The 71,740-nt window shown below is 45.4% G+C and overlaps 1 protein-coding gene and 1 long non-coding RNA gene across 6 annotated transcripts in view; both read right to left on the bottom strand.

Moving 5' to 3' along the window:
• Nucleotides 1–12,086, bottom strand: part of LOC102181372 — a 23,838-nt gene extending 11,752 nt beyond the window's left edge. Inside the window, exons 1-2 of the long non-coding RNA XR_310041.3 lie at nucleotides 10,959–12,086; nucleotides 9,960–10,120 (exon numbers count right to left, since the gene is read on the bottom strand). This is a non-coding gene — a long non-coding RNA (uncharacterized LOC102181372). The remainder of the gene's footprint in view (nucleotides 1–9,959; nucleotides 10,121–10,958) is intronic.
• On the bottom strand, nucleotides 15,175–50,113 carry PARP11 (poly(ADP-ribose) polymerase family member 11). Of its 5 annotated transcripts, XM_018048616.1 has the most exons (9): nucleotides 49,837–50,113; nucleotides 30,880–31,078; nucleotides 26,627–26,755; nucleotides 25,671–25,791; nucleotides 22,943–23,018; nucleotides 19,344–19,416; nucleotides 19,131–19,261; nucleotides 17,514–17,665; nucleotides 15,175–15,637 (listed from the first exon to the last, which is right to left on the bottom strand). In XM_018048616.1, exons 2-9 carry the CDS (start codon nucleotides 31,021–31,023, stop codon nucleotides 15,321–15,323), a joined length of 1,143 nt encoding a protein of 380 aa, XP_017904105.1. In that variant the 5' UTR covers nucleotides 31,024–31,078; nucleotides 49,837–50,113; the 3' UTR covers nucleotides 15,175–15,320. The 5 variants fall into 5 exon arrangements, with proteins under 5 accessions (XP_017904105.1, XP_017904106.1, XP_017904107.1 ...); XM_018048617.1 differs by lacking the exon at nucleotides 30,880–31,078 and having other exon boundaries at nucleotides 49,837–50,112; XM_018048618.1 differs by lacking the exon at nucleotides 30,880–31,078 and having other exon boundaries at nucleotides 25,671–25,859; nucleotides 49,837–50,102.

Raw genomic sequence — 71,740 nt, 5'->3', positions numbered from 1 at the left:
CACCTTTGTATGTCCCAGGACGTGTGAGCTCCTCTCTCTGATCAGTACTTATCGCACGGAGCTATCATTCACTTGTTGACCTGCGTGTCTCTTCACTTGACCAAGAGCCCTCAGAAGGTCAGGACCACACGCTGTTCATCTTTCAAGTTGGTCCTACCAAGCACCAGCCTGGGAGGTGAATGGCTATCCCCTGGCCTACAGTGGATGGCCAATCCATGTTTTTTTTTCTTTTTTTTATTGAAGTATAGTTGATTTACAGTGTTTTGTTAATTAGTACTGTACACAAAGTGATTCAACTATACATATATAGCAGTCTTTTTTCATATATTCTTTTCTATTACGGTTTATCATAGGACATGGAACAGAATTCTCTGTGCTGGACAGTTGGACCTTGTTGTGATGTTTAATGACTAAAGCAACAATGAACAGCTTCTAATTTTGAGCATTTATTTGATACTTTAAATAACTGAAGCCTCATATTACCAAAACTTCTTAGTTCCTTTTAGGATATCCTTAGTTCTCTTTAGGATATGAGAGTGAATTAAAGGCTAATGAATGGGTGAATTTGGTTTCATTACTTCCATCCCAAATACTTTATTCAGATTCGCCAAAGTGAAAGTCACTCAGTTGTGTCTTTGTGACCCCATGGACTATACAGTCCATGGAATTCTCCAGGCCAGAATACTGGAGCGGGTAGCCTTTCCCTTCTCCAGGGGATCTTCTCAACCCAGGGATGGAACCCAGGTCTCCCGCACTGCAGGCAGATTCTTTACCAGCTGAGCCACCAGGGAAGCCCAAAATGCTACCGCAATAACCACCTCCCCAAATTGCTGTGTATTTCTGAAGCTTCTTCACTGCCATGTTAGTCCAATAGCACATAGAATTTTATCTTCTCTGAGCTCCAAAGTGTACACTGGGCCACTAGCAGGTAAATGAACCATAAACCTGCGGCACTGGCTGCACACTAAATAATGCAAATGCCTGGTTTTCCCCTCGATTAGCAGATTCCAAGTAGCTGTGATGTGTAAAGTGTTATCACGATGAAGGGCATTTGTTTTTGAGTGATCTAACTTTGCATGTGCATCAGAGTTGATTCGAAGTGAACATGGCCCCATCTCATTTCTCTGCGATTTGCTTTTTCATGTAGAAGACCAAGGCATGAAGTTAGCCTCTTGGGACGCCACCGTATTCTCTCTGCTCTAGGTGGGGATTGACCACCTGGGTTGTGCCAACTACCTTATCCTGCATGACCTCAGTCATTAGGGGCAATTCCTCAACATCTAGATCCCCCATGAGGTTCTCCCAGCCCGTGGGGGGCAGACAACCTGTGTGACAGCGGAGCACACCCCTGGTGCTATCACTTCTTTTACTACAATGGACCAGACTCTCAAAGGCCATCCGGCAAGAGGGTCCACATTCTCTCAAACAGCTCCGGCTACACTGAAAACACCCTTACTCTCTGCTACTTCGTCCTTTATTTCAATATATGCTGGTTCTTATCTGGTGTTCTGTCTACTTGCCTTTTTATGATCCACATCTGATGCTAAGCCAGAGAGCTGTGAACATAAATTGCTTTGCAGAGGTGACCTTGCTTTTATTTTCGACAGCTTTGAGAGTGGGAGCTGTGTTTCACAGAAGACAGGAGCTGGAATGGGCCTTAGACCACCTCCTCGTTCTACAGACATGGAGCTGAGCCCCAGGGGGAGGAGGTGACCTGCCAAGGTCGGGGAAGAGTCAAAATGAGACCTGGGTTAATGCAGGTGACTCTGAAACCAAAAAGGAGACGTGCCAGTATTGAAGGCAACGAGCTAGGTTCTGTCAGAAGAAAAGAGAAGAAAATTGTTCAGATGGTACAGAATCTGCCTACAATGCAGGAGTTCAATCCGAGTTCAATCCCCTGGGTTGGGAAGATCCCCTGGAGAAGGGAATGGCAACCCACCCCAGTATTCTTGCCTGGAGAATCCCATGGAGAGAGGAGCCTGGCGGGCTACAGTCCATGGGGTCGTTGAGAGTCAGACACGACTGAGCGACTGACTCTTGCACTGACACTGAGGACCCGACCGCAGGCCACGGTCACATGGGATGAGCCAAAGCATCAGCTGCCATCGCTGTTATTGCTGACGATGAAGTGTACAAAGGCTTCTAGCAGAGAGTCTTCGGGCTGGAAGGCATGTCTGAAATCCTGCTACCCTGGCGCACCACGCGCTCTGCCCGCCGCGCACCGGGGCTGTCTGGAAGTCGGGAGGTGGCATCTAGATCACAGATGGATCCTCCCTCGTGCTGCTCGGCCTATCTGTGCCTCAGTTCTCCTCTCCTGCGTCTTGCCCTCTCAAGCTCTTTGAGAGGCGAAGGTCTGTGCTGGGCTCTGACTCTGGCTCCACAGGGTCACTTCTCCCAGACGTTGAGCCTTCACCTTGGCCTGAAGGGATGGACGCCCACATCCAGGAAGAACTCAGCCAGCCATAAAACCGGGCCCCATCATGGAGCTGCCAACATACATCAGACACTGTGCTGAGTGCCTTCAAATGCCCAGTCTCTGATAACTTATAACAGTGTTAAAAGACAAAGAGGACTTCCTTGGTGGTCCTGGTAGTTAGGGATCCGCCTGCCAGGGCGGGGGACATGGGTTTGACCCCTGGTCCAGGACAATTCCACATGCAGAGGGGGCAACTAAGCCCAGGCACCCTGAACCCGGTGTGCCCTAGAGCCCGTGCTCCTCAGTAAGAGAGGCCACGGCAATGAGAAGCCCACGCACCACAACCAAAGAGGAGCCCCTACTCGAGGCAACTAGAGAAAGCCCATGCGGCAATGAAGACTCAGCACAGCCAAAAATAAATAAAAACAAATAAATACCCCAATACGAAAAAAGACAAAGCAGCAGCAGCTCGGAGGAGCTGGGTGGCTCCTCCCAGGCACACGGCTAGAAAGGGGCTGAGCTGGGTCTATCACACAGGGTGGTCTGACTCTGAAACCTGTATTTTCCATGATGGCATACTGCCTTACAAACAGAAAATTCTAAACCTATGACACATATATTTTTAAAATGTTGATCTTATAACACATAGTTGTTTTTTTTTTTTTTTAATGGAGGGTATCAGTGCCAAGATCAGGCAATCACAGCCACGTTACAACAAAGAGGCAGGAAAAGCTGGATCACTGGCCGGGTGACCACAAAGCCTGTGTCTGGGGTCTCTGCCAGCTCTGACCCTGACATGCGACCTCGGGAGTCAACTTCCTGTCCTCGCAGTGACAGCTTATTACCTAACCCTCCACCCCACCTCCATTTCACAGGAAGTGTGAAAGATGACCTTATAAAACTCCGCAGGGCACCAAGTGCAATTCCTCGGACTTTGAGAGAGGGATTTCAGAAGTGTGTGTTGTGGGACTTCCCTGGGGGTCCAGGCGCTAAGACTCTTCATTCCTAATGCAGGCGGCCTGGGTTTGATCCCAGGTCGGGGAACTAGGTCTCACATGCCACAACTAAAGCCCAGCACTGCCAAATAAGTAAATCAATAATATTCAAAATTTAAAAAGAAATATGTGTTGATATGTCAAAGATTCCCATTTTAAGCTAAGTTTATGGCCCAACTTTTGGACACGTTTGGTTAACGGACATGGCATATGCAGAACGTTGTACGGTGCTGACTTTGCAGTGAATTAAGGCACGAAAACAAGACCAGCCCCAAGGAAAAGAGATGCAAAAGAGCCAAATGGCTGTCTGGGGACGCCTTCCAAATAGCTGTGAAAAGATGGGAGGCGAAAAGCAAAGGAGGAAAGGAAAGATATATCCATTTGAATGCAGAGTTCCAAAGAAGAGCAAGGAGAAATAAGAAAGCCTTCCTCAGCGATCAATGCAAAGAAATAGAGGAAAACAACAGAATGGGAAAGACTAGAGATCTCTTCAAGAAAATCAGAGATACCAAGGGAACATTTTATGCAAAGATGGGCTCAATAAAGGACAGAAATGGTATGGACCTAATAGAAGCAGAAGATATTAAGAAGAGGTGGCAAGAATACACAGAAGAACTGTACAAAAAAGATCTTCATGACCAAGATAATCATGATGGTGTGATCACTCACCTAGAGCCAGATGTCCTAGAATGTGAAGTCAAGTGGGCCTTAGAAAGCATCACTACCAACAAAGCTAGTGGAGGTGATGGAATTCCAGTGGAGCTATTTCAAATCCTGAAAGATGATGCTGTCAAAGTGCTGCACTCAATATGTCAGCAAATTTGGAAAACTCAGCAGTGGCCACAGGACTGGAAAAGGTCCGTTTTCATTCCAATCCCAAAGAAAGGCAATGCCAAAGAATGCTCAAACTACCACACAATTGCACTCATCTCACACTCTAGTAAAGTGATGCTTAAAATTCTCCAAGCCAGGCTTCAATAATACGTGAACCGTGAACTTCCAGATGTTCAAGCTGGGTTTAGAAAAGCAGAGGAACCAGAGATCAAATTGCCAACATCTGCTGGATCATCAAAAAAGCAAGAGAGTTCCAGAAAAACATCTACTTCTACTTTATTGACTATGCCAAAGCCTTCGACTGGGTGGATCACAATAAACGGTGGAAAATTCTTTAAAGGATGGGCATACCAGACCACCTGACCTGCAGAAATCTGTATACAGGTCAGGAAGCAACAGTTAAGAATTGGACATGGAACAACAGACTGGTTCCAAATAGGAAAAGGAGTACAGCAAGGCTGTATATTGTCACCCTGCTTATTTAACTTCTATGCAGAGTACATCATGAGAAACGCTGGACTGGAAGAAACACAAGCTGGAATCAAGATTGCCGGGAGAAATATCAAGAACCTCAGATATGCAGATGACACCACCCTTATGGCAGAAAGTGAAGAGGAACTAAAGAGCCTCTTGATGAAAGTGAAAGAGGAGAGTGAAAAAGTTGGCTTAAAGCTCAACATTCAGAAAACGAAGATCATGGGATCCGGTCCCATCACTTCATGGGAAATAGATGGGGAAACAGTGGAAACAGTGGCTGACTTTATTTTTCTGGGCTCCAAAATCACTGCAGATGGTGATTGCAGCTATGAAATTAAAAGACGCTTACTCCTTGGAAGGAAAGTTATGACCAACCTAGATAGCATATTTGAAAAGCAGAGACATTATTTTGCCAACAAAGGTCCGTCTAGTCAAGGCTATGGTTTTTCCAGTGGTCATGTATGGATGTGAGAGTTGGACTATAAAGAAAGCTGAGCGCCGAAGAATTGATGCTTTTGAACTGTGGTGCTGGAGAAGACTCTTGAGAGTCCTTTGGACTGCAACAGGAGATCCAACCAGTCCACTCTAAAGGAGATCAGTCGTGAATACTCATTGGAAAGACTGATGTTGAAGCAGAACCTCCAATACTTTGGCCACCTGATGGGAAGAACTGATTCATTGGAAAAGACCCTGATGCTGGGAAAGATTGAAGGCCAGAGGAGAAGGGGATGACAGAGGATGAGATGGTTGGATGGCATCACTGACTCGATGGACATGAGTTTGAGCAGGCTCCAGGAGTTGGTGATGGACTGGGAGGCCTGGCGTGCTGCAGTTCATGGGGTCGCAAAGAGTCGGACACGACTGCGTGACTGAACTGAACTGAAAGCAAGAAAGAAGTTACAGTATTAGAGATGGTGATTTTATTTAATTTGATGACTGGAGAGAGAAGCTTTGAAGAGTAACTATTTTGGTCTTTATGGACTCAAAAAGTACTCCGAAATTATTTGCTAGGTGACATAAAATTTCATATGAGAAAAGAAAATAAAGATTCAGTGATGGTATGGGAAAAGGTTATCTGGGCAAATACTTTAGAGAGGTCAGATGTGTTGTGCTGTGCTTAGCAGCTTCAGTCATGGTCCGACTCTTGGCGACCCCATGGACTGTAGCCCGCCAGGGTCCTCTGTCCATGGGATTCTCCAGGCAAGAATACTGAAGTGGGTTGCCATGCCCTCCTCCAGGGGATCTTCCCTACAAAGGGATCAAACCTGGGTCTCCTGCATTGCAGGCAGGCAGACTGAGCCACTGTTGGACATGAGGCCAATTAAAAAAAAAAAAAGAATAGGACAAAGAAATTTTTCCCCAGCCCTTCCAAGAGCAGGCTTCAGACATAATACCCCACCACACTATTTGGTGGGATCTAAAACAGAAGAGAAGATGTGTACGTTTTAAAGAATCTGATATAGGGAGTTCTTGCACTGTGTGCTTCAAACAAAAAGCAATTGCTTTAAAAATAAACAAAACCTGTTAAGAGGTTACTGTTCGAAAAGGGTTCACTTTTCCCAGCAATTATTACAAAAGAGATGAATGCAGGCCCGCATGGACTTGAGCAGAGGAGACCAGAAACCTTCTGGGGGGTCCTTTCCCCCTGTTCTCCACAGTTTACCGCTGGTAGCTCAGCGCCTGACATTGCTGTGTGCGGTCTGGGTAAGATGCTGCCCTCTAGTGTCCACTGCTTACAATAGCATCTCACCGCCCAGATGCTGGTCTAATTAGAAAGCGCCTGTAATAATAGGATGGACATGAGTTTGAGCAAGCCCCGGCAGTCGGTGATGCAAAGGGAAGCGCGGTGTGCTGAAGTCCGTGAGGTCGCAAAGAGTCGGACACGACTGAGCAGCTGAACTGAACTGTAAGGTGGTCTCTGACTTCCAGCCAAACACAATCACCCTACAGAGCAAAGCCATTCAGAAAGGAGAATCAACATTAAGGAGCTTGTTGAATCAAAATCCTCTTCTGAGAAAACTATGAGAAGAGAGCATACGGCGCTGAGATGTGAGGGTGTCGAGTTCCCTTAACCCTCCTGATTGTGGACCGCACGTGGATACAGCACGGAACACGCACAGAACGCCTGGCCCCTGGGCCTATCCTGGGCAGACACAGTCTGAGGGGTGCAAGGAATGGGGAGGGGTGGCAGGTTCATCCTTCACACTGAGTTCCTAACCCTGCCTCGTGGAAGCAGGGGTTTGGGAGTTCCAGGCAGGATGGAAAACTTCTTGGTGGCAAGCTGATGAGCAAACTAGACTGACACAGATGGCCTTTCAGTGTTGACTTGTGACTTGGAGCTCCCTGAAGGCAGGCAGGGTTTTCACCACTCTATCTTGCCCGGCACATTGTCCATATAGATACTCAGCTATTGCTTTGTTGCATGAATGAATACATTCACTTACAGTTTCTCTTGAGGAAGAAAAAATTAGTTCAAATAAACAACTAATGGGTCAAGAGAGAAAAAGACAGCAGCCTCTGACATTTAGAAAGTGGCCATAAACTTGCAGTGGGGTCACAAAGAGCTGGGACACGACTGAGCAACTGAACTGACTGACAAACTTGCAGAATACCAACCTCAGGAGAAGGTACAAGGAGACTCTGGCTAGATGAGACAGAGCAAGGCCACTTCATAACTGTGTCTAAGCATAGACGACAATAAGGTCAGTGAGCCACCCACAGAATACCAAACACCCACCTCACATCAGAAGGAGCGTCTGCTGCTCTGTGACCAAGTCCAGCTCATCCTCCGGCTTGTCTTCCTGTACCACAGATAAGACTCATCAAAATGCCCAGTTGCAGACTTGCCTGCTTCTTGGCAGCCTCCAATCTTGGGCAGAGTCCCACGTCCCTAGAGGCTCCCCCCAGATCTTCAATAAGCTCTTCCTAAGCCCTGCTTGCTGGGACTCCGCGTGGCTCCAAGTCTGGACTCTCGCTGGCTACAACCCTGATTGTTTAGCTCCAGGGCTGCTTCTGGGGCTGTCTGGCTAAGTAAGTGCTAAGAAAAAAGAATGCCCAGAACTCCAAGTTCTGTGTGGAACCTGTCGGGCTCCCAAGAGCTCTGGGTCTTGAATGTTAACACCCAATAACCCTTCCTGAGGCATTCTCCTAAACACTCCACAGTCAGCTCATCACAGGAGGCAGGCACTGTTGTCTAGTTGCTCCACCATGTCCAACTCCGCAATCTCCCTAGGCTACAGCCTGCCAGGCTCCTCTGTTCATGGGAGTCTTTAGGCCAGAATACTGGAGGGGGTAGCCATTCCCTCCTCCAGGGGATCGTCCCAACCCAGGGGTCAAACCCGGGTCTCCTGCACTGGCAAGGCGTCCTTTACTGCTGAGCCACCAGGGAAGCCTAGGCACGGTTATCATTCCCATTCACAGACACAGAGGCGCAGCACGGAGGGGTTAAGTAACCTCTGCCTCTGCAAGGTCAAACAGCGGGCAGGAGACGGAACCAGGGTTCAGCTTGGCTATCTGACCCCAGAGCCCAAGCTGCAGATAGACGGGGCTCTGAAGGACTCTGAAAGTAGGAGGAGGAATGTGCGTGTGTTTTCTGGGCTGGCAGTGGGAGCGGGGGAGGAAGGCATGAGCAAAGGCCCAGGAACAGGAAAGAACAACTCTGCATAATCAGCATCTGGATTCTAAGTCGAATAAAAATCTCTGCAACGTCCGCTGATGTCCCAGTCACCACACCCCCCGTCCCTTCCCCACCCCAACCCCCAGCACTGACCCAGCCCCCTGGAGGCCAGACCTCAGGGCCAGGTGCAGGCATTGGAGTGACAGATTCTGGTTCTTGAAGTGGCTCGGATCCTGCCATCTTCACTCGAATAATAAAGAATGTCCCACTGGCCTACATCCACACCTGTTCCTCATCTCCTGGAACCTGGAGGCATAGAAGGGTGTGGCCAGGCCCAGAGTCCCCCTAACTAGCACCCGCCCTTCTTTCTGATCTGTGTGTCCAGACGTCACTTCTCAGGGAAGCCTCCTCTGATCTCTTGGGATTGGTTACATCCTTGGTCACAGGCTGCCAAGCAGCCTTAACTTCCCCTTTACTAAAGCCTGTGGCAGTGCAGAATGTCCTCCTGCTGGACCATGAGTCCCACGAGGCTGGGGCTACGCTGGACTGGGTTGCTGCCTGGCTTACCCCTGGAACTCAGAGATGTGAACTTAAGGGGGACAGACTGAGTAGCGGGAGATTCGGGGAGAACTAGGTCAATCCCTTTCCCTTCCCGTCCCAAGCCCTTGGCCCTCAGCCAAGTCAGGTGTTCCTAGAGAAATCCAGCCACAGGTTGTTCTTCTACCAAGAGCCTGGTCAGTCCCCAATAAACTCCACCTTCTGAGAAGTGACGGTTCGCCTCTGGTGAGTTATCCAAGGTCACCTGGAGCCAGCAAGGTCAGAAACAAGACTCAGATTAGTGCTCCCAAGATGGTCCTTTTCTTAAATAAATAAAGAGGAGGAACTGGGCCAGACATTGATTCTCTAAGAATTCTCTAAGAATGTTCATCAAATGCAGACTGAGAATGTCTACTGATTCTGTATGCAACCTGCGGAGATACTTGTGTCATGAGCCCTTCAGGACAAGGTATTTCTTAAAAAGGAACAGGAAAACACAAGAAGCACCATCTGGGTTCATGGTTAACACTGCAGAGATGAGCTGAATTCAACTCTGGATTGCGACTCTCCTGAGCCGGCTTAAACAGCGGGGTGGGAGCCGGGATCAGCTTGCTGTGTAGCCTCTCGGCGGAGGGCAAAGCACAGCGGAAAAAGCTGCAGAGAACACAAGCGTCGTTGGCATATCCTGTATGTTCCCTTCTCACGAGGAGCCATTAAAAATAAATAAGACCAGTGCTAATTTCATAGATCCACAGCCACACAGGGAGAAGGTTCAAATAAAAGCCAAGCTCTTAGCCTGCAGGGCTGAGGAACGAAAGTCAGGCAATTAGAGCTGAGAAAACGCTTTACATAATCTTGCAGCAGGAGGCCAAGCTGAGTCACATTCAGGAAGGAGCCCTCACTCAGGTGTTAGGAAGAAGCAAGATGGATGGAACACAGGACAGCAGGGGTTGGGGAAAGGCGGGACACACCAAACCAACTCCCCAGCCAGCTCCCAGCCTAGAGTCTGGGAATGACACTCCCTGAGGAATAGCGGGGGTTGGTGATGAGCTGTGAACTTCTTTCCCAGACATTTGGGACTCACCTCTCCCATGGACATCATTCTCGATGACCAGGCAGCCCACAAGAGCCGTGCACCTCATATTTCTTTGAAATGTTTCTCTTTTCCATCAGCAGTGCCCAAGCATCACGATCCAGTGATCCGCAGGAAGTGAAGCAGGATGGCTTCTTTCACCAAACCTTTCCCTGCATTCAGGGCAAAGGGGTAAAATGAAGCAAAGTCACGTTGCTGAAGCTTCTGATCAAAAATAATTTTTGACAAGGCTTCTGTTTTTCCTTTTCCTTGCTATCTTTTCATTACCGTCCCTTTTTCACTTTAAGAGTACAGGGATGTATACTTTCATCTAGAAATGGACTATTTTGTGCAAAATACGATGTTTATTGAAAAATAAATAAAACATTCTTCCCCCAGGGGCCAGAGGGCAGTCTGGGATGGAAGGGTGACCAGAAACACTCACTATAAGATGGTTTTTAGCACTGTTCTTGGCAATCTGTGTGTGTGTGTGTGTGTGTGCATACACATGCGCGTGTAGTCAATCAGTTGTGTCCAACTCTTTGCAACTCCATGGACTGTAGCCCACCAGGCTCCTCTGTCCATGGGATTCTCCAGGCAAGAATACTGGAGTGGGTTGCCATGCCCTCCTCCAGGGGCTCTTCCAAACCCAAGGATCAAACCCAGGTCTCTTGTGTCTCCTGCTGTTCCACTGGGGCAACCTGGGAGGTGACATCAAATACCTGGATGGCTTAGACACATTTCTGTAAAGATATCACCTTTCTACATCATCCATCAAAGCTCAGCAGAATTTTCATCATAATGAGTCCCAATAAATGTACAATTTAGACAGACGGGGACCTAGCTTCAGCAAACGGGAAACCTGGCTTGTTTCCATGGGTAGGTAGTCTTAGTCATTCTGTTTTGCCTTTCTACCACTCTACAATTAAGGGATCTTTTAACACCTCCTTTTTTGACCAACATAAGCCGAAAGATTAAGTGAAATGTCTAACTCGCTTCAAAAAGACATACCTGGGAGAGGCTGGAGGCCGGTGGACTCAGGAAGCTCACTCTTTGGGTGAGGGCAGACAGCCTCCTGGATTCTCCTCTGGGCCAGGAGCCAGCGAGAGTGAAGGTGCCAGGCTCTGGTTTGTTTCAGAATTTTCAATTGCATGGAGTAAATGTTTTCCACCACAGGTTATATGTTTAGCTGTTGCTTGTGATGATTCAAACTGAGAACAAGAGATTTCCCACACCTGCAAGTGGGTTACGTAAGAGTTACAGGAAACAAACACCTCAAGAGTCCATTAACTCTGAGCTGAGAACTGAGGTTTAAATAATGCAAGGTGGAAATGAGACACAGACATCGCAGGAAGAAATATATAACATATGCAGCCCTCCATGACCCGCTACAGGGAGCGTTGATTACTCCATGTAGAAAGAGTGTATTTGTGAGTCCAGAGCGGCTCCCAGGTCTTGACCATCCTCACAGAACAGTCTAGAAATGAAAGCAACACTGATACAAAACCTTCTTCTTTGTTACCACAAGATCTAGGAGCTTGTTTCTTATCAACACATATTTTTTTTTTACCCTGAGGCTTACATTACCAAAGTGATAAAAGAAAAGTTACTATCAGCTGCAGTTTATTCAGGGCAGAATTTTAAAAATCATTTATTCATGAATCTGGAATGGATTCCCTCTCCTCCAACCCCTACACGCATGATGACAAGAGGAAAGATGGCAAACAGTGGTGTCCAGTCTTATTACACAGTGAGGATACGATTCTCAAGTCAGTCTACTGATCACAACAAAGAGGACACTACCATCAGTGAACTCAACACGACCACGTTTAAGAAGTTCATCAAAATCAGGTCTTTCTTATGAAAGAGGATTTGGAGTACAACCTCAGACAAGAATAACAGCACAGTTCTCTCTTACAATGTCTATTTCACCGCACTCTGCCTACAGAGAGGAGCTAGCTAGTCAAGTTCAGAGTTCACTGGGGGGGTTGCCTTGCAAGTTTCAACCTCAGGCTCTTAGTCTCCTGGAGGTCAGATCAGCTAATGTCCAGGTGTGTCCAGGTGTGTGTGTGTGTGTGTGTGTGTGTGAGATCAGCTAATGTCCGGGGGGGGTGCGTGTGTGTGTGTGATCAGCTAATGTCCAGGTGTGTGTGTGTGTGTGTGTGTGAGAGAGAGATCAGCTAATGTCCAGGTGTGTGTGTGTGTGTGTGTGTGTGAGAGAGAGATCAGCTAATGTCCAGGTGTGTGTGTGTGTGTGTGAGAGATCAGCTAATGTCCAGAAGTGTGTGTGTCAGAGATCAGCTAATGTCCAGATGTGTGTGTGTGTGTGAGAGAGATCAGCTAATGTCCAGAAGTGTGTGTGTGTGTGTATGTCAGAGATCAGCTAATGTCCAGAAGTGTGTCTGTGTGTGTGAAATCAGCTAATGTCCAGGTGTGTGTATGTGTGTGCACGCGCACACACGTACTCAGTCACTCAGTCCTGATTCTTTGTGACCCCATGGACTGCAGCCCACCAGGCTCCTTTGCCCATGGGATTTTCCAGGCAAAAATACTGAAGTAGGTTGCCATTTCCTTCTCCAGGGGATCTTTCCAACCCAGGGATCAAAACCGTGTCTCTTGAGTTTCCTGCCAATGAAAGTGAAAGTCACTCAGTCGTGTCCAACTCTTTGCAACCCCACAAACTATACAGTCCATGGACTTCTCCAGGCCAGAATACTGGAGTGGGTAGCCTTTCCCTTCTCCAGGGGATCTTCCCAACCCAGGAATCAAACTCAGGTCTCCTGTATTGCAGGCGCATTCTTTACCAGCTGAGCCACAAGGGAAGCCCAAGAATACTGGAGTGGGTAGCCTATCCCATCTCCTGCAGATCCTCCTGACCCAGAAATCTAACCAGGGTCTCCTGCATTGCAGGCAGATTCTTTACCAACTGAGATAAAATCTGCCACAGTTATTCCATTCAAGCATTGGGGAGGCCATCGAATTAAACTGGAAAAAAATAGCTGTGCTGAATTGGGGACTGTCTGAACATCAGTTTGTATGTAAGTAACAAATAAGTAGAAGAAAAAGATTTTCAGCATCTGCCTTCCTGATGTCTCTGAGGTCGTTTTTGTGAGCAGGTCCGTAGCAGAGGTGAGCCACCTCCCACAAGGCAGCAGCCTGGTGACTTTCTCTCCTGTATTTCCACGGTGACTTCCACGTTTATAAAATGTGTCCTCTCTAAACACACTAACAGCACTTCATCAAAACCAGCTGTCCCTCTGCACGTCAGTCAGGAGCTCTCGGCGGTCACCTGGCATCAGTGTCCTGGACACAGCTCCCTGTGCACCAGGTGTCAGTGCGTGACCTACTCTCGGCGCAGTCACACGCCCTCAGGGCTGCAGGGAGTCTGGGGGAGGTGGCAGCTGAAGAACCACCTCACCTAACCTGCTCCCTACGTCTTATCTGTATGATGTCGTTGCAGTTTAAGGGACAGAGCTGAGCGTCCCAGGTGTGGACACTTACTGGGTTTTTCTTGAGAAGTTAAATTACCTTCACTGCCTTTCAGCCCAAATTAGGTGAAGGTAATGGAGATGGAATTTAGTAGCAAAGTGAGTTCGAAAAAGGTTTTCCAGGAACGATACCAGTATTCTGGGGATTTCTCTGGTAGTGCGGTTGTTAAGACCCTGCTCTTCTAAGGCAGGGGTGTGTGGCTTCAATCCCTAGTCAGGGAACTAAGATTCCACATGCCCTCGAAGTGCAGACAGAAAATAAAGAAATAAATCAAGGAGATGGCAAAACTTAAAAAAAAAAGATACCAATGTTCTTTTTTTTTTTTTTCCCCAGATATAACCACAGAAAATCAAGGCTGGAAAAACTCTTTAACAATCATATGACCAAATCCTCCACCGGACACCTGAACACCTATGTAACATCTCCGCCAAGTTGCTGTCCTGTCTCTGCTAGAATAGCTTTAGGGGCAGGAAGTTCTTTCAACGTCAGTTATTCCTCCTTAAAATAGAACAGCCAGGCAGATGGAGCAGGTAAACAAATTTCACTGAGCATGATTATGAATTGTACCTAATTTTTCAAGACAGTGAACAGACTGTCTGCTGCTACTCAAAAGAACAAATCAGATTTGTTGCAAGCATCTCAGGCTTTCTGCAACGACTCAAAGTGGGGAATTTAGAAGTGTGGGTTTTATAAATCATAGCTGAATAGCTGTGCATTTGGTGGGGGGGAGGATCGGATTAAAAATCTCTTAGAAGTAATCATTGTAAGGCCCCGAAACAAAGGGAACGTACATGCTTGGTGCTGGAGAAGACTCTTGAGAGTCCCTTGGACTGCAAGGAGATCAAGTCAATCAATCCTAACAGAAATCAACCCTGAATATTCATTGGAAGAACTGATGCTGAAGCTCCAATACTTTGGACACCTGATGTGAAGAGCCAATTCATTGGAAAAGACCCTCATGCTGAGAGAGATTGAGGGCAGAAGGGGGAAACAGAGAATGAGATGGTTGGATGGCATCACTGACTCAATGGACATGAGTTTGAGCAAATTCTGGGAGACAGTGAAGGACAGGGCTGCAGTTCATGGGGTCGCAAAGAGTTGGACACAACTGAGTGACTGAACAACAAGAACATGTGTTGTAAAAAAAATTTCCTTTTGAAGATGCAATAAGTACCTTGTGCAGTGAGTCTGGGTATAAGAATTGGGGAGCTCTAGGGGATGAGGTGCCTGCTGATTGCAGTCAGTTGGGCTACAGGAGGCAGAAGAGGTGAGCAAGGCCACTTACACCCCACGGGAACTCTTTGGCTGTCCCAAAGGCATCAGGAGAGGGTACCCTGTCTTGATCCTCTCCTTCTGGCCTGCTTGGCAGCATTGCCAGTGATTCTTTTGTGTCTGATTTCTCTCAAGTTACTCAGGCTGCTTCAAGGTTTTAAACTGCCTCCCATCCTCCCAAAGACTAACAAAGCAACACGTAGATGAGTGGATGACCATTTCAGAATTTGTTTACAAAGGCTCAGTTCCTCTGAAGGGACACTTTTTATGTCTACATTTTTATTTTTTGATCATATATAGGAATAAGTCTACTTGAACTGAAAACATTCACCCTAAAGACACACATGGAAACTTCAAAGATGGAGTGACTCAGACCATTCCATTTTGAGCACCGCCTCTAAACAGCAGTGGTGTTGCGCTTTAACAAACGTCAGTGACAAACGGAAACAGAACAACAAACCAACCATGAAGTCAGCGTGTCTTTTTACAGAGAGGCCTCTTTCTGCTTCAAAAGGATCAGAGCATTAACACTGAGTGGCTAGATGATCGGTGAGCAGACCTCCCTGTGAAAAAGAATATTGCTCCCTCAACCGTGGAGACCTGGATGTGAAATCAGTGAAAGTCTATCAGGTACTCGGGGTAGATCTGGTTGGCGTCGAACACCACAAAAACCCTGGGATTCCAGGTGTCATCCACGCAGCTGTCATACAAGTTTACATAGCTGCCGTCTTTGGAGGGAGGGCGCATATATTTGGAGTCTCCATTTATGTAGTCTCCAATCAGCACTCGGGCGAGAAACATGGATTTGTGTGTTCTGAACAGATGCCGCTGTTGCAGGCTGACCCCGTGGATCTGGAATGTGTTTCCGTGCTTTACATCATCTTTGCAGAAGCGGCTGGAGTAAGCAGCGTCTCGAGCAAAATAGGTTCCTTAGACAAAAAGGGCCCCGGAGAGCCAAGGTTACTCCAAGGAATATATGAAACACAAGCGAAAATACTGTGATGGCTAGGGGGACAGACACATGGAATCATATAGCCAAAACAGACGCGGAACTCCCTCAACTATAGGTGTTAAAGAAAAGAACAGAAATCTGTTTGTTGTGGACAGCTGCGTTGCAGGCGGCCACTGGGGTATGTGTGTTAGTACAGACCAGTCCCCACCACCATCCCCATCCCCATCCCCATCAAAAGGCAGCTACTAGACTTGTGTAGTGGTATTCAAAAAGAATATTACAGGGACTTCCCTGGCAGTTCAGTGGTTAAGAGTCCAAGCATCCAAGGCAGGGGTCCCAGGTTTGATCGCTGGTTGGGGAACTAAAATCCCACATGCCACGTGGTGTGGCCAAAAAAAAAAAAAAAATCTTATAAATAAATCCAATATGTAAGACAGACACAAGTGGCTTCCGTAATTACAAGTGGCAGGACCTGCCTCATAACCGCTGGGACCTCCCTCCCTCTTCTATTTCCTTCTACCCTTTCCCCACCTGCTACCCACTCATCTAAGCACCCATCACTGGGGAGCACAGTGAAACCGTGGGTCTGCCCAGATGATTTCAAGCCCCAAGAAATCCTGTTTCTATTTTACAAGGTGACAGTTCAATAATATTTTTGGAGACGACAGAACTCCACATCCAGGAAAAGACTTCTGGAGAGAATGCAATGCAGCTCACACCCGAACGTTCCAGAAGGACAAGCCCACAGGTCCACTGGCTAAACAGGAATCTCCATGAAGCGTCTGACTCTTTCAAACTGGGAAGTCTAGGAAGCTGCCCTCAGTAAGGGAATACTTACCCAAAACACTTTTGGAAATGAACTGCAAAATCCCCTATTACCCAAATCCAGTGGGATTTATGTAACACCTTTCTGATCCTCTTACACAGTTAAATAAAGGGGATGGCCTTTTCAGCTGTTATTTTTAAAATTAATGCAGCCCGTCTTGCTGGAGGGAAGGTACAAAATAAGGACCAAGCAATGTCTGCATACATGCTAAGTTGCTTCAGTCGTGTCCGACTCTTTGCGACCCAGTGGACTGTAGCCCGCCAGGCTCCTCTGCCCATCGGATTCTTCAGGCAAGAATACTGGAGTGGGTGGCCATGCACTCCTCCAGGGGATCTTTCTGACCAGGGATCAAGCCTACGCCTCCTGCAATGCAGACAGATTCTTTACCACTGAGCCACCAGGGAAGCCCAAGTCAAGGTCCACCTCTTAATGTTTATGTTTATGTTAATGTCAATGTTTCCCCTCCCCTCTCTCCTTAATGTGCTTGTCTAGTGAGCAAAGACTAAGGAACTCAGACTTCCACAACATTAGGGAAAAGGGGAGGATTTCCCCCATTATTCCTTAAAGCTCATCAACATTCCAACCTATCATTTTCTAAAAAAAACAAACAAAAAATAGACCTATATACCATGTACACACTAACTGATTTACTTTTTAGTGTACTTGACATAAAACAGTTTGGTGTATAGACTTATCCATGGAAAGGACTTACATGTGGAAACTAAATGTCCTAATGCAAAAACGAGCAAATCTAGACATGATGCCCCATCTGAATGGCTGGGACTTGGGGGCAGTAGTGGGAGGTGGTTATCTGACCTCGGAGAGATGTGGGAAGTCTTCCTTCCATCTTGTACAAGCAGGAAGTGGCTTTTTGGCGGCTGGGAAACTCTGAGGGTGTGCCAGGAGCCTAGCATTTCACTTTTGCCTCTAACATTAACTTAATGCCTCTCAAGCCCCTGAATCATCATTAAACCTCTCTCAAAGAGAAGACGGTCTCCTAGCACTCCAACTAGGTTCGGATGAGTACCTTTTCCAAAGAGAGCGCCGTGGATGCCGTTGATTCTCCAGTCAAAGTTGTGAATGCAAATCGCCTCCACGAACTCACTGCTGGTGCCATGGAACAGCATTTGTTCATTAATCTGAGGCACGCCTCTTTTTTTCTTGAGCTGAGCCTTTTTTCTAAAAACACAATGCCCAGACACAAAACACACAGAAATCTACTGTAAGTGGCATCACTGATTCTTCAGGAGTGAAGCAACAGGAAGGGTGAAACAGAACACGGTAATTTAACATCTACCGTAAGTGGACATACAACAGCTCTGGAAAAAAAGATCATCTCAAATGCTCTTGGGACATCTACATTGGTTCATCAGAAATTACTAGTTAACAGACAAGGGTAAAAATTATACCCAAAACTACACTATAAATCAACTATACTTCAATTAAATATTTTAATTTTAAAAATTAAAAAAAAAAACACTACAGATCTCCCAGATGATGCCCCATCACAGTAAAATGACTGATTGCTTAAACCAGTCAAGCTTTACCGATACTTAAAAATGACACTGGAAGTGAAAGTGAAGTCGCTCAGTCGTGTCTGACTCTTTGCGACCCCGTGGACTGTAGCCTACCAGGCTCCTCCCTCCGTGGGATTCTCCAGGCAAGAATACTGGAGTGGGTTGCCACTGCCTTCTCCAGGGGATCTTCCCGACCCAGGGACTGAACCCGGGTCTCCTGCATTCCAGGCAGACGCTTTAACCTCTGAGCCACCGGGGGGACGCTACAGACAATAAATAGCAGAGTTCACAGAATCTTTAAATAGTGAAATTCCTGAGCAAGGACTATGCCTTGATCATTTATTCCCAGAGTGCTACAGGTTGGCTGAACTGCACTGAATTTTGAATCTTCGGGCTGGAAGGGACATAAAGCTATCCAGTTCAACCCTCTTCTCAGCGGACAAACCTCTTCCAAAACATACAAAGATATTCCACATAGGACTTACTGTAAAAGCAAAAAAACAAACGTACTGAAAATGGCCTAAAATCCTCTCAAGAGAAAAAACTGAACACATAATTACATATTTAGATATGAAAATTAAAATAATGAAATAGATGTACATGTATTAACACCAATAACTTTTTTACAGACAACATTATTTTTCAAAAGAACGATGCAGAAAGAGACCTATAACCCAAAATAATAATGTGTATTGTATACAAACGAAGGTAGTCAAAATTATTCAGCTGTGGATAAGAACAGCTGTCCCCAACCTTTCAGGCACCAGGGACCGGTTTTGTGGAAGACAACCCTTCCACGGCCCAGGGCTGGGAGGATGGTTTGGGATGACTCAAGTGAATGGCATGTCTGCACTTTATTTCCATTATTATTGCACCAGCTCCACCTCAGGGGGCCAGGCATTAGATCGCAGAGGCTGGGGACCCCTGCTGTACAGGAAGTTGGCAGCTTACAGAGCAGCTCTCCCCGGGGATGAGGAAGAGGCTGGGAAACCAGGTCAAAACACGTGGAGGAGAGCACAGGGTACTGCTGGCGGTGAACACCATTGAGCGTTTGTGCTTTGCCATCTCTGAGGCTGCAGAAAGTCTCAGAGGCCAAGGAGCGGGGTTCCGAGTGGAAATGGTCTCACCTGCAGAAGAACTCCCACAAGTCTAGGTTTTGAATTCTCTGAATCCTTTTAATTCTGTTGCGGTCCATTGTTTTCCCAAAGAGACTAGCGACTTCATTGTATTCGTGTGTCTGACTGTGCAAAGGAATAAGCTGGAAAGAGAAGTTGGCAGCGTGTTACCGCGGTCCTTCCCCACCTCTCCTGCAGGCGGGCGTTTGATGCTGCTGCCCTCACCTGGTAGGGCAGCTCGGTGTTCACGTTCTCCCAGTGTGGCGGCATGGGGATGGCCTCGTTCTCACAGATGTAACTTGGGGCAGAAAAGACAAAACAACATGTTAGAAACCAATTATAATCACTGTCAATGACTCAGACATTTTCTCCCAAGCTGAATTATCATCTGACAAAAGCAATAAAGTGTCATCCTTGGCTTCTTTATTTTAAAACACTGAATACTGGCTTGTGTGCAACTTTCTTAGGGGCTGTATTGAGAAATCTGATGGGAAACTTCAAAAACGATATTATTTTGATCTTGTTTTCCTGAATTTGCCAGAGTTTCTTTTAAATGTAGGAGGACTTTAGGTGAAGAAAAGCAATTTCCGAGAAGAAAATCAACTTCTTGATTAAAATAAAACTCCTTTAACAGATTTAGTGTCTATTAAATACCACCCAGAACCCTCAGCTACATGTTCAATGTCCTTTAAGATCTATTATTAACTCAAATCTAAAACTTTCTCTCTTTATTGTCCACTAGGCCCCTGCACGGTCCTAATTAATTCACCCAAAGCAGAAGCTGGTAAAGTCATCTACCATGTTTGAGCCACTGGATGTGAACACAGAAAAAGATAATGACCTTGGGGAGCTTGATGGCAGAAGGCTGTAACTGATACATGGATCCTGTCTGGTGACTGGAGGTTGTGGAAGAAATGTATCAACGCCTACCCTGTCTTTAACTTATTTTTTATTTTTTTAACTCATTTTACCTTTGGGGACATCACACAATCATGATTTAAAGATGGGGACAAGAGTTTGCGCAAACTCAGGGAGACAGTGAAGGACAGGAAAGCCTGGCCTGCTGCACTCCATGGTGTCGCAAAGGGTCGGACATGACTCAGCGACTGAACAACAAAGCTGTGAGAAAGTGAACGGCGGATGGTTTCCCCCCTCTCCAGTCCCTGGTCTAGTTCTCACCTTTTGCCTCCACACCGAGCAATCACTGCTTTTAGTCTTTTGGGTATTCTAGAACTTTAGGTTAACACAAACCTATGGGGTCTTTTTGTCTGTTTTGCACACAGGAATGACAGCATATTCCTGTGTCTTTTGTAGCTGTTCTATTTTTTTCACTGTGTTCTCAGAGACCCTTCTGTATCACGGAGAGAACTCCCTAGCACACAGCCTGGCACAGGGCAGACACTCTGGACACTGGAGGATGAAGGCGTGCATTCTACTGGGCTGATGCAGAGTACCCCAGTGCATGGACACATCCCCTCCTATTGATCACAAATTCCCTATGGATGACATTTAGCTGTTTTTCAACTCTCTGCTGCCATTAAGGATGCTACAGAGAACAAGTCTGTCCACTTGTCATTGTACGTGGCCACTTGTCAAATTTTCAGATAAAATTTTTGGAATGGCATTTCTGGGTCAAAGAATATATTTATTCCTGACTTTAACAGAAACTTCCCAGAGGCCCTCCTCGAAGGCTACAGTCACTGACATTCCCAGCAGAAATGTAGAGAACACCTACTTGTCCACAACCTCTCCAAAGAGGCGTGTTATCAGACTCTGGAATTTCTGTCAATCTGGTAAGAAATAACCTGGTATAATTTGTATTTCTCTTTTTTATAAGTGAGGCTGCATGAACTGCACAAATTCTTTTCTTATTCTTCTAAAGGACTATTGGTTTTCTACTTAGAGATTCTTCAAAGTACTTCATATACTACAGAGATTGTGATACCACGTAACAATACCTTTCCCAGGTTTTCTTTGTTTTTTGGTTTTTTTTTTTGCTTGTGCCTGAAGTATCTTTTTGGCTTTCCAGGTGGCTCAGTGGCAAAGTATCTGCCTGCAATGCAGGAGGCCTGGGTTCGATTCCTGGGTTGGGAAGATCCCCTGGAGAAGGAAATGGCAACCCACTGCAATATTCTTGCCTAGAGAATCCCATGGACAGAGGAGCCTGGCAGGTTACAGTCCATGGGACTGCAAACAGTCAGGGACAACTTGGTGACTACGCAACAACAGAAGTATCTTTCAGCTATGTAAAACGTTTTTGTTTGCTTATTTGTTCAATATTTGCAGCCTTGGTTAATTGCAAATTTCTGGCCAACAGGAAATGTGCTATTCACTTTGCTTGCCATAAGCGCTCGACGTATTCCTGCAATAAATAAGCATTTCTGTATCAACACCTCCTTGTCGTCATTGCTCGTCTGTATCCTGCCTAACCATTCTTCCTTTTATTATCCTGCGTCTTAGACTCCATTCTGGTTATTTCTCTCCCTCTCCTGTCTTTCTGCTATGGATTCTATGGTCCGTGAGAGAACAAAGTGCCTTGCATTACATGCCTCTCCCCACAAAAGGACACCAGATATAGTGACATACAATTACTATAACATTTTCCATTAGTATGTCTCATTTTTCTCTCAGATTACATACCCTTTGAAGATAAGCAATTCCTTTCTTAAATTCCTTGTACTTAAGAATGAGGATATGATGTAGCTGGTAAGGAAGTAAAGTTCTCTTCCTTCCTAGAGCATTCATTATACAAGTACTTGCATAACTTATAAATCATGATCCTAAAATATATGCCAAAAGTCCCAAGAAGCAAACTGATAGAAACTTCAAAAACTTTTTTCTTTAATCCTTTCAAAACATCTCCTTGGAAGAAGCAAATGGGCATCTCCTACAATTCACATCCTATTAAACAGCATTTTTTGTTTGTTTCATTTTAAATTCTTTGAACAACAGGAATCTCAATATTCGACTGAGGGATCATTCCCAATAATAGGAGACATGCCCTAAAGTTTTTCCCTTCAACTTTATTCATGTGAATAACACCGGTCTATTCTCCTGTTTCTCCTGTGGCATTTATAGCAGGGCTTCCCTGGTGGCTCAGTGGTAAAGAATCCGCCTGCCAAGGCAGGAGATGCGGGTTCGATCCCTGGGTCAAGAAGATCCCCTGGAAGAGGAAATGGCAACCCACTGCAGTATTCTTGCCTGGAGAATCCCCATGGACAGAAAAGCCTGGTGGGGCTGCAACCCATGGGGTCGCAGAGTGGGACATGACTTGTGACTAAACAACAAGGCATTTATAGCTTTTCAGGATATGGACAGCAGGCAGCTGGGCCATCGTCCCACGCACTCCTGTCTTCCCAGGCTCCCTTCAGTCACTGCACATCTGAAATTACCTCCAGGAGTGGCCCAATGGGGTTCAGCAGAGGTGAAGACAAAGTGGGTAATTACTTAGGACTGACAACCCAAATAATTGGATGGTTCCAGGAGAATCTTTCCAAGCTAATTTGAACTTATTGGTAGGTTATTTTAAGGATTTATAGTAGAGACCATCAGGCATTCTTTAAACTACCATTCAAACTGCTCTAAAGAATTGAAAAATGCATCTATCTAAGGGAAATGAAAAGGACAACAGGAAAGGAAATGCCAGTCGAAAATAACAGTACAACTCGTGCATCAACAAACGTGAAATTCAATAAAGATTAATATTAAGATCATTAAATAACCCACCAAAACAGTTTCCGTCTACTTATTCCTCTGCCAAACGTTAAAGAAGAGGAGAGAGAGAGAGAGCCCACTCTCTCTGCACCCCGTTTCCCCCACAATACCTGAAAGCACTGATGGAAAAGGGGGCTCTTTTTATTAAACGCTGCTTCCCCGTGGTGAGGTTCATCTGCTTCATTTCTGTGCACAGAGACAAAGAGGTGAGTCACGGGAACACACCGGGCGACGCAACGTCATGAAGCTCTGCAGCCGCACAACAGGACGGTCAAGGACCACGGGGCTTCAGGAGCAGCTGCCAGCACCAGCGTTATCAGGGATACCTGACCACACGTCTGGTTATCAGCTTCCCTGCTTGATCTAAGCTCACACAGGAGGCAGCCAGCCTCACACACGGCTCGGTATGTAGGGTCTATTCCTTTTCGTACCATGCTTGAGCTAAACATGTGAACACAGAGGGGTTCTCAACTTTGGAAAATTAAAAAGTACTAGGACGAGAAAGAAAGTATTGCATCTTCTGACTGGCTTCTTAAATGTTTACTTTGATTGTTTCAAAAATGTTGGAAATAACAACAACAAAAAAGATACATTACCAGGATAAAACTTGCACAACTCACAGTTTCAAAAATTTGTACATCTCTTACCTTCTCTTTAAATTGTATACCTAAACCAAAAAAATAGAAAACCTAGCTAGACTCAATACAGACTCACACGAGAGAGGCTAGTGCTAAGAGGCTAATGAGCTGACTGACGTATCACTTTCTTCTTTCCTCTCCTTCTCAGCCATGGCAGTATCTGCCAGGTCCACCTCATCATCCCCACCGAGGTAGGTGCTAAGTCTTACCAAGGGAATTCTGGTCAGTTTACCACCTTGTCTAAGTGGATGTCATTCCACTCCAAGATGAGGTGGTTCACCCAGCCGAGCTGATGCTGTGAGAAGTGTGCTCAGCCCTCCTGTACTCCTAAGCTCTGCACACGCTGGCGCAGCCACCATGCGGCGAGAAAGCAAGGTCGTCCCAGCACGTGGAGGTAAGCCTGTGATGCCTTCATCTTATACCAGCTTGTCTCAAGTTTACTTCTCACCAGTTCTTTTAATAAAGAGAAGCTGAGCTGGCTTGCGACAAAATGATGGGGGCTAATTTTGCCAATGTACGTGGGAAATGCTAATACCTACACTTTCGTAACAGTGTCATTATATAGAGGGGTGGGAGCTGGTGTTTATGTGACTCCTGTTTTTTGATAGACTCTTTTAAAATAAACTGCACTGTCCAAGAGAAATGTTCCCCCAAATACAGTTCACTAGAAAGTGTTCTTTCAAAGACACGTGGCTTGTTGGACCACCAACCAAACGCTTTGACGAGTCCTGCCCTCCACGAGAAGCTTGAGGTCTGCACGTCGTGACGTCTCAGTGTGGCTTCAACACTGACAGGTGTGCATCAGCCTCACGTGTCCATCAGCACCTTCTGTCCAAGACAAGCGTCGGCCCTTAAAGGCAGCCAATTTGCCTAATGTCGTAAAAAATGCTATGCTTAGTCAGCACTGCCGCCGCTGCTGCTGCTAAGTCGCTTCAGTCGTGTCCGACTCTGTGCGACCCCATAGATGGCAGCCCACCAGGCTCCCCTGTCCCTGGGATTCTCTAGGCAAGAACACTGGAGTGGGTTGCCATTGCCTTCTCCAATGCATGAAAGTGAAAAGTGAAAGTGAAGTCACTCAGTCGTGTCCAACTCCTAGCGACCCCGCGGACTGCAGCCCACCGGGTTCCTCCGTCCATGGGATGTGCCAGGCAAGAGTACTGGAGTGGGGTGCCATTGCCTTCTCCGTAGTCAGCACTAACTCTTGATTAAAAACAAATAAACAACTCTGGGGGCACAGGAGTCATTGGAAACTTGGCTGCATCAATGTCTTAGTGGACAATTTAACCCCCTTCAGGCATGAAGGCATGTTTGGGCCTTGGCTCCTCCAAGGGAGTCTCCTGGGTTTCACCAGCCCCCCACCCCCCCAACCACAGCCAGCACTCGCTGTTACAAGATTTCTGATTCTACTCTCAGAAACCAGGAAAGAACACCTGACCTGGATCACAGAGCTGTGTGGCAGCGCAAAGGCACTTTTGTTAAGAAAGCCGCCCTCCCTCCAGGTCCTGTTTGCCTCTGAGCAGTAAACAGCTGAGGCTGGCAACTGGAGACGGCAGTGTGAGTGCAACAGGTTTGTCATGGGGTCCCTAAAAGCATGCCCTTGGATTTCATCACAGATGAATGTTCATCCTGGACTAATTTCATCACAGATGAAATCCAAGTGGGGCTGATTTTCAAATTAGCTGGCTAACCCATGAGAGAGCCAGAAATCAGAAAGTGGCTGAAGGCAATGTCCACTGAAGAGTGGTTTTCTAGGAAAGATACCAAGAGATGGGTCATTTGGCTGAACTTTGGTCTTAAAGCTAGAACCGGCTACCTAGGACTTTGTCACGTAACTGCTCCAGTTGATCCTGAAATTGCCTGATGGCTCCTACCTATTTCAAGAGACTGAAAGGATGAGGAGCGAAACAATGGCTTAGAGGTGTTTTGTGTTCCTTAGGTGAGAAGCGTTATATGAACTCAAGATATACGAAACTCTCCATATACATCAGTATCTATAAGCATATGAACACACCTTTATAACAGGCAAATCCAAAAGATTTTAAATGTTGAATTTTTGTAGAGGCATCTTTATGTGTTACAAAAAGAATTTACTTCGCTGTTTGCAAATATTAATATATCAACTAATCCTGATCTGCAGAACTGTAGATTTCAGCATATCAACACACTAAGAACACACAACTATTAGGGAAAGAAAACATACCTGCAAAGTCTATCCTGTAGCTGAATTTGGAAGTGGTAAAAGAAATGGAGCCACAAGGGTTTGCTTTGAAGCTGTTTTCGATATCTTCACTGCTAACTGAACACTGAATGTTGGTATCCGGCTTTAAGACAAACCAGAAAGTTCATTTACCAGCTGTTCACAGAAACGGCTTGGCCACAGAGGCAGGTGCTGGGGGACAAGACAGAGAATGGAGGGACAGAGGAAACTTGCTGACCTGTCCTAGTCACCAACACATGGGGAGATCAGCTAAGACAATATGTGGGCAATGGCTTAAGGATTTTCAGCACACACCAAAAAAAAACCTCTAACAACTGGTTATAAGGCCTTTTTCCAAAGTATTGCAATGTTTTCAGATTATTGCCAAAATGACACACCTTAAGTGGCTCAAATCTTTTAAGTAGCCTCATAAGTGAAAAAAGAAAAAAGACCACAAACTTTTGAGTGTGGGCTTGCGTCTCAGCTTAACTGTTTATTAACTTAACTTTCCTGCAGTCTTTGGCTGTAAGAGAGTGTTAGCATCTGCTTTCAGGCTGCCATGAGGCTGAAGGAGAACACACATCTACACCCTCTGACCTGACAATGGGAGCTCAGAGGCGCTTCGTGCAGGCTTGGTCTCTTCCCTGACCGTCTGTCCACCAAACCAGGCCTGGCCTTGTGTACCCATGCCCAGACGACACACCCTGCAGACACACTCACCCCGAAGACACGCTCACCCTCTGGACACACAGAAAACACACACCATACCTTCTAACAAAACACTGTGAAAACCTGGGGAAGGGGAGAGGAGCCAGAAGAGCCTGATTTTTCCTTTAGTTCTGCTCTCTGACTTCTCTAAGGTTTGGTTTCTGGCGGGTGCAGCTTCTACTGATTTTTCACGTGAGCAGGAGGATGCTCCGTGCGTTTCACCCCCGCTGCCCCACCCAGAGGGGCGCTACCTGAAACACGTGCCACTTGCCGCACTCCGCCAAATAGAACCAGCCCCACTGCGTGTCTGACGTGTCCATCTCATCCACCTCGCTGTCTGCCGTCTTGGGTAAGAATTCTTCTGCTTTGTGAAACATCTCCTGAAGAGCCGGAAAGAGAGAGAAGAGATCGTTCTCTGAGTAACCAGTGCGCTGTTTACATATCACTTTTCTTTTTTTTTTAATTTTTACTTATTTACTTAATATATTTACTTGGCTGCAAGTCCAGGGGGTGCTAGTGGTAAAGAATCCACCTGCCAATGCAGGAGACTTAAGAAACACAAGTTTGATCCCTGGGTCAGGAAGATTCCCTGGAGGAGGAAATGGCAATCCACTCCAGTATTCTTGCCTAGAGAACCCCATGGACAGAGGAGCCTAGCGGGCCATGGTCCATAGCATCACCAACGGTCGGACACGACTGAAGTGACTTAGCAGCCACACCACATCTTGGTTGTGGCACGTGGGATCCCATTCCCTAGCCAAGGATTGAACATCAGCCCCCCTGCATTGGAAACACTCAGTCTGAGCCACTGGACACCAGGAAGCTTCTACACATCCTCTTCCTTCTCGCAAAGAGCTGTGTGTCAACTGTGATGCTGACAGACAGCACACTGGCTCGCATGCTGGCTCTGAAGATAGACATCCAAAATGATGAATTCCACATCTGCACAGCGGACACGGAACATAAAGCTCCAGTTTTTAGCAGCAACTGCTGGAGAAACAGTTTGGAGGTTTTGGATTAACTGCTTATAAGAGAAGTTCCCAGAGCGGGCTGTTTAGGAAAAAAAAAAGAAAGCTTCCGTTTGCACGTGCTCAGTCTCTAAGTCGGGTCTGACTTTTTTGCGACCCTAGGACTGGAGCCCGCCAGGCTCCTCTGTTATTTCCCAGGCAACAATACTGGAGCGGGTTGCTGTTTCCTTCTCCAGGGAATCTTCCCAACCAGGGGGTCAACCCCAAATCTCTCACGTCTTCCACACTGGCAGGCAGGTTCTTTACCACTGCACCACCTGGGAAGCCTCGATTCAGTCTGGGATTATGAAGTAAACCACAAATTTTAATTTTACATTAAAACTGTCCATGGTCTGTTAAAAAATCTTGGCATTAAAAAAAATACTATCATTGCTTAACAAATAAGACAATCAGACACTTGGGTGGATGTTTCGATGTCCACGCAACGACTTAAGTAGGCTGTATCAGCACCTAGAGGCACTCCAGCTTCTCAGTTTAGTGCTGAGAAATGTGTCTTATCCTACGTTCATGTATTTGGCTAAAGGATCCACACTACCACAACTAGTTAAGACCAAATACTGACACATTTGATTTTTGTTTTAAACATTTGTATTTCGGGAACTCCCTGGCGGTCCAGTGGCTGAGACTGGAGTTTTCACTGCCAGTGCCCGATTTAATCCCTGGCTAAGGAACTAAGATCCTGTAAGCTGTATGGCGTATCTTTTTAAAAAGCAATTAATTAAGTACTCATATTTCGTTTAGTGACATGGAAAGATGTTTATAATATATAGTATTGAGAGTACAAAGAAGGCTATAATAAATGCAAACAGTATGATCCAATTCTAATAAAAATATACATCTATCTTTACCCACATGAATGTGTATACGTCTATATATGCACATGTATATGCATATACATAGAAAAAGTCCAAATGGATATACATTTAACACGGCTTTTTCCCTGAATGTTAGGATAATAATAGTAATATAATAGTAACCCTTATATGACTCTTCAGTTCAGTTCAGTTCAGTCGCTCAGTCGTGTCCGACTCTTTGCAACCCCATTGACTGCAGCATGCCAGCCCTCCCTCTCAACACCAACTCCCAAAGTTTACCCAAACTCATGTCCATCGAGTCAGTGATGCCATCCAACCATCTCATCCTCTGTCATCCCCGTCTCTTCCTGCCCTCAATCTTTCCAAGCATCAGTCTTTTCAAATGAGTCAGCTCTTTGCACCAGGTGGCCAAAGTGTTGTGAGTTTCAGCTTCAACATCAGTCCTCCCAATGAACACCCAGGGCTGATCTCCTTTAGGATGGACTCTTACTAGGTGCCAAATGATGCCCCAGCACTGCCCAAGCAATACTCACAACAGCCCTGTAACACAGGCACTATTATTACCCCACATTTATAAATGAGAAGGTCACAACAGGGAAGCCAGGGTTCAAACCCAGGCAGTGCAGACCTAGGGTCTGTGCACTTCCACACCATGGAACACTGCTTTGTATTTCCTTATCAATGACTTTATAATCTTGTCTATATCATGTACATGTTATTATTTTTGAAAGTTTTAAACATTTTTGGGTGGAGAATGTGATGAAGAGGAGGTCACCAGAAAAGAGGGAAAGAGGTGAGTCATGAAGATTCAACTTTACCTAGAATGTAGCTTTCTGTCCTCATTCTCTAAGGGTTTTTAAATTACTAAATTTGCACAGCTAATATATGAAAATATTCTCCTTGCAAAAAAAGCAAAACATTCAAGATAAAGACTTCTTTGACTGTCACTTCCCTTCCTGGTAGCTCTCAGCTTCTTTCTCCACGGTTAATCAATACTATTTTACTTAACTGTGTATCATTCAGACTTTGCTGTGTGTGTGCATATATGTGTGTGTGTTTCATCATACACACACACACAAAGTTAAATGGTTACTGGTGATTTGTCAAAACTTTAATTTCCTGTCTCTCTGATTTTTTTTTTTTTTTTTGGCAAAGAATATGTACTACTTGGGTAATTTGGAAAATACTTGTTTTAAATTTCATTCTTTAAAGTATCCAGAAGTGGTGTCACCTGGGATAAGCTTCTATGCCCTTGTTGAGACCACGGTTTCCTTCTCACAAACCTGAGATAGGAAGGTCCTTCTTCCTGGGCTGCTGGGAGACATGATGCCCAGTCCTACAGAGTACCAAGCACAGTACCTGAGCACAGGGGATGGGGCTTGTTATTTTTTCATTCATGTTTGGAAACTCTCTCCAAGGAACACTTTGTAAAATTATGTTCAGGAATTTCCCTTCATGTTTTAAAGTGGATTGGCTGCTAAGAAATGAAAACCAGATCACCCTCGGAGCAAGAGCTGCAGATTTAGGCTCTGCTGTGTGGCTCAGTAGGTAAAGACTCCATCTGCCAATGCAGGAGACACAGCCTTGAACCCTGGGTCGGGCAGATCCCCTGGAGGAGGAAATGGCAACCCACTCCAGTGTTCCTGCCCGGAAAATCCCATGGACAGGGGCGCCTGGCAGGCTGCAGTCCGTAAGGTCACAGAGTCAGACGTGATTTAGCAGCTGAGCACACACGTACGCACGCTCCACCTTATGTATTTTAACCCGGGAATAAAGGCAGTGATTTAAATTTTAAGATCAGTTGTCTAAGTTATTCACAGCGCCTACTCTTCCTTCTTTATTACTTACTGTTCACCAAATTTGCCCATTTTACTGTGAGACACAGAAAGCAAGAGCGACCTAAATTTAGTTTTTCTTCCAAAAATAACTTGAAAAATTGCAAAGGATGAATTTCAAGGAAAGAGTTCAGATAAATATTTGGCTTATGAGTTCCATCTAGGAGGAAAGGGATGGGAAATAGAAAAGCCCCCTGGACACAGCAAACATGCAACCGGTGCGCTGTAGAGCGTCACACTAACCCAGGACCACACTGTGAGCCAGGTCACGAGGGGGCGTGTTCACCAGTCCCTTCCAGGTGGCCCGTCACAGGCAGCTGTGTGTGTGTCAGCAGGCCAGAGAGGGGGTGCCCAGGACAGACTTGTCTCATCATCCCTGTACAGAGAGGGCAATACCACAGGCTGGTACCACTGCCCTAAAGAGCTTCAGATTTTATAAAATTCTTCGTCAATTTACACTAATGTTTTCCTCCACATCCCAGGGCACAAAGAAGTCATTACTCTCCAATTAATGTTGGGGGGGGGGACAAAATAGAGGAAAGATAATTACATTGTCTAGAATCACACAGCTGGCAGTTCAAAGATTCTAGAAATACCCGAGGCCTCTGGAGCATTGGTTCTTCCCTAAGATGCCAGCCCCCTGTCTCTTCTCACCTCTGGGGCTAAAGGTGAATGTGACCGCTTTGCTTCATAGATGCTGTGACTTTCTTTCTACAGACTCAGTTCATAAGACTAACTTGTATGGTTTTCAACAAGTTCACCCTCCAAAGGAATGGCTAGTGTATATAATTAGGCTCAAAGAGTTACGTCAAGCTTCAGTGAATACCTTTAAAATACTGTAACCACAGAAGTAATGTATTGAGGTTATAATACATTTATAGGCAACGAAAGGAGTGTGCGCAAGCTGTCCACCAGGGAGCAGGCAGTCAATAAATGTCAGTGAGATGGGTTCGATCAGCCAGGATGCCATCCTCAGCTTGATCTTCTGGTTAACTGGCAGACAATGATACTTCCTGCAAATCAGGCTGAGGAGAAAAAAAAAAAGTTAATGTAAAGTGGAAAAAAACATTTTGTAAATTTTCAAGTGCAATGCGTATGCTGGCGGAGCCTGTCTACAATGCTAGCTATTCCAAAGGGACTATTTATGGGGCCTGGGAGCAATCAGTTTGGATCATCAAATTGAAAGGCTAGGTGGAAGATGAGATTAAAGTCAAAATCCTGGCCTGTGGGAGAAAACTGACATTCCAGATGGCTAAAACCCTCTGATGAGTTTATTAAAATAAGTATCAATAACACCTTGAGGAAATAATATTTGGTAATGAAAACCTCCTTGTTTCTTATATGTGTCAAAGTGTGAACTGTTAGTCGCTCAGTTGCATCCGACTCTTTGCGATCCCATGGACCGCAGCCTCCTCTGTCCATGGGATAATCCAGGTAAGAATACTAGAGTGGGTTGCCATTTCCTGCTCCAAGGAACCTTCCTAACCCAGGGATCAAACCTGGGTCTCCTGCATTGCAGGCAGATTCTTTACCAACTGAGCCACCAGGGAAGCCCCCCTGATTCTAGGAAGAAGGTCCAAAACTGGCTATCGAAAGCTTAGAAACAGGGTGGAACTTTTGGAATGACAAAACTGCATTTTAACTGCTGGACATTATTTAAAAGAACAACAACATTGAGTCTCTGGAAACTGTCCTAAGAGCATAAGGCAAAAGAAGCATTTGCTCAAGAAAATCTATGCAGTCTCAGAGCAGGCAAGGGAGGCTCTGGCCTCTGAGCTGAGGTCTGCTCCATCAGCCCCGCTCCCCCTGCTTTGTGTTGCAGACAAGAAGACGGCTTTCCTCTCTCCCCGGCTGCTAGTCTGGGGCTACGACACCCTGGAAGGGGCCGACTGCCCCACGTGCAGAAGGTCTGTTTCGGGCAGACAACACCAAGGACTCATCTCCTTTCCTCTACCCAGTCCCCACTCACTTGGTGGAAGCTCCTGTCCAGACCCAATGTGCTGTGAATACGGGGCCCTGACTGCTGCCACCTAGTTTGCTCCCAGGGTGAAGGATTCACGGCAGGAGGCTTAGTAAGTCAGGAAGACCAAGGGGTGCCGCTCTCACCCAGTGCCCACTCAGAGAAAGGTGGCACTCTGGGAAGAACGGGCTCCCATCTCCAGCTCCAGGTGCAGCGACACTGGGCTTCTATTTACGGGAGCAAAGGCACACCCCTGCTTAGGGTGTAGAGGCCCATGTATCTGCCTGAGGGGGCTGGCTCTACGTGAACAGAGAGTAGAGAACCTCATGCCTAAGGACATTATTGAAGAAAAAAATAGCGATCTTTTCATGAAATTAAGGAGAAGCTCTGATGTAAGCAGAATGGCAGACTAGTCAAAGAGTAACATAAAGGACCAGGGAAAGCCAACAAGAGCCCACATGGAATCAGCAGTGGCAGTGGGAAGGCTGCGCACAAGCTCTCGGCTGCACCAACCCAGGAGCGGCCAAAGCAGGTCCTGGGGCGGACGTGGCATCTCCAAGGCTGCACACCAATCCATCAGCACGGGGGGAACCTCACTGGCACAAGGGGCTTAAACAGTTCTTCAATCAAAACACCGAGTGAACCGCCCTTTTCCGCCGAGTCTTTTATAAAGAAATCAGTTGTCTGTATGTTTGTGGGCCTACTTCTAGACCTTCTATTCTAAGAAACATTTTTTCTCTCTTGAATACACGGTTTTGAGTGGAGTTTCATGTCATGTTGCTTGCTCAGTCATGTGCAACTCTCTGAACTGTAGCCCGCCAGGCTCCTTTATCCATGGGATTCTCCAGGCAAGAATACTGGACTGGCTTGCAATTTCCTCCTCCAGGGGATCTTCCGGATCCAAGGATTGAACCCACGTCTCTGGCATCTCCTGCATTAGCAGGTGGATTCTTTACCACTAGTGCCACTTAGGAAGGCCACAGTTTCATACTGAATCTTTTAATCAGGTAGCGTTCAGTTCAGTGGCTCAGATGGTAGAGCGTCTGCCTGCAATACGGGAGACCCAGGTTTGATCCCTGGGTTGGGAAGATCTCCTGGAGAAGGAAATGGCAACCCACTCCAGTATTCTTGCCTGGAGAATCCCAGGGATGGAGGAGCCTGGTAGGCTACAGTCCACGGAGTCGTAAAGAGTCGGACATGACTGAGCGTCACTTCACTTCACTTCAGCATTCAGTTCAGCTCAGTTCAGTTGCTCAGTCGTGTCTTTGCGATCACATGAACCACAACATGCCAGGCCTCCCTGTCCATCACCAACTCCCGGAGTCCACCCAAACCCATGTCCATTGAGTTGGTGATGCCATCCAACTGTCTCATCCTCTGTCTTCCCCTTCTCCTCCTGCCCTCAATCTTTCCCAGCATCAGGGTCTTTTCAAATAAGTCAGCTCTTCACATCAGGTGGCTAAAGTACTGGAGTTTCAGCTTCAACATCAGTCCTTCCAATGAACACCCAGGACTGATCTCCTTTAGGATGGACTGGTTGGATCTCCTTGCAGTCCAAGGGACCCTCAAGAGTCTTCTCCAACACCACAGTTCAAAAGCACCAATTCTTCGGTGCTCAGCTTTCTTCATATTCCAACTCTCACATCCATACATGACCACTGGAAAAACCATAGCCTTGACTAGACAGACCTTTGTTGGCAAAGCAATGTCTCTGCTTTTGAATATGCTATCTAGGTTGGTCATAACTTTTCTTCCAAGGAGTAAGCGTCTTTTAATTTCATGGCTGCAGTCACCATCTGCAGTGATTTTGGAGCCCCAAAAAAACAAAGTCTGACACTGTTTCCACTGTTTCCCCATCTATTTCCCATGAAGTGATGGGACCGGATACCATGATCTTCATTTTCTGAATGCTGAGCTTTAAGCCAACTTTTTCACTCTCCACTTTTATTTTCAGCAAGAGGCTTTCTTTTAGCTCCTCTTCACTTTCTGGCATAAGGGTGGTGTCAACTGCATATCTGAGGTTATTGATATTTCTCCTGGCAATCTTGACTCCAGCTTGTGTTTCTTCCAGCCTAGCGTTTCTCATGATGTACTCTGCATATACGTTAAATAAGCAGGGTGACAATATACAGCCTTGACGTACTCCTTTTCCTATTTGGAACCAGTCTGTTGTCCCATGTCCAGCTCTAACTGTTGCTTCCTGACCTGTAGGCAGGTCAGGTGGTCTGGTTAGCACTCCAAATTTGTTCTTCCTTCTTAGAACTGCTTTGGCAAGTCTAGGTCCGTTCATGTTTGATTGGGATTGAATAGTGAGTGAGCTACCCGGAAGAACTGGCATCTCAACAATATTTAGTATTCCAACCTGTGAATGAGGTATGTCTCTCGACATACCTCATATTTACATCTTCTTTAACTGTTTTCAATAATGTTTTATAGTTTTTGGTGTACAGATCCCACACATCATTTCTGCAAGATTCATGCCTAGGTATGTCATATTTTTGATACTACTATAAATGGAACTGCATTTGAAATTTCAATTTCTGACTGAATGTTGGTAGTATGTAGAGATTTGGGGATATGGTTTCTGTATTTGGCAACCTTAGTAAACTCACTTATTATTTCTAGGAAACTTCTGGACATTTCATCACATTTTCTATACAGGCATCATACAGACTGAAGCTTTCCTTCTTTCTCCTAGCATACAGATGTCTGTTCTTTTCTGTGCTTTCTTTTTCTTGTCTTACTGCACTGGTTATAATTTCTAGGATAAAGGTGCATAAACAACAAGCATCACTTCCTCTTTCCTGATCTTAGTGGGGAAGCATTCAGTCTTCAACTACCAAGTTCAATATTAGATACAGGTTATTTCATAGATGTCCCTTGGGTCAGGGGTCCCCAAGGTCAACCTCAGGCTCATGAGAGAAGAATTCACAGGACTCAGAGTTGGTTGATTCATGGCTACAGTTTATCACAGTAGAAGTATACAGAGTGAATAAACACCATGGGGAAAGCGGACAGGGTGAAGGCCAGAGGAGCCATGCTCAAGCTTTCAAGTGTCCCTTCCCACTGCAGTCACACAGGACACCTAATTCTCCCAGAAACTATGTGGGCAACAAAGTGCTGCCCACCAGGGACATTCACCTGAGCCTAGGTGTCCAGGGGTTCTACTGGGTATTGGTCATGCAAGCATGTAGCACCTGTGTGGGTGACCCACCTCAGCTGCCAAAGTTCCAGACCTTCAGAAGGTTAGAATTCACCATGAATCACACTGCTAGTATAAACTATCTGGACACTGATAGAGCATGGCTGAAGATCACGAGCATGCAATTACACTCATTAGATAACCAATTCCAAGAGTTCAGTTCTTTGGGAGCCCAGGAAAGGACAGTCATAAAAACAGGCTCTTTCTTGAGAATGTGCAGTTTGAGCAGCCCAGGCCTGTGCAGTTAACCTTTTCTGTACAGGAGGCCCTAGAGGAGCTATCCCACGTTCAAGGTCAGGAAGGGCGGCAGTGAGGAGATACCCTTCGTCCAAGGTAAGGGGCAGCGGCTATGCTTTGCTGGAGCAGCCGTGAAGAGATACCCCACGCCCAAGGTAAGAGAAACCCAAGTAAGATGGTAGGTGTTGCAAGAGGGCATCAGAGGGCAGACACACTGAAACCATACTCACAGAAAACTAGTCAATCTAATCATACTAGGACCACCCATCTGAGCCACCACGGAAGTCCCACTAGGACCACAGCCTTGTCTAACTCAATGAAACCAAGCCATGCCCGCAGGGCAACCCAAGACGGGTGGGTCATGGTGGAGAGATCTGACAGAATGTGGTCCACTGGAGAAGGGAATGGCAAACCACTTCAGTATTTTTGCCTTGACAACCACATGAACAGTATGAAAAGGCAAAATGATAGGATACTGGACGAGGAACTCCTCAGGTCGGTAGGTGCCCAATATGCTACTGGAGATCAGTGGAGAAATAACTCCAGAAAGAATGAAGGGAAGGAGCCAAAGCAAAAACAATACCCAGCTGTGGATGTGACTGGTGATAGAAGCAAGGTCCAATGCCGTAAAGAGCAATATTGCATAGGAACCTGGAATGTCAGGTCCATGAATCAAGGCAAATTGGAAGTGGTCAAACAAGAGATGGCAAGGGTGAATGTCGACATTCTAGGAATCAGCAAACTAAAATGGACTGGAATGGGTGAATTTAACTCAGATGACCATTATATCTACTACTGCAGGCAGGAATCCCTCAGAAGAAATCGAGTAGCCATCATGGTCAACAAAAGAGTCCAAAATGCAGTACTTGGATGCAATCTCAAAAACGACACAATGATCTCTGTTCGTCTCCAAGGCAAACCATTCAATATCACAGTAATCCAAGTCTATGCCCCAACCAGTAACGCTGAAGAAGCTGAAGTTGAACGGTTCTATGAAGATCTACAAGACCTTGTAGAACTAACACCCAAAAAAGATGTCCTTTTCATTATAGGGGACTGGAATGCAAAAGTAGGCAGTCAAGAAACACCTGGAGTAACAGGCAAATTTGGCCTTGGAATGCGGAATGAAGCAGGGCAAAGGCTAATAGAGTTTAGCCAAGAGAACGTACTGGTCATAGCCAACACCCTCTTCCAACAACACAAGAGAAGACTCTACACATGGACATCACCAGATGGTCAACACCGAAATCAGATTGATTATATTCTTTGCAGCCAAAGATGGAGAAGCTCTATACAGTCAGCAAAAACAAGACCAGGAGCTGACTGTGGCTCAGATCATGAACTCCTTATTGCCAAATTCAGACTCAAGTTGAAGAAAGAAGGGAAAACCACTAGACCATTCAGGTATGACCTAAATCAAATCCCTTATGATTATATAGTGGAAGTGAGAAATCGATTTAAGGGCCTAGATCTGATAGATAGAGTGCCTGATGAACTATGGAATGAGGATCGTGACATTATACAGGAGACAGGGATCAAGACCATCCCCATGGAAAAGAAATGCAAAAAAGCCTAATGGCTGTCTGGGGAGGCCTTACAAATAGCTGTGAAAAGAAGAGAAGCGAAAAGCAAAGGAGAAAAGGAAAGATATAAGCATCTGAATGCAGAGTTCCAAAGAAGAGCAAGAAGAGATAAGAAAGCCTTCTTCAGCGATCAATGCAAAGAAATAGAGGAAAACAACAGAATGGGAAAGACTAGAGATCTCTTCAAGAAAATTAGAGATACCAAGGGAACATTTCATGCAAAGATGGGCTCGATAAAGGACAGAAATGGTCTGGACCTAACAGAAGCAGAAGATATTAAGAAGAGGTGGCAAGAATACACAGAAGAACTGTACAAAAAAGATCTTCACCACCCAGATAATCACGATGGTGTGATCACTCATCTAGAACCAGACATCCTGGAATGTGAAGTCAAGTGGGCCTTAGAAAGCATCACTACCAACAAAGCTAGTGGAGGTGATGGAATTCCAGTGGAGCTATTTCAAATCCTGAAAGATGATGCTGTCAAAGTGCTGCACTCCATATGCCAGCAAATTTGGAAAACTCAGCAGTGGCCACAGGACTGGAAAAGGTCCGTTTTCATTCTAATCTCAAAGAAAGGCAATGCCAAAGAATGCTCAAACTATCGCACAATTGCACTCATCTCACACGCTAGTAAAGTAATGCTCAAAATTCTCCAAGCTAGGCTTCAACAATATGTGAACCGTGAACTTCCAGATGTTCAAGCTGGTTTTAGAAAAGGCAGAGGAACCAGAGATCAAATTGCCAACATTCGCTGGATCATCAAAAAAGCAAGAGAGTTCCAGAAAAACATCTATTTCTGTTTTATTGACTATGCCTAAGCCTTTGACTGTGTGGATCACAATAAACTGTGGAAAATTCTGAGAGAGATGGGAATACTAGACCACCTGACCTGCCTCTTGAAAAATCTGTATACAGGTCAGGAAGCAACAGTTAGAACTGGACATGGAACAACAGACTGTTTCCAAATAGGAAAAGGAGTGCTTCAAGGCTGTATATTGTCACCCTGCTTATTTAACTTCTATGCAGAGTACATCATGAGAAACGCTGGACTGGAAGAAACACAAGCTGGAATCAAGATTGCCGGGAGAAATATCAAGAACCTCAGATATGCAGATGACAACACCCTTATGGCAGAAAGTGAAGAGGAACTAAAGAGCCTCTTGCTGAAAATAAAAGAGGAGAGTGAAAAAGTTGGCTTAAAGCTCAACATTCAGAAAACTAAGATCACGGCATCTGGTCCCATCACTTCATGGGAAATAGATGGGGAAACAGCGGACACAGTGTCAGACTTTTGTTTCTTTGGGCTCCAAAATCACTGCAGATGGTGACTGTAGCCATGAAATTAAAAGATGCTTACTCCTTGGAAGAAAAGTTATGACCAACTTAGATAGCATATTCAAAAGCAGAGACATTATTTTGCCAACTAAGGTCCGTCTAGTCAAGGATATGGTTTTTCCTGTGGTCATGTATGGATGTGAGAGTTGGACTGTAGAAAGCTGAGCACCGAAGAATTGATGCTTTTGAACTATGGTGTTGGAGACGACTCTTGAGAGTCCCTTGGACTGCAAGGAGATCCAACCAGTCCATTCTCAAGGAGATCAGCCCTGGGATTTCTTTGGAAGGAATGATGCTAAAGCTGAAACTCCAGTACTTTGGCCACCTCATGCGAAGAGATGACTCACTGGAAAAGACTCTAATGCTGGGAGGGATTGGGGGCAGGAGAAGGGGACGACCGAGGATGAGATGGCTGGATGGCATCACTGACTTGATGGACGCAAGTCTGAGTCAACTCCAGGAATTGGTGATGGACAGGGAGACCTGGCGTGCTGCAATTCATGGGGTCGCAAAGAGTCGGACACGACTGAGCAACTGAACTGAACTATATAACCTTTCTCAGGCTGAGCATGTTTTCTTCTGGTCCTAGGCAGCTCAGACCTTGTATCAGGAAGAGATGCTGGATTTTGTCAAATGCGTTTTCTGCATGCATTGAAATAAATCATATTATTTTTCATTTTAGGGTATTTGCAGATGAGTTATACTGATTTCTGGGCTTCCCTGATGGCTCAGATTGTAAAGAATCTGCCTGCAATGCAGGAGACCTGGGTTTGATCCCTGGGTCAGGAAGATCCCTTGAAGAGAATGGCTACCCACTCCAATATTCTCCCTGAAGAATCCCATGCACAGAAGTGCACATGGTGGGCCAGTCCATGGGGTCACAAAGAGTCAGACATGACTGAGTGACTAACACATACTGATTGCTATTCAGATATTAAACAAACCTTGAATTTGGGGGATAAATACCACTTGGTAATGATGCATTAACCTTATATATTATTAGGTCTGATTTGCTAAAATTTTATTTAGAATGTTTGCATCCACATTCATTAGGGATGTTGATCTGTAGTTGTCTTATAGCATCTTTGACTGGTTTTGGTATTGGCATGGTGACAGTTTCATAGAATGAGTGGTGAAGTATTACCTTAACTTCAATTTTCTGAAAGTCTAAGCAAAATTGGTATTATTTCTTTCTTAAATGTTTATAAAAATCACTGGCAAGCAACTACACCTGCAGTTTTCTTTGTGGGTAAGTTTCTTCTACAAATTTAAATTCTTTAGTAAATATTGGGCTACTTGTGTGATCTATTTCTTGAGCATGCTTTGGTAATTTGTGTCTTAGAACATGTCAATTTTATCTCAGTCATCACACTAATTGACATTCAGTTGTTCATAACACCCCCTTACTATCCTTTCACATTTGTAGAATATGTAGTGATACTGTCTGTCTCATTCTCAATATTGGTAATCTGTATCCCCTTTTTCTATTTTTTCTTCTGGTTTCATTTTCTCTGTTGTTACATTTTCGTGATTTTCACTCGAAACTTTATCTCCTTCTTCCTGCTTTAGTTTAATTTGCTCTTCTTTTTCTCATTTCTTAAGGAGGAAGCTGGGGTCACTGATTTGTGACTTTATATATATATATACATATATATACATATATATATGTATGTATATATATAAGCATCTATAAATTACCCTCTGAGTAATGCTTAGCAGCATACCACAAATTAGATAGGTTTTCATGTTCTATTTTTCCTTATTTATTTAATCAATGGGTTTTGTAAGGTTACTATTTACTTACCAATACTCGTGGATTTTACAGATCTTTTGTGTACTGAATTCTAATTTAATTCCATTTCACTCAGAGAGTATACCTATGACCCAAATTCTTTTAAATGTATTTAGACTCCTTTCATGGCCCAGAAATATGATCTATCTTGCTAAATATTCTCTGTGTAGTTAAAAGAGAAATGTGTATTCAGCAGTTGTTGGATGTAATTAATGGTCTATAAACATTGATTATGTGAAGCTGATGTTGATTCTGTTGCTCAAGTCTTCATTACCCTTGCCCATTCCTAAGTACTTATTCCATCAATTATTGAGACAGGAGTATTAAAATCTCCAACTGGGATTTGTCTATTTCTCCTTACAGTTTTATTAGTTTTGTTCCATGTATCTTGATACTGTTATTGGGTGTATAAATGTTTAAGGCTGTTTCTGATGAACTGACTTCTTTATCATTAGGATACGGCATTCTTTGTAACTAATAATACCATTATCACTGAGACCTACTGTAATATTAATATACCGCTCTTTGTCTCAACTAGAGTTAGCACTGTGTATCTCTTTCCATTTAGTTTTATCCTACTTGTGTCTTCATTTCCCATGTGTGTTACCCGTGGACAATTTACAGTTGGGTTTTGCTTTTTAATCCAATCTGACAATCTGCCTTCTAACTGGGATGTTTGGCGTATTATTTATTATTATTGGTTGGTTAGGTTTATCACCTTGCTATTTGCTTTTTACTTGTCCCCTGGTCTTTGTCCCCTTTTCATCTTTTTTTTCAATCTTCTTTTCAGCTGAGTGCTTTGGGGATTCCGCCTCATCTCCTGTGGAGGCTTACTAACTATAACTGTGTGTCTACACACACTGTGCTCATTGGCTCCCTTTCCAGGCACGCTAAACGCTACTCTAACTTAGGTTTTCCGGCTTCTGGCCCAGCACCTCCTACCACTGTCACAGGCACGCGCATGCGCACGGGCGCTCGCCAGGACCTCCAGTGAGCTGTGCTCAGTCCTGTGCACCTTGATCAGACCTTATCTTATTTAATCTCTCAGTGACATTTTACCCGTTAATCTAAATTACTGTTTTCTCAGTTTTCGTGGAATCACACTCTCCAAATCATCTCAGATTTCTGGTCATGATCCTCAACCGTTTGCAACTTTACGTCTATTCATGCTATAACTTCACAGGTTCCTGGTGCTTGGTCCTAGTCCCTTTTTGTCTTCCTTAGCATCTTTAAAACATGGTCCTTAAGAATTAGGAAGTAGTTCAGGGGCATTTTCAGGGGAAAAAAGGTGAAGGAAGAAATCTGTTCACATGCAGTTTGCAAAGTTGAAATATAAGATTAATAATGATTTTCACAAAAATCCTTTATTTTCTTACCATAATGCCTATGTTCAGTCTGTGTTAATCAGTTCATATAAGCTGGTGTTCAGCAAATATAATGGTGTAAAAACAAATAAACTTCTACACAATTTTCAAACAGAGCCCAAATCAAACTGCTTTGTTGATAAGGATACAGAGGAACTCAGGCTAAACAGGCATTACCTAGCTAAAATGAGTAAAAGTCTTGATATTGCTGAGAACCTGTCAATCCAAATTTAACGCCCAATTTAACTGCTGTGCCCCCCCCCAAAAAAAAACAAGTTACTGACAAAATTTCTTTATTAAATTACTCTGTTGGAAGTCACATCTTATCAATGGCAAATGATACAGCAGAGTGACTGTTATCACTTGAGTGTTTCAACATGTATTTAGTTTTAAAATTGAACAGACTACTAGAGAGAAAATACAAATCCATTCTTGCAGTACATGTAGTACGTAACAGGGTAGGAAAACTCGACAGCCTTCTGTTCTGTTTACTGATGGGAACTCATGGTACAAGTGAAGTTGGCTTTCATTCAGGCAATGATACTTTTGTGGGCTGTGATGTGGGCTGGAAAAGGTGCAATCTATTCACAACAAAAAGAGCTCAAGCTATACAAACAGCAAGGAGATGTGCTGCTGGGTTCCTAAATGATGCTTAAACATCTGGGACACTCAGAAGGCAGCGATGCGCCTCCCGACTGTAACTGGCTGTGGAAGGAAAAAGTGAAAACCAAATACCAGCAAATCCTGCCACCTCAGAGCATGTGCTTTCAGATGCTGAAGGAAGAAATGGCAGTGTCTGTAAGAGTCCTCTTCGCACCTGACTTACCGGCTGCCAAGGATAAAAGTGCTGACAAGAGTTGCTGAAGGTAGGGATGAGATTAAAAACACTTCTTCGTGATACGGATTAAGCCTATGGTCATGCTTGATTTCCAGAGGCCTAAGGAAGTGATGCTGACTAGTCAGCATCGTAAATAATGGCAACCTACTAGTACAAGGCCAAAATATCCCTAAAGCTTTTTTTACCCCAAATTTTAATGCTGAGAATACAATACCAGACTTCACAAAGTCACCAAACTATGCTGGAAATGTCTCAATTGCTAGGCTCTGATTTCTTCCAAGAATCTGATGGTTTTCCTGACTCATTAGAGAGTAAGACTGACCTTAGTATTGTGAATATATAAAGAACACAACCAGTGTCACAAGAGAACAGGAACAGATACTTTCCAGAGACTGAAGCAATCCAAGAATCCACTTGCTCCCATCTTCCAAACATCCTGGCTGGTTGAATCCTACAGTTATCTGATATTATAAGTGTGTCAATTTGGCAACTGGGTTGACCTGGGTTGATCCACCCTGCTCTCCTCAACCCTGGACCACACACTACAGCTCCCTAAGTGCCTCCCCACGGTCCTTCAGACGTCCATCCGTGTAAGTTCCAGTCGCTGCCAGAACAAACCACCACCAACTCAGTGGCTTAAAAGAACATACTTTCTCATCTCACAAATCTGTTGCGGTCTGATGTGGGCCTCACAGGCTAAAATTAAGGTGGGCTTGGTTCCTATCTGGAGGCTGTCGGGGGGCTCAATTTCCTCCGCTTTTCCACTTCTAAAAGCCAATCGCACTGCTTGCTTATGGCTCCCTTAGTCCACCTCCAGTCAGCAACGACGCACATCTGTGGCTCTGCCTCCAGCCTCACGCTCCCTGACTCACTCCTATCGCCATCTTCTGCTTTTAAGGACCCAGTGATGATGACACTGCGTACACCTGTACAATTCAAGACACACTCCCCACTGTTAGTCAGCTGACTGGCAATCTTAACTCCCCTTTGCTCTGTGACCTGCCAAGAGTCACACTTTCTGGTGACCAGGATGTGGAGATCTTTGGCAGCCCATCACTCCGCCTCGCACACTCTCTTAACACAGAACTCATTTTCCCCACAGCAGCCAGAATGATCTTTGCAAAACCCCTCCTCCAAGGGTAAACGTCAAATCCTAAACAGGTGCCACAAATCCACATGTGGCCTATTCCTAATGACCTACCGGCCGGACCCCTGGTTCCCGGCGTTCCAGCCACAGACAGCTTCTCTCTCAAGCGCCTTCCTGCCTCGGGGCCTTCACTTGGGGCATTTCTGCTGTCTGAACAGCCCTCTTCCCCTCCCATGATGACTGTCCCTGGCTAACCCTTGCTCAGTCCCTCAGATCTCTGCAGAAGGAGCTCTCACTGGGTGGCCTGACCGGATCTCTGCGTCCAGCACTAGCCCCTCCTGTTACACATCCCACTGCGCTTTTTCTTCCAGAGCCCCTACTATGGTTGGAGTTGAATGCTACGGTGCAGTTATCGGTGTAATGTCTGCCTCACTGCACAGACCTTATTTCCAAAGCAAGTCTAACTCTGGGAGGGGAAGCTGCACGTGCCAAAGGCCTCAACACCCTGCGTGAGCACCAGGCCAGGTGGGGCTCCCTCGGTGAACCACCCCACGCCATCCCTTCAGGCCTCAACCACGAACACACACTCCCAGCTTTGTCCCCAACTCTGTGATCTGCCGTGACATCAGACTCACCCCAAGCCCTGTGCGGTGCCCGCAGTGCCAATCCCAGGAGGGCTGCGTTGTCTTTCTCCTCCTGCTCATGGGTGGCATCACTAGAAAAGTCCTGAATCCCCAGAGATGTCATCACAAGGGTTTTCTGCAGTTCAGGAGCCCTTCCTTTAGCTCTGGTTCCCTGCAGCCCTCCCCACAGGGTCTTTTATACTCACTCTAAATCCTACATCCCAAGTGGAATGGGAAGAGCACCTGTTCTGGGGCCAGAAAGCTCTGTGTTGAAAACTGGGCTGCCTATATTCAGAAAGTGCACCTAAGGTTGAGCCTTTGTCTCATCAATAAACAAAAGGACAGTAATTTACAAGGCCCCACCTCACAGAAGTACCGGAGGACCCCTTAAAAATAGTCAGTGTTGCCCCCAGCCCCCAAACACCGCACACGTCACATGCCTCTCTAAGCTCAGCTAAACCCACTGCCAGAACAATTATAGAGAATGCCAATACAATGCCAAAGTTCTCAGTGACCTCCCAGCAAGTCAGGTGCTAGGGCAGAGGAATGGCTGGGGGAGCTGAAGTTTGAGTAAGAATGACAAGAAGTGTAAGACTATTCTCTCAAGACGCTGGACAGAGAAAGGAGAGAAGTCTGGAAGCGGCTCTCAGTTGCTGCTACCAAACCCCGAGTGGATGCTGATCTTGAGAACATGTCTGCATAGACACTACACTGTCTACATTTTCCCTGCGAGGAACCCACCCTACCTCCATCCCCTCTCCAGCCCAAGGGTACGTCTATGAAAGGCACTGCCTACTCCACACACACAGCCACAGATGTCAGCTGCCGCCCCCTACAGCCCTCCACACTCATTCTCTTGCGATGTCCTCACCTAGACTTGACCCACCAGCCATGCTCTTCTTCCATGTCACTCCTCCACTGAAGCTGTACGGGTCATTCTCTCTTGCTTTCGCGGGCTTCAGCTATTTTGCTTCCTCTGTCCTTTCCATGAGACCACATCTTGGGACTTGGACACCTAGCTCAAACTCTAAGTTACTTCACTAAACCTACCCAGTCCCCCAGACACCCTCTGGCAACACTGGCCCCATTCAAACTATACCTCCAGCCCTTGAGGACAGGCTCTGATGTGGTCCAGGTTTGCACTGGTCCCTTCCTAGTGTCTGGAGTAAGCAGGTATTTATCTCGTGTTTGTTGATGGGGTCAAATCATGACTCGATGGCTCAGGGAGCTGGGTTTAGACATACTACCTGTGAACTCTTGGACAGACAACTGGTAGCCCTGTCCATCCCCCAGTTCAGAGAGGGGATCAGGACTAATGGTGTACATTGGGCAGGCACGGCCATCAGAGTGATATGAACCCTAGGAGTTCAGAAAGACGCACTGAGACAAGAACAAGGGGAAGGTGGAACATTTCAGGGCAGAAGGCGGCAGTGCAGCTAAGCCAAGATCAGGATTCAAGGATAAATCACAGGAAGGAAAAGAAATCCAAAGAAGTACAGTCCCAGAAAATTCCAAAAAAAGAGAGGAAGTTGTGAGAAATACTTCCAGTGGCATTAATGTTGCAGAAAGACAGAAGAGGGTCAGGTGTGCAGGTGAGCACTGTGTGATTCTTAAGCTCTCAGTGACCTCCCAGCAAGCCAGGTGCTGGGGCAGAGGCGGGGCTGGCAGAGCTGAGGTTTGAGTAAGAATGGCCAAAAGTGTAAGACTATTCTCTCAAGATGCTGGACAGAGAAAGGAGAGAAGTCTGGAAGCAGCTCAGCTGTGATGATAAAACAAGAGAGGAAAAGGAGGCTTGGCAGGTGAAGCCCTGCATTGACTTACAAACATCATCACGGCTCCCGCAAGTGGCAGGATGGAGGTAGCGAGGACACGGGTGCTAACGGTTCCGTGGCTTCACCACCTGCCTGATCTTGGGGAGTCATCTCCTCCTCCCTCCACTATGTCACTAGACTATTCTCACCGTCCGAGCTAACAAGGGACAAGGAATTTCTCAAGAGTTTATCACTCTTTATGAACTAAGGCCCTGTTGCTGCAAGAGATGATTTGTTATCTTAAGAGACGTTTGTCACTTTTCACTTTCTGTCATCAGAGAGAAGCTGGAACTCCCTCCCATGTAAAAGTGAAAGTGAAGTCGCTCAGTCGTGTCCGATTCTTTGCAACCCCATGGACTGTAGCCTACCAGGCTCCTCTGCCCATGGGATTTTCCAGGCAAGAGTACTGGACTGGGTTGCCATAATGTTGACAATCTATTTTCAGCAAAGAGGGGTAGACAATGGCAGAGAGAGCAAAAGGCAGGGCAAGATCAGGGTATGCAGAATCAAGGCAGTGATGGCGCCCCTTCCAAGTCCTTTCTGCAGATCTTGCTGTTTTCCTAAACTGGGGGACACTGGCCAAGGGCTGCCTCCCCCAGTGGGTGGAGAACTGCCAGGAACCCCCACTGGAACTGAGAGCCTGCCGCCTGTCAACCGGGTCTGCCTCAGTCGGTGCCTGGCTGGTAAGACTTGAACAGAATCACCACCAACCTCATGACTGTCTTGAAAAAGGAAAATAAAACTGTGTGCTGAGATAAAGTTTATTTATAGCTCCTTGGTTTCCTTGTGTGGGGTTTCCCCCCACCCAAGGAAATGCTGCAAGTTCATGGTGATTTTCCACACTCCAAACATGTCTGGGGGACTTTCCAGGTGGAAGGGGGCGGCTGCTTCTAGTATTACCACAGCCAGAGTCAAGTGCAGTATCTCCCCAAAACACTTACAAGTAGAATACTGTATCACACAGGAGGTGTATTTGCCAGAGGAGATATATTTGCAGATTATAGGTGGCATATCAGAGTCATGGATACTACCAAAACAATACAGGGAGAAACTAGCAGACGTCTTCAATTAAAGCAGTTCACTATGCCTTTCTCCACAAAGTAGAATTTATTATACCATTCAATGGAAAGAAATGGTAAACAGTAATTCACACTGGTGGGTAACAGAGTCATCTGTATTTATCTTTCAGTTCAGTTCAGTTGCTCAGTCGTGTCCGACTCTTTGCGACCCCATGAATCACAACACGCCACACCTCCCTGTCCATCACCAACTCCCGGAGTTCACTCAGACTCACGTCCATAGAGTCAGTGATGCCATCCAGCCATCTCATCCTTGGTCGTCCCCTTCTCCTCCTGCCCCCAATCCCTCCCAGCATCAGAGTCTTTTCCAATGAGTCAACTCTTCGCATGAGGTGCCCAAAGTACTGGAGTTTCAGCTTCAGCATCATTCCCTCCAAAGAAATCCCAGAGCTGATCTCCTTCAGAAAGGACTGGTTGGATCTCCTTGCAGTCCAAGGGACTCTCAAGAGTCTTCTCCAACACCATAGTTCAAAAGCATCAATTCTTCGGCACTCAGCTTTCTTCACAGCCCAACTCTCACATCCATATATGACCACAGGAAAAACCATAGCTTTGACTAGACGGACCTTTGTTGGCAAAGTAATGTCTCTGCTTTTCAATATGCTGTCTAGGTTGGTCATAACTTTTCTTCCAAGGAGTAAGCGTCTTTTAATTTCATGGCTGCAACCACTATCTGCAGTGATTTTGGAGCCCCCCAAATATTCATCTTTAGGATGCATTTTTTTTCATCTTCCCAATTGTGTTTGGTTTAGAAAAACATTAAAATTAATTTTTACTCCAGGAGCACAGCTGGACAGACAATCCAGATGCTTCTTCTATTAAAAGAAACTAACAAATTGCCAGAGGAAAACCAAATGCAGGATGCTGACTGTATTTATACAAAATAGACCTGGGTTCAGTCCCTGGGTTGGGCAGATCTCCTGGAGAAGGGAAAGCTACCCACTCCAGTATTCTGGCCTGGAAAATTCCATGGACTATGTAGTCCATGGGGTCGCAAAGAGTTGGCCATGACTGAGCGACTTCCACTTCACAAACTGTCCTTATTGACAGTATTCACATGCTCAGAGGAAGAAAAACAGTATCAGTAAGAAAACACAGGAGCATTAAGACATGTTAGAGTGGCATCACAAGGGTCAGAAGAAGAATGTGGGTTTGTAGGTGGAAAGTTCATCACAATTAACAAAAGTCAGTCTGCTCTACTGAAATCAAGCAAAATTGCTAGGGTGATTTCAGAGAAAACTAAGCATTCCTTCCAAAGAAGTGAGATAATGACATAACAAACTAAATACAGGAGATATTTACTAGCGCCTCGATAACCCTCACAAACACACCAGTGACCCAACAGTGAATTCTGATCTGTACGTGATGGAGAAGGAGAAAAAAAATGCAGCAAAGGAGTCTTCCCAGTGTTGATACAATGGCCTTTGTGAATTCAACAGGCATTTACTGAGCACCCACTATATGCCAGGCTCTCTTCCCTAGTCTGTGGATGCCACAGGAAACAAAACAGACAGAAATCTCTGCCCCAGTGGAGCTTACAACATAATGAAGGATTTAAGACATGTGACTCTGAGCAAGACATGTACTTAGATGAGTGAAGATGTGTTACGGAGAAACCAGAAAGAGGACAGCCAATAAAAACTTGAATATACACACAAACACACATGTAATAATAATATATGAAACTGACTGATGACAGCGAAAGTGAATATATAAGCAGAATACATTCTCACAATCTGCAATTATTTTTGCTAAAATCAAAACCCAGCAATTACTTTCCTCTGATGTGGCCTTATATTAGAGGATTCTAAGTCTGAGAAAAAAAAAAAAAAGGTCTTAAATGATGACCATCATTACACGAAGGTCTGGGATGGAACCACAACATGCAGCGAAAAAATCCAGAGCAACAGACTAGATTCTGCTGGGGAAAAACAGATGGGAGTTTACTGATAACTCTCTTATTTACCTGGAAATATATTCCAGGGATGGGGAAGATGTAGTATTGATGGAAACGAGGTTATTAAAGTAGATTTAGGAATTCCTCTCAGTAGACGGGGTAGCTGCACATATTTTGGCCAACAATTCGCTGATACATGATTCTGCCATTTTCCAGTTAACTCAAAGGTGTAAACAGAGTATATGTGTGTTACCAGGCGACTTCGCCTCTAACAGGAGATGGCAAACGGACTCCTCTCTTTTAAAGCTGCATATTAAGTTAAGGTCCAAAAGCAAAATAAACAAAAATATATGTAGACACAATGAGAATACCGGAGGGAAAAAGACTTGCAACGGAAACGCTCCAGGTCACCACTTCTGTCCATCCGGGGGAGGAAAAAAAAAAAATCTAAGAACAGACGTTCGCCCCTCCACCCCTCCCACCCCAGTTTTCGCAGGCTGTCCATCAGAAAGGGGAACGGCGCCCCGGCGGTTCCCCTTAGGCCCATTCAGGGGAGAGTCCGAGGGGAAAGCCCCTTCGCTTTGGAGAGGGGTGAGGTGGGGGGCTGGCAAGTACATCTGAGCCTAACGAAGACTCACAGATTCGAGGCCCAGGAGACGCCAGCCAGCAAAACGCAGTCTAAAACGACGGTGTGGCGTGACGGGGGGCAGAGAAACCACAGCGAGTCCAAATCAATCACTGGGACGGGACAGACAGCCTGCCCAACGCTGGGGACCCACCGAGCCTTCTCCACTGTTCGCAAGGCGCTGCCGGAGCCGCAGAACCCGGGGCCTCCGCGTTCTCGGAACTCAACAGCCGGCCGGCTGGGCCAGGAGAGGTGCGGGGTGTGGGGGGCGCAGTTCCCGGGAACTCCGCCCGCCCTCTCCCGTCAACCCCGCCCATCGGTCCGCCCCATCCCTCCCGGCTACTCACCGGATTCGCTTCCCACATAGCGGTGGCGAAATCGAGCGGAGAGAGCCTAGGGGAAGGGGCCGGCCGCAGGGTCCGGGCACTCGGTTTTTCCCGAGGGTCCCCGGGAGCCAAGGGATGGAGAGGCAACCTTCTCATAAGCCTCCTTTTCCCCTGTTACAGGCCGGCGTCTTCGGACCCCAAACCTCCCAACTTCCGGCTGCAGCCGGCCAACCAACGCCGGCCCCGCCCCGTCCCCGGAAGCCCGCCCCGCCCCTGACGCTCCCTTCCGGCCTCGGCGCGGGGTGGGCGGGGCCTGCGAGAGTCTAAGTGGTCCTGGGGTGTTTTAAGAGCTTTCAGTCCAAGCGCCCCTCCAGGGCTGCAGCTGCAGTGTAACGTCCACTGTGAGAGAAGGTCAAGCCTCGCTGGCTGTTCTCCTTCTTATATTTATTGATCACCGCGTAGTGACCAAGAGGTAGACAGGCCTGGGAATTAATGGCCCCCAGGACAAGCTTTCACACTCAGACTCGGATTCCTCACGCTCAGAACTGAGGTGATAATAGTATCTAAGGGTGTAGTGCGGAGAAGGCAATGGCAAGCGACTCCAGTACTCTTGCCTAGAAAATCCCATGGATGGAGGAGCCTGGTAGGCTGCAGTCCATGGGGTCACTACGAGTCGGACACGACTGAGCGACTTCACTTTCACTTTTCACTTTCATGCATTGGTGAAGGAAATGGCAACCCACTCCAGTGTTCTTGCCTGGAGAATCCCAGGGACAGAGGAGCCTGGCGGGCTGCCGTCTATGGGGTCGCCCAGAGTCGGACACGACTGAAGTGACTTAGCAAGGGTGTAGTGAGGTTGTTAAAAGCACCTAGCGCGGTATTTGGCAAACAGTAAGTGCTCAGTTAGTGAAGGTTCTTTGCCAGGCACTGTGCTAGGCTCCAGAGTGAGTAAGACTGATCGGTATGCAGCCCTCATAGAGCTTGGGGTCCAGAGAAACAATAAGGTATAATTTAGATAAGTAAGAACGTGCAGGATGGTTTGTACGTAGTATGGCAAGTACAGAATTCTTTGAAAGAATGCTTACCTAGGACAAGGTGTCTGCCTATCCACTAAGTCGAGCCCCCCTACCCCACACCCACCAAGAAATTTAAGCTAAGGCTTAAATAGGATGCCCTCCTATTGAAGTTACCTAGGTAAAATGAGCTACAAGAGGGGAAGGATTTTCTAGGCAAAGAAGTACTATCTGCCCGTAGGAAACGAAACAATTTAAGGTCCTTCTGAGGGATTTCCTTGGCAGTCAGGTGGTTAAGGATTCACCTTCCAATGCTTAGCCTTTGTCAGGGAGCTAAGATCCTACAAGCCCCTCCTCCAAAAAACGAAAATGTAAACAGCAGAAGCACTATTATAACAATTCAGCAAAGACTTTAAAAATGGTCCACGTCAAAAAAAAAAAAAAAAAAGGAAAAAAACTTAAAGATACTTCTGAGCTTTTATATAACTCCACAGGTTACAATTTTTTATTTGTCCAAGGATACCTACAGATTTAGAATCTGACTTTTTTTACTTACTATGAAATATAGGATATACAGATATCCTTCAATACAATATGTATAGTAACTCTGTTACAAAGTGGTGAGGAAAGAATGGATTATTCAGTAAGTAATACTGGGGCACTGGTTAGCCACTTGACAAAAAATAAAGTGGAAAAAAAAAAAAGGTTAAATAACGATCCCTGCCCCATAGTTTGGCAATATGAAATTTCCATAATCTTTTATTGAACAATGCCATTTCTAGGAGCTAATTTCAAGGAGGTAAATGAATAAATGTACATAAATGGTCTGTACAAGAATGTTTATTGCTACATTTTTTGAAATAGTAAAAACTTGAAGACGACTTAAATATCAATCAATGGATATTTCAAATGTAAATGTGTGTAACGTACATACAAGCCATGGAATGCTGTATGTATTTATCTTGTGTACTACCCCACTGAAAATGTCTTATAGTTTTAATAGCTTATCAACTGATGTCTCTGAAATTTCTATTTTAACAATAATATCACCTACAAATAATGCAGTTTTCACTCTTGCTCTTGCATTGGACGAGAAAAAGGGCATTCAGTCTTTAACTCGGGATGACAAGCGTTTGCCCCTAGCTGGTGCTAGAACACTATAATCTTGAAGGACTTCCCCGATGGCTTAGGGGTAAAGAATCTCTCTGCTAATGCAGAAGACAACAAAAGATGTGGGTTTGATCCCTGGGTGGGAAAGATCCCCTGGAAGAGAAAATGGCAACCCATTCCAGTAGTCTTGCCTGAAAAATCCCACGGACAGAGAGGCAGACAGGCTATCATCCAGAGAGTCATAAAGAGTCGGACATGAGTGAGCACACACACGTCATCTTTCTGTTCCTTATTTATTATGTGTTTAATTGGGAAAGATACTGAATTTATCAACTGTCTATTGAGTTCTATCACTGCTCCTTGTCTATTCTGACTCATGAATATAATGAACCACACTAGGAGAAATGGATTATGTCCTGCCTCATCAGTTAACAAAGGATGTCACAGTCACCAACAATTGCAGTCACCGCGGAGGGCGAGCTGATGAGCCCTGAGGGAACTCAGGATGTGAAAATACAGGATACTTACCCCAGACAGCTGAGCTGCAGATCAAGGGAATGATTTCAGTGCATCCAGACTCTCGCATCTTCCCATACAAAGAAAAGTGCTAAATTCCTTAACTTGACATATCTGGTTTCTTTCATTAGCAGTAATCTTTTGGTGTTCCCAAATGACTACTTGCCCTTTGTTGCAAAACTCCTATATATCCTGACTCCTCCTCTTGCCTCCTTGGGGCAGTTTCTCAGAGCCATCCCAAAAGAATGTCTCCTGGGCTGCAGTCCTCATTTTGGCCCAAACAAAACTTAATTCACAATTCCCACAGTTTTCAAATTTTTTTCAACCCAGGTATAAATGTGCTTAGTCATTCAGTCCTGTCTGACTCTTTTGGGACCCCATGGGCTGTAGCCCCCAGGCTTCTCTGTCCTGGGACTTTTCCTGGCAAGAATACTGGAGCGGGTTGCCATTTCCTTCTCCAGGGGCTCTCCCCAACCCAGGGATCAAATCTGGATCTCCTGCATTGTAGGCACAGATTCTTTGCTGTCTCAGCTACCAGGGAAGTCATAACACAAGAATCAACAGATTTTCTAATGTTCAACCCATCCTCACCTTCTTGAAATAAACTTTCCTTAGTCGTATATTCATTATTCTTTGAATAAATTGCTGGGTTCAATTTTTTCATCTTCTATTTAGGAATAAAATTTATCTATAATTATGAAATTGTTACTGGTTTATGGCGATTGTCTTTAACAAGTTTTGCAAAGTGAACAGTAGTAAGTAATTTAGGAACTAGCACTTCCTTGAAGACAGAATGGATTTTCACAATGAAAGTTTAACTGGAAAGGTTAGGGCCTTTTGTGGGGTTTCATTTCTGTGAAACCTTGGGGTTGCCTGGCCTGGCGGCTGGAGAGTGAGATGCATAGTGCTCAGGTTCAGTTCAGTTTGGTCCCTCAGTCATGTCCGGCTCTTTGCGACCCCATGGACTGTAGCACGCCGGGCCTCCCTGTCCACCACCAACTCCTGGAGCTCGCTCAGACTCATGCCCAGCGAGTCAGTGATGCCGTCCAACCTCAGATGGATATGTTTTTAAAATATACTGCTGTGTCCCAAATGTGAAGAGAACACATTTCATAAACTGGAAAGAACAGTGCAAAGTTTCTCAATTATCTTTTTTCTTATTATTCTGAACTTATAACCGCCATTAGAGAGCAAGTGTGAGAAATGAGTCACAGGGTCACATTAAGTCACAGGGTCTCAAACTGAGAGCTAAGAAGCTTTAGCACACAAAGTATTTTAAAAGTTTTGATAAATGGCCACCGTTTTAAAACCTGGAAAATTTCACATTAAATAATAGGTCTCTCGAGCTCCCCTTACACAGCATCTTCTTGTGCAACAACTGGTAATACCCTCCACTTTGGACTAGGAACGGACTCTTGGTTTACCTGAGTCACCAGACAAGTATCTCTTATCCTCATCCAAATTACCTGCGCGAGCCCCTTGGGTATTTGGGCTCCTAATTAATAATAACACTCCTCTTATGTTTCTGAGGAAATGGAATGGATCTGGGACTTTCTAGAATGTTCTCACAGGAAACATCATCATGCACTTTTCTGTAACTGTCTCCAGGGATGGTCCAGACATGCGTTCAGCCTCTCATAGTCTTCCAAGAGCTTACTCTCTGTGACGCAGCCTGAGGCTGGAACGGCTTCCCATTGCATCATTGTCTGGGGCTAAATGCCACAGCCGTAGAAACTATGCATCCTGACCGTGGACAGTCACTAGCTTTCTCAGGAAAGCCAGATAAAGAGAAGACGTTTTCGTTTATCTTTCTTGTGTTCTGGGTGGAGATGTCTTGCTGCTGCTCCTGCTGCTAAGTCGCTTTAGTCATGTCCGACTCTGTGCCACCCCATAGACAGGAAGCCCCCAGGCTCCCACGTCCCTGGGATTCTCCAGGTAAGAACACTGGAGTGGATTGCCATTTCCTTCTCCAACACATGAAAGTGAAAAGTGAAAGTGAAGTCACTCAGTCGTGTCTGACCGTTAGTGACCCCATGGACTGCAGCCCAAGAAATGCCTTAAACCACCCTAAACCCAGCCCAGGGATCCTGAGGGACAGAATCCTCCCTCTCACCTGGTTGAGTGGATTCAGCTCAGTTCAGTCATTCAGTCATGTCTGACTCTTTGTGACTCTGTGGACTGCAGCACACCAGGCTCCCCTGTCCATCACCAACTCCCTGAGCCTGCTCAAATTCATATCCATCCAGTCAGTGATGCCATCCAACCATCTCACCCTCTGTCATCCCCTTTTCCTCCTGCCTTCAGTCTTTCCCAGCATCAGACTCTTGTTCCAAGGAGTCAGCTCTTCGAATCAGGTGGTCAAAGTTGGAGTTTCACCTTCAGCATCAGTCCTTCTAATGCATATTCAGGACTGATTTCCTTAAGATTGACTGGTTTGGTCTCCTTATCATCCAAGGGACTCTCAGGAATCTTCTCTGACACCACAGTTCAAAAGCATCCATTCTTCAGCACTCAGGCTTTCATTATGGTCCAACTCTCACATCCATACATGACTACTGGAAAAACCACAGCTTTGACTAGGCAGACCTTTGTTGGCAAAGTAATGTCTCTGCTTTTTAATATGCTGTCTAGGTTTGTCACAGCTTTTCTGGTTGAATGGATTAGATCTCAGAATGCCTAGAGAGCAGAGGAAAGGCCCAAGGGGCAAGGAGAGGTGAGGGTGGGGAGGAGCAGAGGAGATCCATCTTATCTCTGGAAGGAAAGAAAATAATCAGATGGAGAAAACATGCAGAGGAAGGAAAAGAGTGGCAAGGTCAATTCATGGTGGAAAAAAAAAATCAATGTCCCCTAAGACAACAGAAAAAGAATAGAGAACCAAGTGATTGGTGAGGTGAAGGATTTAGTCTTAGCTATTTTAATGGTATTTTTATAACTGATCCTTTGTACGTTTTTTAAAAATCTATTTATGTGGACCATTTTTTAAAAGTCTTTCTTGACTTTGTTACACTATCACTTCTGTTTTACGTTTTGGGTTTTTTTGGCTGCAAGGCATGTGGGATCTTAGTTCCCCAACCAGGGATTGAACTTGCAACCCCTTCACTGGAAGCGAAGTCTTAAGCACTGGACCACCAGGGAAGTCCTTGAGTTTATATTTAAGGGCCACGTGGACAGCCAAAAATGGGGGCCAGCATGCTAGGAGTGTATAATATATGGGAGACGGCAGGATCTGACAGAAAGAGTAAGCAGGAGACAGAGAGAGGATGAGGGGCCACAAGAGGGTCCAGGAATGAGGGGAGAAAGAGCTGTATTTGTGCCCATCAGCCCTGAGTATAAAGACCCAGCCTCCGTCTGAAAAAGAGCCAACAATGAGGCAGTCGCAGAATCAGCCCCGTTGTCGGAGTCTGACAGTTAACAACTCCAGCAGGAATTAAGAGGTGAAATAAGCAGATGGAACATTTGTCAAAACTGGGATAAGTATCCCTGGGAAGGATTTTTTTAATTTGTTTTTTTCCAAAAAATCAGAACAAATCCCATAAATCTTTCTAATTAGAAAACAGAACAAGGAATTAAATTCAACCGAAAAAAAAAAAATGCAGCATGAAGTAATTCAGTCACAGTAAATGGAAAGGCTGTCTCGAAAATCCCGCTGATGATTACCCTTGGCTGCTGGGGGAAATGATGCAGGCACAGCAATGGACATCAGCATGCAACTCACAGCCACGGGCCCAAAGCGGCAGCTGAGATGAGCGACCATCCTAATTAGAGGATGGAGAACTCTGAAAAAAGCCTCTGAGGCTGTGACATTCCTGGCCGGGGTTCTTCTTCCAGGAACGCCACTCCGGGGTTTGGGTCATCACTCTGTCAAAAAGGACTTAATGGGGGTGATCCAGAAAGAGACCACAGACATGACTCAGTGTGAGAAGCTTTGCGTTTAAAAGCAGAAAGCACGTCTATAAGAAATCCTTTGTAAAATTAGGAGGGAAGCAAGGACAAGCCTTGAGTGGCGGAAAGGACAGCTGGAGCCTGTCCTGCCTGCACTCAGCTCACCGTAGACACAGGGGACCTTGACACAGGAACTTTCGCCAGTTCTTAAGAATCACGTTCAGGGAGGTCAGGAAACCATGGCGGATTATCTAATATGAGTTGCTCTTCAGTTCTTCATTCAAGAATATTTAGCAAGCTCCCTCCATATTTCAGGCACAGGCTCTAGCCTCTTAGGATGTACCAGGGAAGAAAACAGAGGGAAATTCCTACCTCTGTGGAATTTACATGCTGGGGAAGGTTGGGGGCCTGGCTTGAGGCTGGGGAGGGATGGTGAGAGGTGGCCACAGATACTGTAATGTAATAAGTAAACACATTGTATGGTATGCTGTAACGTGGCAACAGCTAAAGAAACATAGTTAAGAGTAAAGGATATTGAGAGCACTCAGGATGGTCCTCATTAAGAAAGTAACATTTGAGGAGGTCAGGGAGCAAGTTGAATGGTACCCGGGCAAAGAGGGTTCCATGTAGAGGGAACAGCCAGTCAGAATTCTTAAGGAGTGTGTGTGCACGTGTGCGTGTCTGTGCGTGTTGTGTAGAAGGGGTGCAAATGAAACAGGCCCTGGTATATCAGCAAGAACGGGCCTGACACTGTGTAAAGCTGTTTACAATATGTAATTGACAAATAGAATTCACACAGCAACCCTATTCAGTAGGCACCACCTTTACTCCCTTTTATGTGCAAGGAAATTAAGGCACAGATATCATTTGACCTGCCCAAGAGCAAGGATCCAAGCCTCGGTGCCTGACTTCAGGATCCTGACCACTGCTCTTGGTTTCAGTCGTCCACTACTGCCACCTGCTTTGGTCATCCAGTCACAATTGGCATTCAAGTACTGCCCTAGGATAAATTTTGAAATTTCTTTTCAAAAGCAGTGTTTCTCCGTGCTTTATCACCTACCACCCTCTCCCTGTCCCTTTGCTCCCTTTCCCATCAACTCAAGAACTCTTCTTTCCTGCAAGTTCATCACCGAGACCATTGTCTCTGCCCAGCAAATCAAGCGAATATGGATAGAGTCTCTGTTCAGTTTGGGAGGAGTGGTTGGGGAGCAGTGAAGGGGTGCTTAATAATGCCCTACAGATCACGCCTGCTCCTTGGAAGGAGAGCTATGACAAACCTGTGCTGTGCTCTACTTAGTGCCTCAGTCATGTCTGACTCTTTGCAACCCCATGGACTGCAGCCCACCAGGCACCTCGGTCCGTAGAAATTCTCTAGGCAAGAATATTGGAGTGGGTTGCCATGCCCTCTTCTAGGGGATCTTCCCAACCCAGAGATCGAACCCAGGTTTCCCTCATTGCAGGCAGATTCTTTACCAACTGAGCCATGAGGGAAACCCAAGAATATTGGAGTGGGTAGCCTATCCCTTCTCCAGGACAACAAACCTAGACAGCCTATTAAAAAACGGAGACATCACTTTGCCGACAAAGGTCCGTCTAGTCAAAGCTATAGTTTTTCTACAGTAATGTAGGGAAGTGAGAGTTGGACCTTAAAGAAGGCTGAGCACTGAAGAATTGATGTTTTTGAACTGTGGGGCTGGACAAGACTCTTGAGAGTTCCTTGGACAACAAGGAGATCAAACCAGTCAATCCTAAAGGAAATCAACCCTGAATATTCATTGGAAGGACTGATGCTGAAGCTTAAGCTTCACTATTTTGACCACCTGATAGGAAGAGCTGACTCAATGGAAAAGACCCTGATGCTGGGAAAGACTGAGGGCAGGAGGAGAAGGGGGCGACGGAGGATGAGATGATTGGATGGCACCACCGACTCAATGGACATAAATTTGAGCAAACTCTAGGAGATGATAGTGAAGGACAGGGGAGCCTGGGGTGCTGCAGTCCATGGGGTCACAAAAAGCTGGACATGACTTAGCGACTAAACAACAATTACAGATCATGAGGGGCAGGATGGAGCATAAATGGAATTTAAAAATAAAAACTACACTTGCTTTTCCTTCTATTCTAACATGTGCTGTGTGGGGATGTGTCTTTGCAGCTATTCACTCAAGACAAAGCACCTTTATCCCCAAAGCCATTCAATTATGCAATTTAAATGGAGGGGTTGTATGGTATGTGAATTACAACTCAATAAGGCTGTTAAAACAATCAATTTTTTCAAAAGATAGAATCTTGGCTTTCCCCTCCCTGGTTTACCCTCCTTCTGACCTCTATCCTCAGGAACCCAGACCCACGCTCAGGAAGATGTTCAGTTCAGTTCAGTTCAGTCACTCAGTCGTGTCCGACTCTTTGCGACCCCATGAATCGCAGCACGCCAGGCCTCCCTGTCCATCACCAACTGGTTCCTCAATCCCAAGCACAATGTCACAACTTTGTTTTGATTCTGAGGCTTGCAACATGATGCCAAGGAAGACAAACAACTCTTTCTCATTGTACTTTCAGCACCAAGTTTCCTGATGAGACCAAAAAAAGATATTCTAACATTTTCATGCTAAAACAAACACGTACATATTATAGAGCAGAAGGCAATATTTGTATCCATGAGGGTTTGGGAAGTTTCTTGCTGGTGGCTGGCTGCTCTCGGTTGGGGGTGGGAAAGCTCCTCCCTCCCTTCCACTATTGAACCTGCCATGTTAATGTCCAGAACAGTCAGAAGATGCAGAGGCTGATCCCAGTTCTGGTTCAAATGAGCTGAGTGACGGACTTGAAGCAAGTCACATCCCTCTTGAGCTGAGAAGAGATGAGTGGACCCGGTAATCTTCAAGGTGGCTGCCAGCCCTCACAGTCCATGATTTGATGCCCTAGGGAGATAAATCAGATACTGAGGTCAGGTATGTCAGCCAAGAGATACAAGAAGCAAAAGATACATCCCGTGCCTTTGAGGAACTTTTCATATACCAGAGGAGAGTAAAAAGAGAGCCCCGTGTAAGATGTGATAAGAGACACAAAGTAAAGAGACAAACCATCCAAAGAATGCGAGGGACAGGAAGTAGCTGAGAGTCAGGAGTGATCAGTTTTCTGCTCCAGATCACCTTGCTTTGACTCACCCGTGCATCTAAAGGCAACAAGGAAGCTCTTACCCTTCCAGTTCTCAGGTCCCATGGGCCGGGTCCCTGGTTGCTGTTTAGTTGCTAAGTCGCATCCAACTCTTTGTGACCCCATGGACTGCAGCACACCAGGCTCCCCTGTCCGTTACGGTCTCCGGGAGTTTGTTCAAATTCACGTCCATTGTGTCGACGATGCCATTCAAAACCACCTCATCCTCTGTCACCCCCTTCTCCTCCTGCCTTCCACCTTTCCCAGCATCAAGATACTTTCCAATGAGTCAGCTCTTTGCATCAAGTGGCCAAAGTATTGGAGCCTCAGGTTTAGCATCAGTCTTGCCAATGAATATTCAGGGCTGATTTCCTTTTCGGTTGACTGGTTTGATCTTGCAATCCAAGGGACTCTTTCTTTGATAGACTATCCTTAACATTATCCTCAATCCTGAATAATCCTGACACTAGAACAAGAATGCACATGATATCCTTTTCTTGAAAGCACAGTGGATTAAATATGAAATGACTTAAGACAAGTCTCATCACTGACATTGAGCTGAGCAAGATCTGCCCAGCAACCACGTCTCAAAAATCCTGAAAAGAATTAAGTTCTTATCCCACTTTGTAGGGTATTTGTGTGTTTTTCCTTCTGGTCCGATCCCATTTGCTGAGGCTCTGTGAACCTCTGCAAGTCTCAGGTCACAAGTCTTTGCATCAAGTCTTAATCTGCCCTGATTTCTTTAAAAAAAAAAAAAAGTGAAATGCAAAGGAAACAGACAGGAAAAAATTCACTATGGTCTCTCTTTTTCAATTTGTTTGTTTTCCTTTTTCCTGGGGGCTCTGGTCTTCAGGATGAATGCTCACTCTGGGGACCGAGGCTTATGTAGTCATGGCAAAGTGGTTAAGGAAATGAGCTAGAAATCTGCTGGGGTCTCCCTGAGCAGGTTCGAATCCTGCATTCCTTTTAGGGTTTCCTGGTGGCTCAGACAGTAAAGAATCTGCCTGGGGACTAGACTAAAATCGGTATCTCTGGGTAGGATATTGGGGAAGGCCCACCTAGATAATACAGGGATATTAAATATTGACCCCTAGAGGTTTCTCCCACCCCAAATATTCTGAGGTCCAGAAAGGAATGATGATCCCACATACATCTTTCCAAACTGGGTTTTTTACTCCAGGGCTGGGAAAAATGTACTCAGAGTCCCACTAGGTGGCGCTGGCAGACAGGCAAGAAATGGCTCTGATTTTAAAATGTGAGCACAAACTTCCTATAAGCCAGAGAATTCCTTTGTTTCTGGATGACCAAGATTAGCTTTTGTCAAGCACATGTCAGAATGGCTTTCTGGAGTAACGATAATCTAACTGTACAGCTTTACCCTAAATCAGCCAAATAGTCAAGACTGAATGAAAGCAGAAGGAAATACACGTAGGGGTAAAAGTATGCTATAAATACTTTAAATTTAAGAACTATAAATCTCTCAAACTATGTAGTGTCCAAAACAAAAATGAGCGGTCAGGAGACTTAACGATGATCAAAGGTGATAAATTTTAGATTCTTATTCTGATATGGACGTGTCTTTACCAACGAGATGATGCTGATATGAATTCAGTCACCCAGGCGTGTCTGACTCTTTGTGATCCCATGGCCTGTAGCCTACCAAGCTCCTCTGTCCATGGGATTTTTCAGGCAAGAGTACTGGAGTGGGTTGCCATTCCCTTCTCCAGGGAATCTTCCCGACCCAGGGATCAAACCCAGGTCTCTTGCATTGCAGGCGTATTCGTTACCTTCTGAGCCACCAGGAAATTCAGGTATCCCCAAATTAAATTAGGAATTAAAGTAGGACCTCTCGTTCTTCCCAAGAAACCATATTGTTTTAACAAATCTAGATTTGTGCAAGGATTTATCTGGTCGTTTGATGAATATTTCACTAGAGCTGGACAGGGCTTAGCGACTCAACAAAACTAACAAGTAGAGTCGGATTTTGGATTTGGAGGGGCACAGGCACGGCCTCTGTCTCCCTCTCAGCTCCCGCCATAACCTCTTCCACTTCAACAAGGGCTTGTCCAGTCTTTAAAATGTGATGGGAACAGCAAACTGACCGCTGTCTTCTATTTCCAAACAGTTCCAATAGTTAGAAAATTCATTCTCAGATTAAGCCAAACCCTGGCCCTTTTTAACTCCCACACATGCATCCATCCCCGTTCTGCCTTTTAGAGCAATGCAGAATGAACTAAACTTTTTTTTTAACGGCTTCTCCTTCAATATGGGATGGTTCAGGCCTCCTCAGCCTACAACGGCATCCTTTTTTTCAACCGTATTTCATATAACAGAGCTTCTGCATCGCTCATAGTTACCTTTGTCTGCAGTGGCACCGTTAGCTGTCTTGATTTAAATACTGCTGCTGCTGCTGCTAAGTTGCTTCAGTTGTGTCCAACTCTGTGCGACCCCATAGACGGCAGCCCACCAGGCTCCCCCATCCCTGGGATTCTCCAGGCAAGAACACTGGAGTGGGTTGCCGTTTCCTTCTCCAACGCATGAAAGTGAAAGTGAAGTCGCTCAGTCGTGTCCGACTAGTAGTGACCCCATGGACTGCAGCCTACAACCCAATCCTTGCATATGCAATTGATCTTCAGAATTAAAATGCGGATGTTGGGCTCTGTGATAACCACGTGGATTTAAGCTCAAAGCTGCGGTCTGTCGAAATGACACGCGATCATTTCATCCCGACTCTGGTACCAGACATCCCTGGATTCAAAGTTTTGTTCCTGCCCTGCTGAGCTGTGCCATCTGAAGCACATGACTCATCTCAGATCATCAGTTTCCTCGTCTCCAAAACAGTTCACATTCCCGTCTGCCTCCCAGGGGTGGTTCGATGGAAATGTAATCGTTTTGTGGGAAAAGTATATGTAACACAATTCACAGAACACAGCAAGGGTCCTTCGTACTAGCTATTCCCCCTTGTCCGTGTCATATGGAGATCAGATAAACATCTCCTCTAAGACACAGACAAAAATACTGAAGATTACTCTCAGGGAGGAATAAAGAGAGACCTCTGTGGCTCAGCACCATAGCGTCCCTTCAAGCTGATGTACACACTAATCAGCAGTCTTTAGGTACAATCCTTACCCAGCCATGGCTGTTCCCACTGGCTGTGAGCCAGTTCATGTCTCACCCACAAAGATTATGATGGATCTTGTCAAGCGCCATGCTGAAAGCAAGCATGGTTTTGACGCCACTGCTTTCTACCAGTCTAACATCCCTATCAAAAAAGAAATAAATGAAGACGTGTTTTGTTTCCTGAGATTTCGGGTTGGCTCTGAGTGATCTCTCCTTTTCTAAAGACTTACAAAGAGTCTACTTAATACTCTGTTCAGTTGATGGGTTAAAGTGGTCAAATTGTGGGTTATTTCCCCCTTCGTTTCTATCATTATAATAATGTTTGTGGAGTAAATAGCTTTTTAAAATTCTGTTCTAGAATTCTGCCAGGGATAATTGTCAAGCTGACTAGCTTATCGTTTTTATAATGTGCCCCTTCCCTCCCCCCTGGTTTTTTTTTTTTTTTGAGAATCGGGACAACTTTGTTCTTCTCTTGTCTCTTAACAGTTCTGCTATTCTCCATGCTTTTTCAAAGATTATTGACAAGGGTTCTGCGAGTTCTTTGAGCAACGTGGGATGTGATTTGTCTACGTCTGGAGATTTGAATTTATTAAGGGTGGGGGGGGATGAAAAAACACCACACTGGTTTCTAGCTTTGGCTTTTCCCTTTATCCGCTGAGTGCGCGTGGGCAGGTTTTGGTTTTATTTCAGCTGAAATTTCCCCATCTGGGAAATCAGGCATTTGGATCAGATGAAGTTGAAGGCCCCTTCAAGGTCTGATGGTCTCTGTTTTATGTTTCAGGCAATCAAACCTTTTCTAACGAGTTGTTCTCATTTGCCTTGTCTTTCAGTGTCCTCTCAATAAAATTTGCTCTACTCTTTTTAAAATTGAAGAATAGTTGATTTATTTTCTTAGCGTTTTATCTTATATTGGAGCATAGCTGATTAGCGATGTTACGTTAGCTCCAGATTTACAGCAAAGTGGTTCAGTTGTACACATACATGTATCTGTTCTTTTTCAAATACTTTTCCCATTTCGGCTGTTACATGATATTGAGCCATTTTCCCTGTGCTGTACAGTAGGTCTTTGTTGGTTATCCATGTTAAATCTAGCAGCATGTACAAGTCCATTCCAAAGTCCCAACCTATCCCTCCCCACCACCCTTCTCCCCAGTAACCATGCATTCATGCTCTAAGCCTGTGAGTCTAATCCACAATGTTGTGTTAGTTTCAGTGACTCAGATATAGATAGATAGATAGCTAGATGGAGAGACAGGGTTCCCTGTGACTCAGACAGTAAAGCATCTGCCTGCAATGCAGGAGATACTGGTTAGATCCCTGGGTCAGGAAGATCCCCTGGAGGAGGGCGTGGCAACCTACTCCAGTATTCTTGCCTGGAGAATCCCATGGACAGAGGAGCCTGGCAAGGTACAGTCCGTTGGGTCGCAAAGAGTCAGACACAACTGAGCAACTAACACTCCACTCCATAGATAGATAGATAACTTTTTCAGATGATTTTCCCTGTTAGGTTATTACAGAATATTGAGTATAGTTTCCTGTGCTATGAGTTCAGTTCAGTTCAGTCACTCAGTCATGTCCGACTCTTTGTGACCCCATGGACTGCAGCACACCAGGCTTCCCTGTCCATCAACAACTCTAGAAATTAGGTCCTCTTTTTTCTTGTCATTGTGGTTTTGAGGATACAATGTGGTTTAGAATCCAAACACCTTAGTGTGGCACTTAGAACTGACATACCTGGCCTGATGTCTCATCCTGCCTGTGTCTCCTCCGCCTCCTCCCCTGGGTACCAGTTCTCTCTCCATTCAGATGGGCATGACCACTCAGTGGTCACGTGTGTGAACCCCCCCCACCTTTTCCTAAGGTCCCTTCCCCACGGTGGACGGTATTTCCAGCCACCCCACTCAGATCCTACGCTCACTTTAAGACCCAGTTCAGTGCCCATTTCCTTCGGGAAGTGTTCCCTCCCCACTCTCAGCCCCAGACTGTCCTTCCTCTGAATTTCTGCTGTTTTCAGTACAGATCATCTGGCTCTTCGTCCTGACAATCCTTGTGACATCTGGGTGTGGGTATGTTGCTGAACTGTATAGTTATTGCTTTACCCTTGTTGAGCACTGCCCAGAGAACTCAATAAACCAATGTGGATGTTGCATGAATTCCAGGCCCTTATCAGTTTTCCCTAATCAGAACATTGAGGTAATTACCTAACATGGTGGAAGCACCTTTTTCACCTTAGAAGTCAAGGAAAGGTGAGCTCGAGTAGTTAAACACTTGGTGTCTTCTCACATTTTAAGACAAGAAAAGGGCTCTAGTGCACAACTGATAAAGGCAAAACTGGCTCACTTTCCTCCCGAAGCCAGTGCAGATTAGGGATTGAAGAAAGGTTGTTGCATGTACAGAATGACTCAGGATGGAGTCTGACTCATCGGTGCCTGAGCTAATCCAACCTTCCCTGCACTGACCAACACAACCTAAAGCTTTGAGTCAAAGGCCAGGTTTATACTTTATCTGATAAATAGTGCAGTTGCATTTCTTAGGAAGGGAGAAACTACTTTTGTGTGTCCTATATCAGTACCAATATATATTCCAGCAGACATGGATTGTGCAAAAATGCTCACACGTGGAAAGGCTCCCCCTCCCGTCTGTGAAATTCTCGTCCATAGTGAATTGTAAACTGTAACGGGTAATCTTAACAGAACACTTCAGAATCACACCACTGTCGTAAAAGTACCAGAGATGTGGAGAGAAGGCTTGGGATGAGACAGAACAGAGGAAAAATAAAGTCTTTCCCCAAACAAGTTACTCATAAGCTCACAAAACATGTCAGAGACACACGCGCTGGGCATCCACCGTGAACCAAGGGCTGCTGAGGACGTGGTGTTGGGGATGTAGAAATAGAGAAAAGATACACAGACTTTGCTGGCAAGGCATTCACGGTGCTAAGGGAGAAGCTGTTGAATAAAGAGAGAATACCTGTGATACAAGAAGAGCTGTGACAGGGACCTGTGAGCCTATGGCCCAGAACTTAGGGGGACGTGAACATCTTTGTTCTTGCGGCCATGTCCTGGACCTTACTAGCAAACACCCTTCTCCATGCTCCTGAGCCCCGCCCCCAAACAACAGGGGGGAAAAAAGGCTCTCTCACTTCCCTGGGGGTCACTACCTCTGCTTTAAGGGGAGTCTTCCATATTCAGGAGGAAGCCAGGGACTGGGAGGTCCTGGCGCTTACTGTTAAAATGAAAGCTGCAAACCAACAAGTCACTCCCTGCTTGTAAAGCAGTGTTTGCACAGCACCTTCATTGCCCTGCTTGGGGTGATAAGCACAAATTTCCCAGGCACAGAGAAGTAAAAGCCGGTGCTTAGGAAGCTCGTAATAAATGGGAGTGTTTATAACTGTTAAACAGAATGATAACACTGGAACTCCTTCCAGGAAAGCAAAAGTAAAAGTGTGTGAAGGAACGGCCTGGCCATATGGGCCGCTGGATGGATCGTCAGGCATGGGAACATAGACTCCTGCACCCGGGATCCTTTCATGTAGCAATCATCCAGAAAATAGAGCACCTAAGCAGCAGCTCCTCCAGTTCCCAAACACCACTGCTCACCTTGTCACTTGGAGTGGAAGAAGTGCTTTCCCTGGGAAATCCTATGCCTGGGAAGCCAACCTTATCCCTCCCATGCCTGAACCCCTGACCCTCACCCCACTCCACCCCCAGCCCTCCAGGCTGCAAATTCCAGGCAGCCCCTCACCTGGATCCTGGCTGCTACATGGTTCCTCCCCTTCTCCTTCTGCTTGATCTCCAACGCCTGGGAAGGAGAGCTCCTTTCTGCCCACTCCCCGGCTGGACCTTTCCAGGGAGGTGGGTGAGATCACAGTCTCCTTCCTCCTGAGCAAACAGAGGCTAACCTCACAGTTCAGGGACCCCAGGATGGACTTGGGAGCTCCTGAGTGTCTGCACAGCTGGCCTCCCACCAGCAGGGGGCTCTGTTCCTGCCTCCTTCCACCCCCAGAGGTTCTCCTGAGGCTGAGGTATGCAAGTGGTCCAGGGCCTCCTGGAACTAGGGCATCACTGGTGCAGGAGGAGAGGCAATGATGCAGGATTTATGCCCTTCTCATCACCATGGTGGCCACAAGAAAAAAAATTGCTCATTAAACACCATCAAGGCTTATCAAGATTTAGAAACAAGCATTCAGGGGAGTAGTTGGGGCTTGGGACCCTGGCTCTGCCCTTTACCAGCTCCTGGTCTTGAGCCCATGAATGTCTCTGAACTTCCTTCTGTGCATTTATCAAACAGGGACAGTAAACACCTACCTCATCTGTTTGTTCTGAAGATTAAATCTGATCATGCAAGCCCAGGACTGGCATATTTCACAAACTATCAGCAATATCTGGGCTTTTTTTTTTTCCAGAATTTTTTATGCAGGTCATTTTTTAAAGTCTTTATTGAGTTTGTTGCAATATTGCTTCTGTTTTATGTTTTGGTTTTTGGCCACGAGGCATATGGGATTTTACCTTCGCAACCAGGGATCAAACCTGCAACCTCTGCATTGGAAAGTGAAAGTGTTAGTCACTCAGTCATGTTCAACTCTTTGCTATCCCAAGGACTGTAGCCCACCAGGCTTCTCTGTTCATGGAATACTCCAGACAAGAATACTGGAGTGGGTAGCTATTCCCTCCTCTAGGGGATCTTCCTGACCCAGGGAAACCTGGCTCTCCTGCATTGAAGGCAGATTCTCTACCATTTAAGCCACTAGGGAAGCCCCTTGCATTGGAAGGTGAAGTCTTAACCACTGACCACCAGGGATATTACAGCAATATCTAGCTTATTACATGAAAATGGCTGTTACCTTAAGTGTTTTTTTTAAAACTTTATTTTCTCCACTTTAGTGAATTGATGAATAAATTAGTCAATGCATAAATTAAGGCTTCCCTGGTGGCTCAGATGGTAAAGCATCTGCCTACAATGTGGGAGACCTGGGTTCAATCCCTGGAGAAGGAAATGGCAACCCACTCCAGTACTCTTCCCTGGAAAATCCCATGGACAGAGGAGCCTAGTAGGCTATAGTCCATGGGGGAACAAAGAGTCAGACATGACTGAGCAACTTCACTTTCTTTATTTTCTTTCTTTCTTTCTCTGGTGGCTCAGGGGTAAAGAATATGCCTGCCAATGCAGGAGATGCAGGTCTGATCCCTGGGTCAGGAAGGAAGATGATCCTGGAGAAGGGCATGGCAACCCACTCCAGTATTCTTGACTGGTAAATCCAGGGACAGAGGAACCTGTCAGGCTCTAGTCCATGGGGTCAAAAAGAGTTGGACACAATGTAGCAACTGAACAACAACATAAGTAAATAAATAAACAAATACAAGCATCTTTAAAATGTAAGAAAAACAGAAATCCTTTCCCAGAGTATTCACTGGCACTTGAGCTCCAATCAATGGAAACGTCCCTAAGAACATCAGAGACATGCCTGGAAGGAGGGGGCGTGAAGCAGTTCTGTCTACTGTGGCTAAAGGTCTTGACTCTGTGCATCCATGAAGGCCTTTGTGAGGTGCTTCTAAGATGTTTTAGGACCCAAAGCACAATGTGTTATTATTCCCCTAATGTTGCAAGATCTAGCCTCAAAGGCGGCATCCCCAGGAGGTAATTGTCAGACTTCTCACACTGAATAGAGCCCTGTTAGAACACCCCCCAGAGACACACGTTTGCATCCAGATATACAAGTATGTGGGAAAACAATGGAATACTACTCAGCCGTTAAAAGGAACGAAATTGGATCATTTGTAGAGACGTGGATGGACCTAGAATCTGTCATACAGAGTGCAGTAAGTCAGAAAGAGAAAAGCAAAATATTGTATATTAATACACATATGTGGAATCTAGAAAGATGGTACAGATGAATCTATTTTCAAGGCAGGAACAGAGACTCAGGTGTGGGAAATGGACTTGCAGACACGGGAGTGGGGAGAAAGGGGGCATGTAATATAAATGTTGGCAATATACTCAAAAAAATTAAATACCAGTTGTCCAAACACACACACACACACACACACACACACACACACACACACACACACATCTCCGGTCTGGATTGTCCTGCAAGCTGCTTACTTACCTACCACCTGTTATGTAGGAAAAAGCATGAGCTTTAGCATCATGCTGATTGGGTTCAACCCTTGGCTCTGCCTACTGGATCACAAAGTTATTTCAAGTAACTTAAACTTCATTTTTTCCATCTATAAAATTGAGACAGTGCTTCCAGGATTGATATGAAGAGTAAATGAAACCAGAAGGTTGGTACCCAATACTAATTTGCCCTCTTTCTCCGTCTCTGCCCTTTCCCCTCTTTTCTCCATGCACAATAAATAGGAAGGAATAGCTCCTCCACATTTTTATTTGAAGCAAGTGAAGCATCATTTTTCATCATTCATCGTATGTTTTTCTAGGAAAACGGACCATGAGGAGCCTAAGTGCCCAATCCTAGTGGTTCAGCAGACCTCGTATGCATCTGTGAAGAGAAGCAAACCTCAAGAGGAGCTTCTAATTTGCTGTTGTTCCTGTGTCTTGCTTTATTATGCCAGTGTTTCATTGTTTAAAGGGTAAAAGTACAGAAGATGTATTAAAGAAACGTTCTTCCAGCAATTTAAATGTCCATAGACAGAGGAATGGATAAAGAAGATGCGATTATATATATACATATAAGATGGACTATTACTCAATCACGAAAAAGAACGAAGTAATGCTATTTGCAGCAACATGGATGAAGCTAGAGGTTTTCATCATATGTGAAGTAAGTCGCTATCATATGATGTCACTTACTTGAATATTATATGAAGTAAGTCAATATCATGATATCATTTACATGTGGAATCTAAATGATACAAATGATCTTGTAAAAAAATGATACAAGTGTTTCTGTTATTTACAAAACAGAAACGGACTTACAGACATAGAAAACAAATTTATGGCTACCAAAAGGGAGAGGGGATGGGGAGGGATGAATTAGGAGTTTGGGATTAGCAGATATACACTATATAAAATAAATACACAGCAAGGTCCTACTGCATAGTATAGGAAACTACATTTAATGTCTTATAATAAACGGTAATGAAAAAGAATCTGAAAAGACTATATACATATACATATATATTACAACTGAATTACTCTGCTGTACACCTGAAACTAACCAGGAATTGTAAATCTACTATCAGTTTAGTTCAGTCGCTCAGTCGTGTCCTACTCGTTGTGACCCCATGGATTGCAGCACACCAGGCTTCCCTGTTCACCAACTCCAGAGCTTGCTCAAACTCATGCCCATCAAGTTGGTGATGCCATTCAACCATCTCAGCCTCTGTTGTCCCCTTCTCCTCTTGCCCTCAGTATTTCCCAGCATCGGGGTCTTTCCCAATAAGTCAGCTCTTTGAATCAGGTGGCCAAAGTATTGGAGCTTTACCTTCAGCATCAGTTCTTCCAGTGAATATTTAGGACTTATTTCCTTTAGGATTATCTGGTTTGATCTCCTTGCTGTCCAAATACTTCAACTAAAAAAAAAAATTCTTCCCGAAATTAAATTCTGACAGTACAACCGCCTGTGATCTCAATGATAAAGCAGAGGGAAGACCCAGAGTTAGCAAAGGAAGCCCTTCAGAAGCATCATGTTCTGAAAGAAACTTCCCAAAAGTGCAAAGGAGAAACACAGAGCCAGAGAAGAACAGCAAAAACTATCATGGGCGTCCAGCCATGGTGTTAGCAAGGCTGGGCCTCAGAATCTAGCTGGGACTTGCAAAGAGTGCTCTCGAACAGTGAGAAGAGCTTTGTGTGAGTGTACTTTGAGCTGGGAGAACAAGGAAGGGCCAAGTCCCGTGCTTGGGGCAGGTGGGGTAATGCTAGCAGATGACAGAAAAAAGCAAAGCAATTCCCCTCCTACCCAGCTGCCATCTCCTCTGTCTCCAAGAAGATCTTCAACCTGGTTAAGAGGAAACTGCAGCCCTAGGCTTGAAGCCCTGCAGACAATAAATACCCAGTCTCTTCAAATGAGCTCAGATCTCCAGGCCCTGACACATTTCATCCCCAAGGAAGAAAGAACCTGAAGGTTTCGTCACAGAATCATTGTCAGTAATCTCTCAGGAATCTCAGGAGTGGTGCCAAGGGATTTGCGATGAGGGGCAGTCCGAGTTGTCAACAGGGGCAACATGTAGGTTCTGGCAAGTCTTCACTGTTGAGTTTAACTTTGAGCCCCAGCAAACCTTAACCTGGGTTTTCAAGAGTTAGCTAGCTTGTAATCGCTTCAAAAATGTTAGTCACTCAGTCGTGCCCAACTCTTTGCCACTCCAGGGATTACAGCACATCAGGCTTCCCTGTCCTTCACTATCTCCTGGAGTTTGCTCAGACTTATGTCCATTGAGTCAGTGATGCCATCCAACCAACTCATCCTCTGTTGTCCCCTTCCCTTTTTGCCTTCAATCTTTCCCAGCATCAGGGTCTTTCCCAATGAGTCAACTCTTCGCATCAGATGACCAAAGTATCGGATCTTCAGTTTCACCACCAATCTTTCCAATGAATATTCAGGGTTGATTTCCTTTAGGATTGACTGGTTGGATCTCCTTGCTGTTCAAGGGACTCTCAACCACCACAGTTCGAAAGCATCATTTCTTCGGTGCTCAGCCTTCTTTATGGTCCAATGACAACTTGAACATCATTTCACAGTTTTTTCTTTTATGAAAGCTTACCAAAAACCACCAGGTTTTCCCAGAGGTACTGAGTCTTTCAGCAGGGGTTTGGGCAAAGTTTCTTATGGTAAGATGAATAGGTAAGGATTAGGGATGATCTCCAGTTGGGGAAAGGCACAGCTAGGCAAACCAGTGTATAGAGAAAGCACTGAAGGATTGAGCTGAGTCATCCAAAGAAAGCGGGCGCAGGGCCAGAAGCCTCCAATCCTTGTGTGGGGACTGGTTCTGCTAAATACCTTTCAGTGACGTGTCAGATATGGCAACAGATAAATGAGAGTTGATATAAGATGGAGACACACAAGTTAATACTCAGCAGGATACAGTTTGCTGAGCAAGGAGCCAAAACAAATACGTGGAATTTAATGGGGGAAAGATTTTCATTTTGATTTTCAAAAAACAACGACTCAG

Source organism: Capra hircus, chromosome 5, assembly GCF_001704415.2.
Source record: "Capra hircus breed San Clemente chromosome 5, ASM170441v1, whole genome shotgun sequence".
Classification (NCBI taxonomy): Eukaryota; Metazoa; Chordata; class Mammalia; order Artiodactyla; family Bovidae; genus Capra; species Capra hircus.
The sequence above is the reverse complement of the archived record's forward strand: the minus strand, read 5'-3'. Positions and strand labels throughout refer to the sequence as shown.

Excerpts from the sequence above, each read along its gene's own strand:
- PARP11 (XM_018048616.1), bottom strand. The coding sequence starts at position 31,023 with ATGGCATCCTGGCTGATCGAACCCATCTCACTGACATTTATTGACTGC. Across the intron at positions 26,756-30,879 it reads GTGGTTACAGTATTTTAAAG|GAGATGTTTCACAAAGCAGA; the intron begins GTATTCACTGAA and ends CCGGCTCTTCAG. Across the intron at positions 25,792-26,626 it reads GCAAGTGGCACGTGTTTCAG|CCGGATACCAACATTCAGTG; the intron begins GTAGCGCCCCTC and ends TTTGTCTTAAAG.